The sequence below is a fragment of the Aplidium turbinatum genome, chromosome 17, assembly GCF_918807975.1.
Source record: "Aplidium turbinatum chromosome 17, kaAplTurb1.1, whole genome shotgun sequence".
In the NCBI taxonomy this organism is placed as follows: domain Eukaryota; kingdom Metazoa; phylum Chordata; class Ascidiacea; order Aplousobranchia; family Polyclinidae; genus Aplidium; species Aplidium turbinatum.
The window spans coordinates 15,207,420-15,279,145 of record NC_137488.1 but is presented as its reverse complement, the minus strand read 5'-3'; the positions used below and the strand labels follow the sequence as shown (position 1 = coordinate 15,279,145).

The window sequence follows — 71,726 nt, the reverse complement described above, 5'->3', positions numbered from 1 at the left end:
TGAAAAACAACTCATTAACGGTTCGGATTATAATGACATATCAACTTTTTTAACTCGAAACCTGGGAGACTCCGCCTTGTGTAGAAGCTCCGGTAACACTAACTTTTTGCATGCTGGCCCGCCGTGGCATTATTGGTGAAGGCTCACCAAGATATTTTCTAAGCCCACCCATAAATTACGTTCTGGATCCGCCACTGCTCTAGCGCCATGTGACAAATAAAAGTTCTAAAAAGCAACCGCTATTTAGAGATAGTAAGTTTTGTGGTTCAGGAAATTTTAAGATTGCGCAAGTTTTGTTAAACGACCATGCTTAAACGACATCAATAAAAGTTTGTACACAGCCTTTATGTTCATAACATCGTCGATGAAGGGGGCCCGAAAATAAATTGGTACAGGTCCCGAGAAATTCTGTCAACTACCCTGAACCTAAATCATTTGTGTTAACACCACTGTTTTTAAATTGAAATTGAATGATCAAAGCTTGTTTGAATAAAAAGTACATCGATTACAGATAGGCTACCATTCACTTATCACCTTGTATTTTACTATGGTCAATTATATGTTTGTTTTTAGTTTTTTTTTTTTAAAGTCGTGCAGTCACACTGAGAGTCGGATGCACCAAACGTGGTTAACTGCTGGTTAAGTTAACCAATCGGTTAACTTTCATTTAACCAAAATGTGATATGCACCAACGCTGACAATGAGTTAACCGCAGGTTAACTTGGCTGACTTAACCGAAAAGTTAACCCAACAGACGATGTGGGTTGACAATTGGTTAACTTGATGAAGTTGTTTGTTTTCGCTTCAGTTAGCTTGCTGGTGCTGATTGCTGAGTTTAATATCATTAGCTGTATTTTACCACATGTTTGTATTATATAAACAACAAGTTTGTACATCGCAACATCACCATTAAAAATGAATTTCAATAATTCAGTTATGATCACTGTAAATTTTCTTTTTCAGCTTTTTCTAATTTTAATTTCAGAATTTTCATTTTCACTTCATGTTCTTCCCTCTTCCAATCAAGTTCTTTCTTCCTGCAGTCGATTTCATGCTCTACCATTTCCATTGTTCTTTTCAACAGATCATCCATTGTTATTTTCTTTCGTTTGTGTAATGATTCCACAATCTCTGCACCGGTACTTGCTTCTATGATTTGTGTGGTGTTTATGAGGGTACTGTTTGCCACAGGGCTATCATGTATGAACACCAGTTCCACTGGGTCTGTTGCTTCTTGTGAACATTCTGCAAAAAAAAAATTGACATCACAAAGATCGTGCTTCAAGTGTTAAGTAAAATGACTGTTACAGTCACTTGAATTTGAACTAGCAGAGTTTATTAATGGTTCCTTGAAATCTGTGAAAGCATTGACTTTTTTGCATATGATGGAAGGTTGGCATGGCACAACTTTTCACTACCTACACCTAATATAAAAAAAGTTGGGGGCCCCAAAAACCAGGGGGCTGAGGTTTGTGTCTCATGGTTAATTGGGCCCTGGTTACAGTGAAGTAATTCAGCTATTTACTTCCACAATCCTGTACTTCAAGATTCCCAGCATCAAGCACTGCGTCGTCATCATATTGAGTGGGTAGAGGATTTATTTGTTCGGCTATCATACCTGTTCCACAAATACAATATTGTATTATACATAGCATTAAGGCTGCATGAAAATAAAGTGTTGAAAATGTATGCATAAATCCACTCACCTTCAACTTCATCCAAAATCGGGTCATCAAGTTTCTGGGGAGGACCACCACCAGTTTTGTATAGCTTAGTGAACGCCTTAGGTCTGCTGTGCAAATGAATTAGCCTATTGTTAAAGCTACTACATCATGTTAAATGTGAGAACATAGCCTACGGTATCCAACGTAACGACTCGCTGCCATGCTTTCTTGTATTTGATAAAAGTGACTGTGTAACCTTTAAAATGATATTAACAAAACAAGTAATGCCTCTAAAAACGCCATAACAAACTGTTTTCTGGTTGACTGCTGCTGATGACTCAGCAAATTCGGACTGTTCGCGCGGTTACCTAACCAGCGGTTGGTGCATTCGGTAGTAAGTTTAACCGGCGGTTAAGTTAACCGGTGGTCAGCTAACCACTGGTTAAAGTTAACCGCCGGTTAATTTAACCACGTTTGGTGCATCCGACCCTGAGTGGGTTTCCTGTAATTTTTTATTTTGCGGAGTCTTCTGTGACATCACAATTCATTTTGAAAATACCTTTGAAGACTCTCAAAGTAAAAAATTCAGGAAACTTGTTATTTTTTAATTTGTTTTCGATTTTATTTTTCATTGTTGGCGCGAACACGTAGTGAATGGCAAAGTAATGAAAAGGAAAACTGGAAAAATAAGAAAAAGGAAAAAATAACTTAAACGTAAATTGCCGATGTTTGACATTTGTCACATAAACAAGGAAGCAGCTGACTCGAGGATTGATAGGCCTATAGCCATATAGTCTTTCGCTGCTTCCTGTCTGTTGTTGTATCTAGATTTCTGTGGTGCTATTTCATTCGTATTGTTTAAAATATGCTTGTAACAAGCGAAAAAATTTTTTTTTCATTCACTCTCTCCTTTCCTTTATCTCTTAATCTCTCCGCTATATTATGACAAGTAGGCTTATAATTCGAATTAATCTGATTAGTCAAACTTGAGTTTCAAGAAACTGCCGACATCAATTTTTTTTCGCTGTATCATTGTGCTGGGCTAAGTAAAATTTGTTACGGGTACGGTAGCTTTACTGTAATAAATTGATCATTATTAATCAATTAATTATTTGTGGCTTTAGTCAGGGATGCCTGTAGTTAGCCTAGGCCCTAGACCAGCGGTTTTCAAACTTTTCTTTTTATCTACGGCACACCAAAGAAGTTCGAAATTTACTGTGGCACAATCTCTTCCAACGTCATTTTTTTTCTTAGTGAGATATTGTCTTTCGCCAACGTTTATGTTGAACAAACTATACGTGATAAAAGTTAGCCTACTTTAAGCTGTATTTTAAGCACTATACTTTATGCCATTAAAATGATTTATTTTTACTACAATGCTGAAACTCCTGTCTACGTTGATTCCCGTTGCAAATAATTGTCCACTAACTGGTTTAGACTTTTTGGAGGCATCTCCTTTTTTCAAACATTTCATATACGGTACCGTAATAATGAAGCCATTTACACAGTTAATTGAAGGAAGTTTATGGTAGCCTACTGCAGTACTGCAACAAGCAAATGCTCTCTTCTGATCAAATTTGACACTTTGGAACTTTTCGCTACGACTGCAACATTCAAATCACCATACTTTCGAGGCACAGTCGCGACCTTCTTGTGGCACACTAGTGTGCCTCGGCATAGTTTGGGGAGCTCTGGCATATACTAGCCTACATTCTTTATATTTCTCTGATTTCAATACACAAATTCTGTAAACGCTTTTTACAAGATTACTTTAAAAATAATATTCGGTGACAATGCTGTAGGCTAGTTTACATTGTTTTAAAGTTTAATTGCTTATCTTTTGATTTTATTTTGTAATTGGTTATTCAAATCTTTTTTTTTTTATCTTTTCGCGCAATAGTCCGGGAGCGGGGATGGTTGACCCTGCATTGTTGTATTAAGTTTTTTTTACTGTTGATTTTGGTAGCCAAGGGTCTCTATTTTCAGAAACTGCTTGATGACATGTTGTCACCTTTGGGCAATTTGAGAAATTCAAGATGGCGTCCAAGATGGCCGCCATTACCTATAAATGACCATAGCTCCCTATCCATTCACCTTAGGAAGGTGATTTTTTTCTCTATACCTAGGTTGTAGGGGTCAAGCTATCCATTAGAACGAAGTATTATCTTAATATCGTATTATATAATGGTAATTTCCAAGATGGCGTCCAAGATGGCCGCCATTACCTATAAATGACTGTAACTCCCTATCCATTCACCTTAGGAAGGTGATTTTTGTCTCTATACCTAGGTTGTAGGGGTCAAGCTATCCAATAGAACTAATTATTATCTTAATATCGTATTACATAATGGTAATATCCAAGATGGCGTCCAAGATGGCCGCCATTACCTAAAAATGGCCGTAACTCTCTATCCATTCACCTTAGGAAGGTGATTTTTGTCTCTATACTTAAGTTGTAGGGCTAGGGGTCAAGCTATCCATAGAACGAAGTATTATCTTAATATCGTATTACATAATGGTAATTTCCAAGATGGCGTCCAAGATGGCCGCCATTACCTATAAGTGACCATAATTCCCTATCCATTCACCTTAGGAAGGTGATTTTTGTCTCTATACCTAGGTTGTAGGGGTCAAGCTATCCATTAGAACTAAGAATTATCTTAATATCGTATTACATACATAATGGTAATTTCCAAGATGGCGTCCAAGATGGCCGCCATTACCTATAAATGAGCATAGCATAACTCCCTGTAGCCTAAATCCCATGTAACTATCATGTTGTAGTAGACGGGCACTAATAATTCACTATTGTCTTTTTAGGTGCTGCCCGTCAGGGCCCGATTAACCATGAGGCACAGGCCTCAGGCCCCCTAGTTTTAGGGCCCCCCATTTTTTTTACATTAGTACCGTATGCGTAGGTAGTGAAAGTTGTTGTGCCAGTGTGTCCACAGTTGTTATTTTTGAGTAACAATTTCAAATTGTGTAACGATTTTGCCGTAACAGTTGAGCACTCCTGCTCTGCATTGAAAGCGATTGCCAATAGGGGCCCCTAAACTTAGCTGTGCCTCGGGCCCCCATCAGCCTTAATCAAGCCCTGCTGCCCGTAGCCTATAATATAGTATGACGATCACCAATAGTGAAACATGAATGGAGAACAGTGCTTTTTCGTGTCCAAATTTGGATGTGAGAATAAGGCTGAACCGTTGAAAGACACTGGTCCTGTCAGTATTCAAAACTTTATCAAGCATAGCAAAATCTATGGGGACAGGTATCATGAACTTCTTGAAGAAAAATTTAGTGAAAATCGTGAATGCACAGTTAAATGTCACAGAAACTGTGCTTCAACATACACTTCAAGCCTCCAGGTTCAAAGGCATAAAAGGAAGAATCCAGAAAGTTACTCGTTTTACATTCCGCCTAAGACCAGGAGGCGGTCATCACTGCCAGGGTTTATCTTCAAAGTAACTTACATTGTTTGTTTTGTGGTGAAACTTGTGTGCTTGAAAAATATCCGAAACACCCTAAACGTTGGCGACCAGCATATTCATGTCGGGAAATAGGCAGCGCAGGTGGCAAGAAGTCACTCAAGCAAACTATACGTGAAGCCTGCGAACGGCGTCAAGATGAGCTATCAGAAGTTGTGCGACAACGGGTAGATATCACTGTAAGTGACCTTCACGCAGCTGATGCAAGGTATCATGTGGATTGCCGAAAAAGCTTCTTGTCAGAAAAAATGTGGCTTCAGCTGCAACCAAGTCTGATAGCCAAACTAACATTGATTGTGCCTTTGAATCACTTGTTGTAATGATCAAAGACTCGTCCGGCTTCCTGAATTCAGTTGAGTTGCATGAAGCATAGGCTACAAAGAATTCGGGAGTGATAGTCTCACACGTCGTTTAATTGTCCCAAACCAGATTTACGCAAGGGTGATTTGCCTGCAGGTTATTGGGCGGGACAAGGTTGTGCTTGGTCATGAACTTGCGTCAGTTTCAACATCCATGTTTGATGATACTGGAGATATGAGGGTTGTGAAATCTAAATCTACCTTAAAGAAAATTCTCCAAGTTAAGGTGTCTGATAGAGTTGTTGGCAGCGCAGAAGGTTCTACTAACCTCTTCCAAAAACAAGAAGCAACTGATAGTTGATGATTTTGTCCAGGATGAGAAGTTTCATGAGGACAACACACAACATCATAAGTTAGTGGTAACAGGAGCAGATCCGGTGCCGATCAAAATCAGTGAAGGTGGAATTGTCATCTCACGGGCAGATCTGTTAACTTCACACGAAGAAGCAGATAACGTCATTGTTCAACAGGTCTTGAGTGGTGCCTCGCAAAATGCAGAAAGCAAAATCACTGTCGTTGCCGATGACACTGACATCTTTGTACTGTTGCTGCATTATCATCACATGGCAAATCTCAAGAATGTTGTATTGATGGAGTCCCCAATCAAAGGAAGCGCGGTGCTTGATATAGGAAAAAAACTGTACAGAAGCATTGTCAGGTAGTCAAATGACTACTCACGGCACATGCACTTTCTGGCTGTGACATCGTCGCCTCCTATTTCAAAATTGGGAAGGCTACTGCATTCATAACGTTTCGATAGATCAAACGAAATATGGTTGGGTAAAGGATGACCAAAACAAGTCCCTTCAACCAGTCACCCTACCTGATGAAGTCGAACTAGCCCCAGAGATGGTATACGACGTCTAATAAAATATGGATGCCACGGTACTACTCCATGCAGTTCACGTGCTTGTAGTTGCAACTCTGCTAACATGAAATACACAATATTTTGCGCCTGCTATAATCGGGTTGCTATAACCTGACATCATAGAATAGTATGTAAGATAATTTAGTGTTACTACGGCCATGAATTTCACACAAATTGCGGTGGGATGGCGCAACGTTGTTGGCTTTCCAATTATGCAAACCTGGTTCGACTCCCGGCTTCAGCTGGTTGTTGAAAAACACCGCTCACCTCTACCCAGGGTGTAATAAATTGGGTGGGCGTAGTTGCTGAAGTAAAGGCGGCTGAGAGAAAGGAACTGGCCACCCTACTCTCCTTAGTGCCGAAGGCTTTGTACAATGAGAACCTTATCTTCTCATACCCGACACTTGAATCAAGTATGGGACCCCCCTTTACCTTTTACGGCCATCTTGGAAATTACCATTATGTATGTAATACGATATTAAGATAATACTTAGTTCTAATGGATGGCTTGACCCCTACAACCTAGGTATAGACAAAAATCACCTTCCTAAGGTGAATGGATAGGAAGTTATGGTCATTTATAGGTAATGGCGGCCATCTTGGACGCCATTTTGGAAATTACCATTATGCATGTAATACGATATTAAGATAATACTTCGTTCTATGGATAGCTTGACCCCTACAACTTAAGTTTAGAGACAAAAATCACCTTCCTAAGGTGAATGGATAGGGAGTTATGGTCATTTATAGGTAATGGCGGCCATCTTGGACGCCATCTTGGAAATTACCATTATGTTTGTAATACGATATTAAGATAATACTTAGTTCTATTGGATAGCTTGACCCCTACAACCTAGGTATAGACAAAAATCACCTTCCTAAGGTGAATGGATAGGAAGTTATGGTCATCTATAGGTAATGGCGGCCATCTTGGACGCCATCTTGGAAATTACCATTATGTATGTAATACGATATTAAGATAATACTTCGTTCTATGGATAGCTTGACCCCTACAACCTAAGTTTAGAGACAAAAATCACCTTTCTAAGGTGAATGGATAGGGAGTTATGGTCATTTATAAGTAATGGCGGCCATCTTGGACGCCATCTTGGATATTACCATTATGTAATACGATATTAACGTAATAATTAGTTCTAATGGATAGCTTGACCCCTACAACCTAGGTATAGAGACAAAAATCACCTTCCTAAGGTGAATGGATAGGGAGTTATGGTCGTTTATAGGTAATGGCGGCCATCTTGGACGCCATCTTGAATTTCTCAAATTGCCCAAAGGTGACAACATGTCATCAAGCAGTTTCTGAAAATAGAGACCCTTGGCTACCAAAATCAACAGTAAAAAAAACTTAATACCGCAATGCAAGGTTAAGGGGAAAAATGGCGTTTGGCTCCCAGACTACAACTTTATTTATTCAAATCTATCATTTTCAAATAGCCTTATGAGTTGATTTGGGTAATTTGTCACATTATTTCGTCCGAGAAAGCACGCAATATTTGCTATTTAGTTCAAACACAAATCAGAGCTTAAATTTCAGCACATAGCCTCGGTGTGCCACAGTTTTCTAAACAATGATCTAATTTAGCGATAGACCAGACTTTTTATTATCTCGGCTAAAGTTATTTCTTCTAAAATCTAGATGCTTTTGTGGACAGCAAAAAACCCACTCACGTGACGGATCGTATTGTGAGGAAAGGGGTTGGAGCCAGGAAACTACGATAACAATAAGTGTTTTTGTATAACAGCCCCTATAACGCCGTAACCATTGTAAATATGTATTGTTCTCACCATTCAGCACTTTTCAAACGTACAGTAATGTTAGTGAAGCTTTCTCGACCATCTTGTAACCCTCATCATCAGCAAAATTACAAGCCTACATTTTGTGATCTGCCATAGGCCTACATTCGTTATTGTCGTGAAGTAATCGTTGGTAAAAATGGTCTCATGCAATAATTTTTTAACTCCTCCTTGAAAATTTTCTACGTCCGCCACTGATTGCGTGAGTGGTGAGCGCAAGTCTACTGACAAGGCGGACACAGTTTCAAGTTGTTCAGCCTCTAATACCATGGTCGAGTTATCCAGGAAGAAGGAGAAATAAAAAGGGTATAACATCTGATGACCTAGTTTTTATCAAAACGTTACAATATTTGAGTTGCTTTCAACACAACGTTAAAACTATGATCGGCGCAACAGGTAGTCGATTAAGATGTGTAGGCTATTATCTACGGAATCACTCAGTTAGTTTATAGGTCTACCGCGATATTGCTCTTCAATAAGTCGTCTCTTCCCTCATTGTTGCTGATCCGGTTTCAATTTCAATGGAAGCTTCCTTCAGTAGGGCACAGGTTTTCTAAGCTACCCTAAACAACCAACGTAAGGTCCATTTTAATAACGTCTGTTTTTCAGAAAAACTGAGAAAAAATGCTTTCCAATAGAATAGCCAGGCCTACTTGTGTCTTGTTCAAAACAATGTAAATGCAACCAAATACTTCGCAAGCTACTTGCAAGCTACAAGCAAATACTTTGAAAGCTACGCCAGATTAAAGCATCGTGATATTGAAAACGCTTCACAAAGAAAGGGTTCAGTGAGGGATACAGGGCCACACTTAGGTTACGTGCAGTAGCGTTGACTAGGAGGTCCAGAGGGTACTTTAGGACTCAGGCCGGCATGAATTTAGGGGCCGGTAGCCTTCACAACGGCCTAGAAAATTGACAAAATTTATTTACGTCGTCCTTGAATATAATGCCATTTTTCTTAAGTGTCTTGATTTGGAGGGCGCGGATCTCATTGGTACCGGGCCCAAATTATCCTTTCAACCGCCCTGGTCACGTTCCTCCCCTATAATCGAATGCATATGGGAACTAATGAAAATAAATGGGAATACCTCAGACAAAATTTCACTGAAGGATTACTCGAAGCTATGCAAACCTTTTGTCAATAATTCAATTATTGAAATTCTGTAGTGGTAAAAAAGTATTTTATAACTTCACGTAAATTTTAAATCAAATCTTGGAAGTCAAACTTCTACAAAAATTCAATGATAATTTAATTGTGTACAAAGTGTATGCTACGTCTTGAACAAAACAAAATGATTAACCCATTAGGCCAAAATACACAAAAAGCCGCAACAAATTAAAATTTGTCAGACTACTAAGTAGGCTAGTCTGCCCTATAATTTAAAAGACAAGGACCAAGATAGACAAATCTAACGTTATAGGCCTATTAATAAAATCCAAACTTAAACGTTTGGACGTAAGACTCGATAATTCTCAACAAACAAATAATCAGTAATTTAACATCGGCACAAAAATACAAACCGAATCAAAAACTTGGCTGCCGTTACTATATGTAATTCTATAGATTGCAACAAATACATTTACCCTGTTTTTTTTTACATTTTTCAAGATGCTGTATATTTTGTGAATACAGTGTTTGAAATATACATGGCCAGCCATATATAGAAACCCTTACAGAATATAATATACAATACAGAAAAACAATTCATGAGTCAATAAAAAAAACATTAACACGTCTATGGTATTTTAGAACATGAATCACGAATTACAGGCATAATGGTATAAAACGATTTTTTATACATCTGAGCCCATAAGTTTTTACGATTAAAAATGAGAATAGTGAAACTTTAAGGAAATTATTAAAAATTGTGACTATCCAAGTAGGCTAAAGACGTTTATTTCAGAAGAGAACATTAAAATCGCTTCCAATTGTACAATAGAAATATGAAACAATTGCAACGCTATCCATGCGGTGGAAAATTAAGGTCACTAGAAAACTAAGATAAGTTAGTAATCGTGTTTTGATTTTCCTTATATTCATTGAATAGGCTGATCAGTAATCATTTTTTTAGTATTTCTGAATTAAACATTTTTAATAACTAATTTTTAAGTGACATTTGTTTTAATCGGAATCTGATTGATATTTATTTCGAAAATTTTTGTCTTGATTTGGGAGCATTTTCTAAACCTAAGGACGGCTAAAGCGTTTTTTTTTTAAAAGAATGGTTTTGTTTGTTGGTTTGCAAAAGTGTTACATCATCACTAATATTGCTTTTGTTTGTAAAGCACGTGATTGGACATTGTAGAAAAAATTCTAAATTTCTAACTACGATCACAAAACATTATGGTACATGTCGTAAACCTGAAATAATATTATAGCCTATACCAGTGCTTTTCAACCTTTTTTTGAGTCACGGAACTTTTTATACATCAAAATAATCTTGTAGAACACCAAACAAAATTTTATAATAATACTATAAAATAAACGACATAACAACAATTTTCACTTTCAGTTTTTCTCAGTGCTATATCTGGTTCGATTTGGATGAACACAAACTTGATATTCTAAAGGTGAATTGCAGAAAGACAAACTCGAAGCTCTTGCGATTTTGATTTTCGACTGGTGTTTCATGGAACACTAGTCAAACTAACAAACTTCTTGAGGAGCACCTGACGATCTTTTACGGAACATTAGTATTAACACCGGTTGAAAATCACTGGCGTATACAGTACTGCATATAATGATAGTATTTGAATAAGACCTTCTGATGATCCGTTAGGTGAAACAATTTGTAAAGGCTTCAGATAGTAATAACTACATTTGATTTAATGATAGTATATGTGCAGTATCGTTGCCAGGGAGGTCTAGAAGATAAGCTACATTTAGACCAGGGCCTGTGATGATTTTAGGGGTCTTTTTTAAGGGGCTCAGGAACTTGAAGAACCTCCGCGTATTCTTTCATTACGGTAAGTTTTTTCTTAGAAGTGTCTATTTGGAGCCTAAGGTTTTATAACTAGTTCGGCCCAAATCATACTCTCAACCTACATGTGTAAGTTATATGCAAAGCAATGGGTTAAGTACGTGGTGAAGATGATTTGTGATACTTAGAATTGCAGATTGAGGAAAAAACAGTTTAGATGAAGCGAATGACCTTATTTTTCTGGTACCAGCACTAGCAAAAGTTCACTTTCATAAAAATAACAAAAGCGACAGCTCACAAATGGAATGAAACTGCAAACCAACAAAAAACCATTGATAAATGAAAAGAGAAGTCAAACACTGGGCACACTGGCCGATAGTGACGTATTTACACACATAACAAAATCAAAAAAATGAAAGTCATCAATGTATTAACATATCAAACAAAACTTTATTTATTGTGGCATTTCTCATGACTTTGCACAATTATACATCAACCAAACATCAATTTTTGTAGATTGATATTTTTCTTGTTTTCAAAAGATGTAATACAAAACTAAATTGTGTAAAAATTTCCAGTATATTCTTGTGAATGTAGCATCGAGTTCTTTAGTGACGTAACATCGGAATTAATGTCCCACAATGTTTCAACTCTGACAACATCCTTGTCATATCGTGATGACACATTTACTTCACCAATTCTGCATTTTCATAAATGAGATTTGCCGGAGGAGTGTTTTGGTAATTTGAAGCATTTTCGTATACCGGATTTCCGTTTGCAGTGTCCACGTCATGCGTCCATTCAACAAGCTCTAGCACCATCTTGTGTAGAAGTTTGTATTGTTTCTGCAAATAAAGATTGTTTATTGTAACAAAATTGGGTAAATATTCGTTGTTGGATCTTTAGTTTCGCCGAAACTGAAATTAAACATTAACGAGTTCACATGTGTACATATGGTAAATATATTTTATGAATGGCCATAGATTAGTAAACCTACAGAAACACCGTAAGTAAAATAAAAGCAAATTGATCGTTTTTATTGAGAGGCAACCTGTCTATATTGTTGAAAATCGATTAAAATAATATTTAAAAAAATGTTTCTTAAATTTCAAAATAATCCAAATAGAAGAATTAGTGTTTTTGACACTAACATATTTAATTAACATTGTAGATATCATTGTAAACATGTTAATGTGTTAACATAATTCAATGTATAACATAGTTGTGAAGAAGAAAGCGTTCTTCCTGGCTATCAACACAAGGCTGAGTAGTACTCAGTAAACGCAACATATTTGACATTTATTTATTATATTTAATTAAAATTGTACGCGGAATGGATACAATAATAAAATCCGACATAAATAGACAACATGCAAATAGAATAAATCGAATTGAATAAGTACTGTAGATTCATTGGCTGCAATAATAATAACATATAAACTTTTGGGTTTTAACATCCTCACATGTTGAAAAACAAAGAAAATTTGATTTGGAAGATTTTAGTCAGACTGTTAATTTTCAATAACAGTCTGATTTAGCGTTTTTCAACTTACTTTTTTTCATTTGCTACTGCTTCCCCAAGGCAGCAAAAAAGTTTTATGTCATTAGGAAACCGCAAAAAGTAAAAACATCTCAGAAAAGATCAGTCAAGCACTAGCAGTAGCTGTAATCAAAATCTGCAAAATGTGACAAATCAGGCCGGATATCCAGGTGGCCATGTACAGCTTCTATAAATTTTCAAGAGGTGTTTTTACAATTATAGAGTTTCCATCATGTCTTGTCATATATCATACAGTGTATTTGAACAACAAGGTGAAAAGTGTCCTTGTTAGAATTTGGTTCATATGCACACTTGTACACATGAATCGCAATAGTGTTTCCAGCTAACAAAGTGCTTTTTTTGCATTGATGCAACGTTTGCAAACATTAAATTAATGCAAAAGGTTTGCTCTCTGGGCTGTGGCTTTGATTATGTGTACAAAAGTATCGGTTTGAAGAAGGTTGGGGAGTGTGTTGAGATCATGTCATTTCAAGCATTGCCAAAATTCAATCTTCTAGCATTGTTTTTATCGCGCTTTGAATTAACAACTACTGTAGTATCTTTAGGAGACAAACTAAACGAGCGAGATAAGCATCAGTTTAGTTCAACAGGCCATAGCCGTAAGAAGGGCCGTAGGCATTTCTCTCTTGAGCAGCGTACTGTTCATAATCATAAAAGATATCAAGGGCTATAGTCGAAGGGGCGCCACTCCGCAAACGACTGCATGCCTTTAAGCGTCTTGCCAAAGACACAGCCACATGCTCGAGCGGTGTCGAACCGCGGCCTTGAGCGGTGTCAAACGAGAGTTCTCACCACTGGGCTATGCAGCCTATCAGACCTGCATCAAGTAGCAATATATTTTTGTACTGCAGACCACATCATTTGGGAAACTTAGGCTTCATCAGCGCAAGTGAATTCAAATAGGTAATAATGTTTGGTGTATACGAGGCCGGTTATGTGGAAGATATTTTAAAGTATGGGACGAGAGTATAAGGAAGTAAATTTTGATGTTACATTTTCAACTATGCCAAAGTTTGTTAAGGCATAGAAACTTGCTATCGACAGAATTTGAATAAAGAAACTTTCGATTGTTGGTATGTCACTCTCCCACGAAACCGACATGACCATGCTTAGGGGATAACTGTCAAAATTACCAAAGCAATCAATCTTCCTAGTAAAATAAATCTAATACCTGCATTACTACACCATTATACAATTAGCATGTTATTTACTAATATTTTTAACATTGAAAAGACGGCATGAAACTTGATATAACTATTATGAGATTTATACTGTATACTGTATAACGGCATGTGATCCAACTTTTTGGTAAACCATGGAGAATAGTGTAAGACAGGGGTCGTCAACCTTCTTTCGCACTACGCTCATGTTTAAGGCAAGCCTTATTTTGCTGACCGGTCTTCAATACAACACAAATTTTTGGTGCATATACAATTGCACATATAATTCAATTCAATCAAATGTAGTTATTACTATCTGAAGCCTTTACAAATTGTTTCACCTAACGGATCATCAGAAGGTCTTATTCAAATAGAATCTATTTTATTTATTTAAAATAGATTCTATTTGAATAAGACCTTCTGATGATCCGTTAGGTGAAACAATTTGTAAAGGCTTCAGATAGTAATAACTACATTTGATTTAATTCGCTCTGCTTTGCCTTTTTGCTTGGCATTGAGCACTTTTTGTAGTATTAATAGTTTTCATTGTTTTTTTTATAATTCAATTCATTCAGTCACGTTGATAGACCTAGGCTTCTTTTGCAGTAATAAAGTGCTTTCATCTCGGGATTATGGTAGTCAATGATACCCGTAGTGTGTTTGTTATCCGTAGCCTACGTTGTAATTTTGTCTTAAAAAAATTGTGCATTTTTGTAGCAGCATTGCAGTTGTATTTACAGTATGTTGGCTTTGCACGGCCAGTAACAAATTTCTCACGGACCGACACCGGCCACGGCCCTGGTGGTTGCCGATCCCTGGTGCAAGACGCCTCTCTTTTTCGCAGTTTAGAGTCGTACTTTAACTAAGTATGAGCAACTTTTTGCCTCCAATTAATAACACACAAATCATGGTAAGCAGGTGAAGGACAAGACTGAAAGGCAGTCAATGTGGTGTCAAAACTGTTTTTTGTTTTGTTTTTAATATCAAGGCTCAACAGAAGATATCAAATATTGGACAATGGCTAGGACTATTAATTTATCAACGGATATCAACCAGTATTTGTATCATATGTGACACATTATCATTATGACAAATCATTAAGTCACGAATCGTTATTGAAATTGATCACGCAAAGCTTCACAAACCTCTGTTTGAACCATAAACATTCTTTGAATTCTCATTTGGTAGACAATTCCAAAAATATCAACGTCAGAATTATTTTGCAAATGCTGAAGAATGTGATCTGCTGCTATGAACGTTCCAGTTCGGCCAACGCCAGCGCTGCATGTGCAAGTAAAAATTGTTAACCAGAAATCATGGAAACAGTTTACTTGAAGGCATTGATCATGCACGACAAGAAAGTAGTTCGTGAAAACGTTTCAGTGGTAGTACTATAATTACCGGAAAGACTATTCCGGAGAAGTTGTGCTAACTAACACTACTACTGTGAAATAAAATTACTATAATCTTTTATCAATAAATAAATAGAAAATAATCTTCTGCTGGTAATATCATAAAAAGAGATGAGCTACCCTTAGCAATGGTAAGGTTAAGTACAGTAATGTTGGTAAATATATTTCACAAAAAGCGACCAATCACAAAACGCTAAAAATCAGATTTGAATGGAACATAATGAATATTTACACGGTTCTTTAATTTTAAATAATATTATTGTACTAGTCCAAAAACATTAAACGTTTGTTTTAAAGCGACCAAATAATTCCAAAACAGTATTGCATACAAAATAACGTAGCTTCAACATTATTTTACCTGCAGTGTACGACAATGGGTCTTTGGGTTTCTTCAGCATTGACTGTTTGTCTAACGAATCGTACAAACCTGACCAGACTCTCTGTGGTTTCAGGTACTCCATGATCAGGCCACGATGTGTAGCTAAAGTGGTTGATGCATCTTTCTTCGCTACCCTAGTATGAGATTTGCTTCAATAGAAAGCACGATCATAGTGTTGTTGAAACTACAAAAGCTACCTACAGCTATATATTTATTTTTAGTTCTTATTTTGAATAGCTGTGTCATAATAAATGTAACTAGTTTTAAAAAAGATGGTTTATGTCGTAGCTGCTATTGGAAATTACCGTCAATCAATCATAGGCTACGCCTTTTATGTTAGACACAACAACAGACAATTAGAGACAATTTGCGTTTTTATTTATCATGCTAGATATTGTATAGCCTACCTTCTAACAAATGAGTCAGACAACCAATTTAACTCTATTGGTCTACAGACATCTCGAGCGTAGTTTTTAAATTATAGAGTCAATTGCTTAGCATTTTTCGAAAAAGCAATCTTGCAGTGTGTAGTGTAGGCTATGTGAAAAAAGGTAGCTTATAGTAGTTTAAAAAAGAAAACTGTTGGTCAAGTATTTTCATCATTAAGCAATTAGGGTTTAAAAATAGTTTGGTCTGAATAGGGTTAAATTACATAAATTAAATTTTCAATCAAAAATTTTACATTGGAAACTTTAAACTTCCTCGAACACCAATCGCTGTCCCAGCTCTCCGAAATTGTTGTGATAGTCAAGTCACGTGATTCGACGGAAGACATACTTGGGGGCCAGTAAGTCGCACTCTTCACTTTCCCTGGTAATAAAATATGAAATTTTTTCAAAGTAGTACTTTTAATACAAAGGTAATTAACTAACATCTTAACTGCAAAATAAAGTTAATTAAAATAAAAAAAAAGTAGAAACAGGAATTATTCGACTTTGTGACACTTGTTCTATACAAAAAACATACAAAATCAGTATCATCACAGAGATTACAATTTTTGTAACCCAGATACAAAAAATACAAAGAAATGACTTAAAATGTTATGCATCCACTGAATTTTGCAGTGTCACTTTGTTTAATCTATGTGGTCCAGCAAAGTAGACTAAAACTCAAATGTTTGTTCTGTTAGTGGAGTAAACAACTAAAAGTAAATCTGGCATGGCGACGCTTATCGATTTATCCAGCAGTTTATTTGCGTTAAGCAAATTCATTTATATTTTTGCTCCACAAATGATAGTAAGGATAAATGTGGTACAGCCAGAGTAAATGGCCGGATATGAAAGTGTGCTGAAGTCTCTGTGAGTCGAGCACAACGTTTTTTTTTGGTAAGCTACCGCTACCATCTGTACATACTGTATTCAATGAAAACTTATACACATTCAATAGTTTTAAAATAGGTTATAGACCTCACTATAATTGTGAATGAGGTAAGAAACAATAGGGTATTTATTCTTTATTGGAAAAAACTATTATTATGAATAGACAAACTTTGATAAGTGGGACATTCCAAGCTTATGCAAAGATATTATTTAGTTTAAGTTAGATTATTCAAAGTATTGTTCAATTATATTCAAAGTTTTATGAGTTATTTAGATATTGGAAGTGGCTTATAATCTAATTTTTCCTATTCATTTGAGACTAATACTATTGTGATAAAAGCAGTAGGCTTCTCTACTGTTGATCTTTAAAAACACAAAACATAAACCGAGCTTACTAAGTTCAGTTTGTTTTGATTTGAAACTATAATTATACTGTAACTTATCACCGTATTTTCACTTTAATTACATATTTCTATTGTGATTATAATGCATTGATTTTTCAAAATTTTGAATATCAAGCTCTTTTGTAAATTATTATCATGAAAAAATAAAAAAAAATTGACTTCACTGTATATGTCGTTGGCCTTAATAACAAATTAAATTATAATTTTAATATAATATTAGTCATGCATGAAATCCAGCAATCAAACAAACTCATTGTGCAGCCAACAATAAAATTTTTGTTAAGTGATTTGCCATATTCACAGCTACTATCAATACTTTAACGCTTGTGATACAAAAACATGTATTTTTATGTTTTAGTTATGTTCTCGGTCATGATAGCATAGGTTGCCTGATTTTATAATCTGATGTGGCAACCCTGATATAACTTTGGCAAGTAGAAGATGCCATAGCTAGAGACTTGTATAGAAAAATAGGAGCCAGATGAACTATTATCCTAAATTTTTAAACATTAGCTCTTTGTTTATCGGCAGCCGATTTGTAGCAAGAATTGACAGCGATAGACACGTGTTTCGCCCATGAGGCTGGGCTCATCAGTATCGCACCGTATTCTGTAGCTCTTTGGTTAAACAAATGTTGCAGGAGTTGGAAAAGCTAATCTCGAAAATTTATAACGATATGCAAAGTAGATTGACCATCCTAGAAAGCAATTGAACTCTGTTTGTACAATGAAGTTTAAACATTAACAAGAGATCATAATGACAAGATTTGATAATCAAGATTTATATCATTAGATGATGAAAATGTAGTCTGACGATTTGTTTGCAATTGAAAATGTTTTTGTGAACAGTGAAGCACTTTTTAAATGATAGACTACCAATATCCATTTGTTATTGCAAAAAAAAATGTTACAAAGATTAAATCACTTCGTTGATCTGTTTATCCATAGTAGGTAAGCACAAATCATGTTAAGTATGCTGGCATTCCTACCAGCTTTAAATTACTAACCTGATTCCACAAGCTGAGTAACCATTACTATATTCCGGCAATTCTGTTCCCAAACAAGTTTCCAGAAATCATCCTTTGTGGCAAGAAGAGGTCCTTGTGTGGCGATGTACTCTCGATTTCCGTTGATCCCCTTAAAACAAATATTAAACAGAACATTTTCATCCAGCATTTGTGACAGATAAATACAGTAGCCTACATAGATTTTGGCTGAACTAACTGTGTTTGCGCTTTTGTAGTTAAAAATATATTCAACGTCGTTATGTCAAGCAGCTCTAGATGTTATAGAAATTCATATACGAATCAACACATGAATTTTTTACCGATAAATTTCTCACTTCGCTTTTAAATTAAAAGCATCTAATTTGTCTCAGGTACAAACAGAATATCTCTGTTTGCGGATGGTTGTGTTGAAAACACCAAGTAAAAGGGTGATTTACAAGAACAACAAATCCAACATGGTGTTCTTAAAAGACTTCAATTAGGCTCCACAAACGTTGAACGCTTTGATCAAAACCAACCTCGTAAAAGTGCAGGAATATAAACAACTTGACAGATAATGACTTAGAAAAAGTACAAAATTAAGCAAAATCTTTGTGAGACATTTTAAATGAACAGCAAAACAAAAGGCAACTTTACAGTTAAGCTATTTTTATTTTATAATTTTTAATCCGTTCTTTTTATGAACATAAACAAATACTCAGTTTAAACAAAAATAAACCAAAAGTGTAAAAATACGTTGCCAGCTTTTATTCAGTTTATTTAATTTTTTTATTTGTTTTGTTATATTTCTTGATCTTAATTTTTTTGTTATCAAAATTGCTACACCGAAACGTCAGCGATGATGTCATCACTTACAGCCACGTAAGAAGCGTTAATGTAATCCGAAAGCTGATTTCCATCACTGTTGAGAAGCAGCACTCTGTTGTTGTCATCTAAAAATCAAATTGTATGTTATATACCAATAACATAAATGAAAATGTTTCATGGAAGTTGAAGTTTTCTTATGGAGGTTGATAGCCTTTGGGTTGTAAAGTTTATTGGAATTTACTTTGATAAATTAAGACGTTTGATCATTTGTGTTGGCTACAGTACTTTCCCATTAATTAGCAAACTTTTTCAATTTCATATTCAGTTAGCCGATTAACGATGTTCAGTTCAGTTGTGTTTTTTATTTCTGACCATCATATCAAAAAGCTACACTGCTTATTGTAACATGCCTTTGCCGGAAAAACAAGCTAAAATGAAAGATATGCTTACATGGCAATATGTTCTTGTAGCGATTTTTGGTTTTGTTGTCTGGGTGAGAGCCGACATTAAATGGTTGATTCCGCCCGATCGGTACTAGCGCCTGTGAGACGTTCAATCAAATTTACAGTACCCCACCACATGACGGACTTAAACACTAGCGCAATGTAAGCAACGGCAAAACACAATTATGTTATACTGCACTAGAAAACGCATAAAAAGTCTAAACAGTGTCACAAGAACGTATTGTTTTATGAAAACTGACAATATTGCTACAAACGTTGGACATTCTATAGCTTAAGCTGCGTCAATCGGGTTTTATGTGTTTTCTTTCCCAAGATGAAGTTTAAAGCAATATTCTCATAAAAGAGTGCTAAAGATTTTTGGTTTGTGTGACACCACCATGTACCTCGAATTCTTCATCAAACTTTTCACTATAATTGGCTTCCATTGTCTCCATGTATTTCTTGAATAAAGATAAACTGACGACTTTAGATCTGCGTAAGCATTGAAAATATCAACAAGGTACTGATGTCGTAGCAATACGTCATTGGCAGCATTGTTGGTGCTCAGGCTTAGTCAAACAAGAAGGCAAGAAAATCAAAATCCGTGTACTCCTAACACATCATTTTACTGCCTTGCCAAGACACAGTCTTGTGCTGTCCTTGAACTTTAAACCAATGTCTTAGTTAGCATCTATCAGACAGGCTCCACTGGGCTACGCTATACATAAAGCACCAATAATGGCCAATTTTTCAAAGAAATACTTTTGAAAATGACTTGGAAAGGTCGAAAGCATGTATGCAAAATTATGCGTAAACAATCAAGTCATAAACTGCTTGGCACAAGTATGTATTGTATACTGTTGCTGATCAATCATTTACAAGCCAATAGTTAGCCTGAGTAGCATTTTCAGCATATGAAAGGTTTTGCCAGAAAACACAAAAACATTTAAAAAAACGTTTTTTCAAAACACAGAATCGAATATATAACCTTATTTCTTTTCAAACAAGTGTTTAACAGACTGTGAAAATAAATTATGTTTGCGCTGAAACATTTAAAAAAATATATTGCAAGCATTGATGCTATTGTGTCACTTACGGGAGCCTGCTTATCAAGGTTTAACGGTTTTGACGACATACGGACATGCTCTACAAAAAGGATATAAAAGTAATAAAATTGTAGACAGCAGGGCCTCCGAGAGAAGTCAGCACTGGTCGGAAAACCATACGAAAAATGGGCCCCATAATATTTTTTAGCAAATATACAACTAATTTGTATCTTGCGTTGCATGTTCGTGTTAAGCTGAAATTAACCTACTTTTCTCAGCATGAAAAGAACTTCGTTCAATGTAAAAATCGTCAATAATCACTGGTTTACACTTGCAGCAAAAATGCCATTGAGGCAAACTATTTTGTCTAGAAAGCTTTGTAAACACACAATAGGCCTACAGACAACGAAAATAGTTCAACCAAGCATTTAGTTCAGGAGTGTCCAAACTTTTTCCCACGCAAGCCAGATTTGATAATAAGTGTTCGCGGGCCAACAGCCACAATAATTTTTCTGAAAACTGCAAGTTCAATTTATATGATTTTTGTGTGTCTGCAGGCCAAAAATAACACATTGTACAACAGGCGCGGGCCATACAAAAACGTCTCGTGGGCCGGATTTCGCCCGCGGGCCGGACTTTGGACATCCCTGATTTAATTCAATCCTTTCTGGAACTTTTTGCAATGCAAAGTTACGGATCACAGCATCAAATAATAAAATTTTGCGATGTCTGAATTGATGCACAACATAGTTAGGCTTTTCAATCGGTTTTGAGTCATAGGCCTACTGGAGCGCAAACAATTCTTTACAAATTTCAGTAATTGCTAAAACCACGTTTTCAAAGCGCAACCGTTGGAGGTAGCTACCGGAACACAAAAAAAATCATAACAAAACTATTTGGAAAAACCTTTCGAAATACGGGGTGGTTCGTTTTGGTTTGCAGCTGAAGTTTGCTGTGTGGCTTTCTGTCAAAAGTACCAACTCATCCAAAATGTCTTGAAAAATGTCATTGTTGTAGCCCACTATGGTTTAAATTTGTCCCACATGCCCGCAACTGCACAATAGACATACGATGAAATTTTTCATGGAACTTCAAACTCATCGACGATATGTTTGAGTTTGTTGATATATTTGTCAATTCCAACAACTATCGAATCCCCTTTGCAATGTATGGTAGAATACATTTCTTTCGAATGATTCAGCTAGTTAAGTGGAGTTATAAAAGCGTTCTGTCCTCAAGAAAAGGAAATCGCTTTCTTTTAAATTTATAATTGCCATACTGCAACTTTAGCTTGCGAGTAGTAGCCTACTCTTCTCAGCTTTCTCTTACTTAGATTACATCTTCCTTTAATTTCATTAAATTCATCAGTGAATCTTGTTTAGGACCGTAATCCACATAATGCAAAGCAGTCACAAATTTAAAACTGCTAGTTGTAGGCTACTTTAGCATTGACCCAGCTTCCGATCAAGCTCTTGTTGGTTCCAACTTGATGCATTTAAGAAGCGTCTTTAGAGCTTCAATTGCAAAAGGGTAATGTAAAGCATTGGGTTTGAATGCACCACGCCTTGATTACGCTCTCGAAGTCAATTTTCTTTGCAAGATGATAGGACAGCTTTCTTTAGATTTTTCAGAATTTTTCCTCTGACTTGGCTATAACTTTAAAGATGCCACAAGCTTACAGATAATCAATTGTTCCAAAAATGATAAGACATTTGAACAACGCTGTCTGTAGGCAACATTATGAATTCCAACTAGATTTAGCCTAAGCAACAACATCCATAAATAAAAAGCTCAAATAAAGAAAAAACTCACTACCTTCCAAAATCACATCATGAAAAGCATGACCACCAAAAGGCCACTTGACCACAAGAAAACAGAAGATCTTTTACCTATGACAAAATTGGTAGCACGACAATTTAGAGCAGACAATTCAAAGCCGAAAATTTAAAGCCGTTTATTCAAAGCTGATGATTCAAAGACGAAAATTCAAAGCGGTTGATTCAAAGACGACGATTCAAAGACGAAAATTCAAAGCCGTCAATTAAAAGCCGATAATTCAAAGCTGAGATTAACGACAAAAAACAAAACAGAGAAAAGCCGACAATTCAAACCTAAAATAGTTCATAGCTTTGACTCTGAGAGAGAAGTTCAAGGTTACGCTGGGTACTGAAGATGCATATGCGATCATTTCCAGGCCCAGACTCATAAAGCAGAAACACAGTACCATCATCCAATTTCTTGAATTCTAATGGAATTACCAGTTCTTCAGCATTTGACGGCTCCACAGGAATATTTTGTACTTGCCTTCTGGCTCGCTGAATGCTGCTTTTCAAAACACGTTCCTCAGAAATTTGAGCTGCTACATTTGGATGCAAATCTGCTGTTGCCGCCGTGATGATTTGCTGAGTTGTAGCGTAAGACGTTGCTGCTTGCAACTTAACCTGGGCACAAACGTCCAAAACCTGCTTACGCTGACCATTTGGAGCGTGGTTATGTTCTCCAACAAATTTCACTGCCTTTTCATTGCAGACATGCATTCTTGCTTTGCACTTATTTTCCTTCCAATACTCTTCACACAACCAGAAGCTTAACCCCTCACCAAGCTTACTATCCCTGTCGTGATTATAGCAGTAGCCGCCATGGCATGTTTTATTCCTTCCTCTTTCCGTTTTCGTGAAAGAAACATCCATACTACTCCTTGTTCGACTTCTGACTAACTTCAGCATTGCAAAACGATGGACTTTTGAGTACAGTACGAGCTCGCACTCTTATCACATCACAATAAGATTAATTAATTTCAATTATTGACTTTTCCAATCAAGCGGATTCATTATCGTCAACTTTGAACTGCCGGCTTTCAATTGTCGGCTTTCAATTGACCGCTTGGAATTGTCGTCTTTGAATTATCGGCTTTCAATCGACCGCTTTGAATTGTTATCTTTGAATTATCGGCTTTGAACTTACCACTTTGAATTATCGGCTTTGAATAGACGCATAACCGACAAAATTACATCCAATTGCAGCAATAATAAAATCAAAAGTTTTAAAACTGTTCGGCCACACTAAAAGATCACAATTCGGAATCAGCAAAGTTTGCACAGAAGGAAAAGTAGAAGAAAAAAGAAAACATGGCAGACAACCAAAACGATGGCAAGACAACATTCAATCATGGACCGGACTCAACTTGGCGACACTGGGCGAGCTGGCTCAAAATCGCCACTCTTGGAAGCAAATAACTCATGTTGATGCGCAATCTGCTGCAGGCGGAGATGATGACTGATGATGATCCATAAACAAAAAATATTCAGGATGTACTTTCTTTAATCGTGCTTGGACTTATACCTTTACCTTTCTCAGATAACTTATGTTGAATACCACTTTCTATGCCTGGCCAACGCAGATTTTGAAGTTAAGGTTCAGTTGTCAAGCAAAAATAGTTCCCGCTTAGCTAAAACAGCACCAGTTTTCAAGTTGAAACTATCAATACAGTCAAAACCGTTCAGTGATACAGAAATCAGTTCAGCTTCAGATTTTAGCCTAGGGGAGGTAGGGGACCTATGGAACCATTGCAATATTTTGCCATCTAGTCCCCGTTTTGTTGCGCTATTTATGTTGTGGAACCGAGATGTCTCTCTTTCTTGTCAGCATGTGTTAGTTTGGCTAGCAGCAGCGAAAGTTACCTCTTAATTGTTAAAACGTTTTTTTAGGGCATGAAAGTAAAAAAAGACAGGTCATTATATTTTGAAGTTTAGCAATCACAACAAGAATTTTCAGAAAGCTTTTGCAGTTATATCGAAAGCTTATTTGAGCTGTTTACAGGCACTAACAAGGATATAGCTGCTAGTCTGATCGTTAGTGCTAATCTGATTGTACAATTGAAAATGGCTTCCTGGGGACCTATGGTCCACCATGGGGTGGGGACCTATGGGGCAGTGGTCCATAGGTCCCTCACTAAGGCGATGTTGCTTGTTGTTTATTTGTTGACTTTGTTTGTTCAGATACATCAATAAATTATTGTGTGTGCCCTTATAAATATTTCTCAACAATGCCAACTTCAAACAAAAGTAAGAACATGAGAAGATTGTTTACTGACGAGCAACTAAAATTAGCTGTGAGAGATGTTATCGATAAACGTCAAACTCTTAGAGGTGCTGTAGCTGTTTATGGTGTGCCCAAAACGACTCTCTCAAGATACATTCGACAAGCAAGAGAGCATGGTACAGAAGAAATTTCCAAGCAAAGCATGGTAACTAAACAGGTAACTAACATTATTGCGGATCTATCATAATATTAGCATAAAGTAAAAGCAAAATTATCACACAGTTGTATGCTAAAAGATTTTAATAGCGTGAGCTTTCCCCTATATACCAATTTAACATAAAGAGTTAAAGACCTACTGAATTTTTAAAACCGATATTTATTTTTAGATTTTCACTGAAGAAGAACAGACGTTATTGAAATACATCACGCAATCTTCAAAGATGTTCTACGGCCTTTCTAAAATCAAAACCAAGTAATTAGCTTTCAAATTTGCAGTGAGGAAACAGTTAGCGATTCCTAAAAGTTGGGAGGTTCACCAGGCTGCCGGTGAAAACTGGCTTCGTGGATTCAGAAAAAGAGCTGGAAACATAAGTCTTTAACATCCTGAATCAACAAGCTTAGCTCGTAGCCTACTATGGGGTTCAACAGAATTGCTGTAAATGCGTTCTTTGAAAACTTAAAAGATGTATTGTTCCGTGGTCTTAGCTCTGTTCCTCCTCAAAATATTTTTAATTTAGATGAAACTGGCATGTCCACTGTTGTGAGCTCTGGTAAAGTTCTTGCAGAGAAAGGCATGAAGCAAGTCAGCCGAATTTCTTCTACTGAACGTGGCGTTAATGTGACCATGTGCTGTTGCATTAGCGTTACAGGACATGCTCTTCCTCCTGTCTACATACTTCCCAGGGTTCATTTTCAAGATCGTATGTTAAAAGGTGCTCCTAGCCTTGGATTAGCATGTAACTCGGGATGGATAAATAGCGAATTATTTCCACAAGCTTTAGCTTATTTTATTGAACATATGAACATCTTGAAAAGCAAACCTGGAGTGCTTTTAATGGGTAACCATATTAGCCATATTTCTCTAGAAGCTATTGACATTGCCAAAGAAAACGGGTTGTCGTTGCTTACTTTCCCACCGCATTGTAGCCACAAGCTGCAGCCTCTGGATGTTTGTGTGTACAGCCCTTTTAAAAAATATTATGGCTCTTTTATCGACTCGTGGTTGAGCCAGCACAGTGGACGCCCAGTTACTATTTACGAGACAGCCAAACTGCCTGGGCAAGCTTTTGCCAGAGCTTTCTCAATTCAAAACATTGTTTCTTCTTTTAGAGCTACGGGAATATATCCCTTCAATCCAGACATTTTCCCAGATGATGTTTTTTTGCCTTCAGTTGTCACTGACATTCCACTTGAAGAAGGAAGTCCTGCTAATAATTTATCCGATGGCATTTGGGCAACCGATGTTGAAATTGATGATGAAACTCTCTTAACGTCTATTCCAACGGTGGGCAAACTGCGGCTCGCGAGCCGCATGCGGCTCTTCAACATAAATTTTGTGGCTCTTGTATTGAATCGTAACATTACAAAAAAATTAAGATGATATTTTATAAATATGTTATCTCGCGAATTCAACCAAGCAAGTACCTAAGGTATGGCAGGCATGGTTCGAGTCATGGGCGCCACATTGATAGAGGCGCGAAAATCGGTTGGTAAAAATTAAAATTTGTTGCTTACACTTTCTTCAAAATCTAATTTGCGTCCAATACAATAAAAAGATCAAAACGGAGTCTCTCTTTTACTGTAGCCATTGTAAAACAATGGAATTGTAACGTTGCCAAAGCAACATTGTGCCACTCCTGGCTCATGTTGCGTTCAGTCAGCAACAATTGGAAGTTTAGTAAAGTCGCTAAGCAGCGATTAATTGAAGCTTAGAAGCAGCACCAGAATTTACTTATTCATTTTTATAAGAATTTATAACTTTGTAAAATCAAAACATCTTGCAACATTGACAAATGAACACTTGGAAAAATTAATTCGCACAGCATTAACAACTTATCGTCCAAATTTTCAGAGATTAGCGAGTCAAGTACAAAACTGATATGGAAAAGCAATCACTGTGTTTTTATTGCTGTTATGTCATTTTGTGTCACTGATTTTGCGGCTCGCCGGTGTTTATGGTTTATCCACAAGCGGCTCTTTCTTTGAACAACTTTGCCCACCCCTGGTCTATTCTGCCTTATCCGAGAGTGTCATCCACAGCAAAGCGAAGTACCAGAACGAAATCAAAAACAGCCATCATTACTGACACTCCAGAAAAAGAAAGGATGTCATCACTGCGAAAGAAAAAAGTACCAGTGTCTTCCAATCGAGCCAAAGTGTCAGTGCTTACTAAACGAGCACAACAGCTCTCTTCCAGTAGCGACAGTGATCTGGCCATGTCTCTCCATTCCGACACTGAATATGATGAGGAATCATCAAGCGCTGAAGACAGCGATTACCAGGAAAGGCAAACTGCAGAAGATTGTGGCCAAGAGTCGCTTGCAGATCTTGTAAAAGTTGGCAATCACATCATCGTGAAGGTATTCACAAACGGAAAACGACACCAACATTTTATAGCGGTTATTACAGATGGACCAGATGATGATGGTGATTTTGATGTCAAATATATGAAGCGCTCTCAGAAGATTACGGGTGGTTTTTTGTTTCCAGAGGAAGATGACCTGGCATCAGTAAAAGGTGGTGACATCGTCCTTATTCTGTCTGCGCCAATACCTTGTGCTGCTACAAAACGTCTGTCTGGAATTTTTAAGTTTGAAGGAAATCTTGCACATTATGGATTGTAAATCTGTAACTGACAAATACTCTTCACTTTTGATTTTATTTTGTGCATTTATTGTCGAGTAATTACAACCTATTGTCGCAAAATCTCTGTACGCTCTAATAAACAGAAGAAACAGTGATATTAAAAGTAAAAATCAAGTTAATTGTACAGCACCTTTAACAATATTTTTCCAAAAATGCGTGTTCCATAGGTCCTCGACCATGTCCCATAGGTCCCCATCCGTGGGGACCTATGGAACACTTGAGTCACGTTTTAAATACATAAAAAAAATATAACAAATAGTTATTGAAATCTTCTTATCTTTCGCAGTTAGGTGGAGCGTGGAATGCAGTATTAGAAAAACACTGCTTTGGCCAACGTGTGCTGACATGTACCGCTAAATTTCAAAAAATCTGAGTTTGGTTCCATAGGTCCCCTACCTCCCCCGCCTTGAAGCTGTTCAACAATCAACATCGCCTACCTTAACACGAAAATGATTTGTTCTTGATGAGAAGCATCGTATTTACAATGATTGAGAAATACTTGGAACTACGCACTTCATTTAAGAATTTGTTGATTATTTAGTTGGTACATTTTTACTTTAGTACTAAAAATGGGCCCCCCTCAAAAGTGCAAAAACAAAAAACTACTTGTTTTTCCTTTACAATGTTTTGCTAGGGGGGAAACTGGCCCGACTTCCCCCCCCCCCTCTCGGAGCCACTGGTAGACAGTGGCACAACGCTTCGGCCTTACAGCCGGTAATAAACTGTTTTATTTTGATCAATAAAGCACGAGTACAAAATTATTGACAAGGCGAGAAGAACATAAAAACATAGCCGGGTCAAAGACTTCAAACAACTAGTCGGTATGTCCTCGGAGCTATAAAGCCTGCGTAGCTATTTTCCAATTTGTGTCTCTAAAAATGCCACAAAATTCGTACTTTATTGAAATGCTAATAATATTGTTTTATAAAATTATGGTCAACAATTTTTAAAAACATTATATTTGCTCACTTTGAAGTTGATGGGGTAATTTGCATAGCTTGCTCATTGCGAATAACAACAGTTGTGTTTGGAAAAGAAGGCCTGGGGAAGCAAAAGTAAATTTTAACAAAAGAATTTTTAAAGATAAAAGTTTAAATGAGAGTAGCTGAGCTATAATTATAGCAGCAAATTATTCCAAAATTTTTTATATTACAAGAGTGCAAAACAAGTTAAAGCGCAGTTTTCCAGTTTTAGATCTGCTGTACATAACGTTTATTGTAGGAAGTTAAAACCAGCTGCTCCCGGTCGTTGGTCTCCAAATGTCTTTCAATTTTGGAGTTGACGGGATCCAAATTACACAAACATTGATATCTCACTAATGCATTTCTTAACCAAGGCAATGTAGTGTCGTTTTTAATAAAGTGTAAGTTTTTAGCCGCAAACTTGCTAACAAAACCACAAGCTGTTTTGTGATTATGCGAATGTGACCTTTTCAAGTCACGCTTCTGCAGAGCGTTTCGAAAGTACATTCAGAAGAAAACTGAACATGAAGTAAACTAAATTTACTTGAGACTCTGAGAGGCAGCACATTGCAGTTTTTCTCTGAATCAACTCAGTTGCAAGATGGTATCAAGTTTTCCAGCTACTGCGTTTGATAAACATGGGTCTAATTGCAGGTTCCAGGTGGTACAAAACGCCTTTCATATTTGTGCCGAATGAGTTCTTTTTTAAAAAATTGTTCTCTTGTGTAAAGCGGGGAAAGTCCGAGCAAAATTGTACTCAGATTACAACAATGATAGGTCCATTTCACAGTTTGATTGCTGGCCTGATTGCTAAACTGTCATGGCATTGACAAGTTGTCTTATGTTACGCTTACCACCATGTGGTATTTACTTTGTAATACAATACCATAGAGTATCGATCGCTATAAAATCGTTGAAAAAATGAAGCAGACACTTTGCATTTACTTTTTACACATAATGAAAAGGTACAACGTACGGGATATTTTTTAGGTTTCTTTTTCTGTAGTAATAAAATACTCCACCACTAATGCAGATTACTGCTACCACAGCAACAACCACGCCAACAATTGTCCCCGTCTGATCTGCAAACACAACATAGAACCAAGTTGGCTACGGTGCTGTACTTTAAAATCTTATTAAACAGAGCAATGGTTGACGAAACCAGAAAATAAGTCTGTTCAAACATTATTATGATGCTTTTGTGAGAGTAAAAATCAATGAACACAAACCCAAGTTAGAACAACCGCGCGTAAATTGACGCAAGTTACAATGTTCACTGTCTCGTGTGTCCCTTTCATATTAAACTTTTCCCCTGAAACTTCATGATAATTATGTTTTTAGGTAACGATCTGTTTGTGTTGATTTTGAGGATGTTTACACTAACACAACGAATTTATTGTCATTTCTACCTAGAACGACCGAAAGCGTCAATTGACCCGTCCATTTAAACATTTGGCAAACTTTTATACACGTTTCATTTGTTTGTAAAGCTCTTTTGTGAGAAAGCGATGCAAAATAACATGATAGCTTAATTCAGTTTGATTTCACTTCTGACTATTTCCATGCTCACAATCAATAGTCGGTAATGTTTGACCATTGAGCTATCAAAAGATTTCGGTTCACAAGCAATAAAAAGTGAAACCTGACTTACTGCTGTTGTCATACAGCGACATTGATATTAGTAATAAAACTACATTTGGGAAGCTCTAAGTCACCTCATATAAAACTGAGCAATCGATAGTAGGCTAAAGAAAGCAATGGTAAAATATGTTCTCCATGCATATGATCAATGCATATTTTTATGAGTGTTTAAGTGTTTACTTGGAAAGGATCGTACACTATTTAGTTTTGATGGGTGTTATAGATTAATTGTGCAAATGCTCCTACACCATAACAAGCTTTCTTGTTGCTGCAAATCACACAAAAGGCTCAGTAAATAATGAGATTGCTAACATCCCGATTGCATTAAACAATAAAAAACCTCAGTAGTCGTAGAGTCTTAGACAATGAAAGCGATCTGTAGAACCATGTAGATACAGATAGGGCTTGATTGGAATACAGTTTGCCACCATTGACCACCACCAAATATAACATGCTAAATGTCAGAATATACTATCCTTTTAGGCTAACCTCACGTAGACCCGTAGATGCGGCGCCAAAATGTCTCTACAACTACTTCTCGTATCTAGGAGGATGAAAACAAAGCAACTTCCGTAGATCTATCAGAGTGCGTTGTGGTAAAAATTATACTGTCACTTTTCAACTATGACAGTGTTACTTTGACAATTTCTGTTCACGTTTTGGTGTTATTTTGTGTTTTTTAGAGTAAAAACTCATTATTGTTGCCAAGTCTGATAGAAGTGCAGAAAGCCACAAGCCGCAAAGAAGAAGGCTTCCTTCTTACGTGTAGGCTAGCCTACTCGAAAGGAAGAAGGATACATTTTTACTTTGTAACATTTTAAAAATCACCAATCCCTAAGAATACTGATTACATCACTTTTCAATGTAGAAAAAATTCAGGTGATTCCCCCATGTTGTGTATGGCGGCCAATAATCTTATTGATCTATCGATGAAGAACATAAATTTAATTCTTTTTTGAGTCAAGCTTCAATCGCAGGAAAGTGATCCAGTTTGGTTAAAAACCAATTCGATTAATTGAATGTAAAGTTGACAGTAAAAATGCACTAAACAAAGAAAACTCATTGAGTCAGATGAGACGCCGACAAAAAAGCGAGCAGCCAACAAAAAGTTCCAGAACAGAACAATGATTCTGCTCATCGGAGCAAGGTAAATATGCAGAGAATAAGCTGCCCTGCTTTGTGTTAAGCGTGTAAGTTCTATGGAAAGAAAGGCTAACAATATAATGAGTATGCGAGATACGACAAACAGCCCTTTTTGTAGGCCATTTGCACGTTGCTGCCACACTAAAGTATAAAAATATGTTTCATGCAGAATTCGCTCGCATCGTCTTTTCATCTTCGTGGTTTGAATAACTCATCACATTATTCAAGGTGAACTTATGATCTATAAACCAGTGTGATCAAAGTGATTCAAGTGCTTGGCGGCCGAGTAATATAATTCATCAAGGCGATAATAAGAGCGGTAGGTAGCTGGACTTATGAAGCTTGTAACCATCTTTCACCTACAAATCTGTGGTCGTTGTTCCATATTCGATACTGTTGCAACAAACCCACGCCACAAAAGACATTTGATACCATTCAGAATTTTTAAGAAAACATTTCTGGCAATTTACATCCTGATGACAAAGTTTCTTACTCTGATGCGTCAATTGACGTGTTGGTCGTTAGGCCTACTATATACTAGTTTGAAATCGCGGTCGTTCTAGTGTTGCAACACAAAATACGCTCCCGAAGTTTATTTGTTATGCATTTATCACACAGGTGAAAATTAACTTGTGGTTTGCAGCCGATATTTGATGACAACGTGTAGATAAAGTTTGTATAAAAACCTTTTTTTATGATGCCAGTATGAGTAACCAAGATATAACTTGGGTATTTACAAATTTGGTGGGTGTTTACATGGGTTAAAACTGACTTAAGGTAGTAATAACAAGCCATTTAACTCAATGCAGATGGACATAAGTTTCAATCTATTAGATTATTTTCAATCAAACCGAAGGCAAATTATCAAATATCAGCATGATAAGAGAAAATGGCAGTCAAACGTTGAGGTGTTGAAGTACTGTAGTAGGATGATGTTGGTGAAAGGTTGGTTAACGGATAAGCATTAAGCAATAAGCATGTCCGGCAATGAAAAGAAAACTAAATAATTCCAGGAAAATTTATATTATAATTCTATAGTCTCAAACTAATCATAATTCTTACAATTAGCAACAAATGCGAATATTGATTAAATTTTTTATCACAAATAAATTGAATAAATACAAATAAACTTCGGGAGCGTATTTTGTGTTGCAACACTAGAACGACCGCGATTTCAAACTAGTATATAGTAGGCCTAACGACCAACACGTCAATTGACGCATCAGAGTAAGAAACTTTGTCATCAGGATATAAATTGCCAGAAATGTTTTCTTAAAAATTCTGAATGGTATCAAATGTCTTTTGTGGCGTGGGTTCGTTGCAACAGTATCGAATATGAAACAACGACCACAGATTTGTAGGTGAAAGATGGTTACAAGCTTCATAAGTCCAGCTACCTACCGCTCTTATTATCGCCTTGATGAATTATATTACTCGGCCGCCAAGCACTTGAATCACTTTGATCACACTGGTTTATAGATCATAAGTTCACCTTGAATAATGTGATGAGTTATTCAAACCACGAAGATGAAAAGACGATGCGAGCGAATTCTGCACGAAACATATTTTTATACTTTAGTGTGGCAGCAACGTGCAAATGACCTACAAAAAGGGCTGTTTGTCGTATCTCGCATACTCATTATATTGTTAGCCTTTCTTTCCATAGAACTTACACGCTTAACACAAAGCAGGGCAGCTTATTCTCTGCATATTTACCTTGCTCCGATGAGCAGAATCATTGTTCTGTTCTGGAACTTTTGTTGGCTGTTTGCTTTTTTGTCGGCGTCTCATCTGACTCAATGAGTTTTCTTTGTTTAGTGCATTTTTACTGTCAACTTTACATTCAATTAATCGAATTGGTTTTTAACCAAACTGGATCACTTTCCTGCGATTGAAGCTTGACTCAGAAAAGAATTAAATTTATGTTCTTCATCGATAGATCAATAAGATTATTGGCCGGCCATACACAACATGGGGGAATCACCTGAATTTTTTCTACATTGAAAAGTGATGTAATCAGTATTCTTAGGGATTGGTGATTTTTAAAATGTTACAAAGTAAAAATGTATCCTTCTTTCTTTCGAGTAGGCTAGCCTACACGTAAAAAGGAAGCCTTCTTCTTTGCGGCTTGTGGCTTTCTGCACTTCTACCAGACTTGGCAACAATAATGAGTTTTTACTCTAAAAAACACAAAATAACACCAAAACGTGAACAGAAATTGTCAAAGTAACACTGTCATAGTTGAAAAGTGACAGTATGATTTTTACCACAACGCACTCTGATAGATCTACGGAAGTTGCTTTGTTTTCATCCTCCTAGATACGAGAAGTAGTTGCAGAGACATTTTGGCGCCGCATCTACGGGTCTACGTGAGGTTAGCCTAAAAGGATAGTATATTCTGACATTTAGCATGTTATATTTGGTGGTGGTCAATGGTTGCAAACTGTATTCCAATCAAGCGCTATCTACATGGTTCTACAGATCGCTTTCATTGTCTAAGACTCTACGACTACTGAGGTTTTTTATTGTTTAATGCAATCGGGATGTTAGCAATCTCATTATTTACTGAGCCTTTTGTGTGATTTGCAGCAACAAGAAAGCTTGTTATGGTGTAGGAGCATTTGCACAATTAATCTATAACACCCATCAAAACTAAATAGTGTACGATCCTTTCCAAGTAAACACTTAAACACTCATAAAAATATGCATTGATCATATGCATGGAGAACATATTTTACCATTGCTTTCTTTAGCCTACTATCGATTGCTCAGTTTTATATGAGGTGACTTAGAGCTTCCCAAATGTAGTTTTATTACTAATATCAATGTCGCTGTATGACAACAGCAGTAAGTCAGGTTTCACTTTTTATTGCTTGTGAACCGAAACCTTTTGATAGCTCAATGGTCAAACATTACAATTTAATATTAATTAAATTAAATTTAATTTAATGCCTTCAGCTCCTCCTCCAAGATCTGGTGCCATCCAATTGATGCTTGCAGTTGAACTTGTTGTTGCCCCAGTCAGGCTCACACTTATTGGTTGAGAAATCACTGAATAGAAAAACACGTAAGAAAAAATAACGTCTAAGGATTTTCGTGATTTCAACCAGGTTACAACATTAATTTGAAAGTGATCTCGAAATAACTTTCAACCTTTACAAAAACAAAAAACATTACAAACTGTGTTACTACACTTCCGAGAGCAATCAATAAGCTTTTTCAGAGATTCTGAAAACTTCACATTTTATTATATAACACAAAGTTAAAATTTAAGGTAAACACGTTAAACGCGAATGACATGCATGTGTGTATTGTGTAAATGTCTTTTACAATGCGAATAGCACAGATATGTGTCACGCTAAGTGCATAAAGCAAGATTAAAATTTAGGTTTATCTGTTGTGAAAATTCTTGATGCGAATGTTGTAGCTATCACTGGGTGCATCATTCTACATTACTGCATTTTGAATATTTCAATAGTCGCTTTATTGTTTAAATTAATTAGTAATCAAATGTCGCAACTTTTTTTAAAGATCAGTTCTGACGTTATTGCTGACATTATATGCATGATAACTTCATCTCTGATCATGAGATAGTGCAAAGTCATAAACTACGTTTAATACTGAACAAACTTGCGACGCATTGTTTTTTGCTATCTCCAACAGGACAAGCGCTGGAGCTGATTAAAGTTATTCACCCAAAATACTGAAAGAAGACACAGCACTGAGAAACACGCTTTCGATAATTAATTGACGCCGCACGCAACGGGCGCCGAACAGAAACAATTCGAGTGAAAATCGATCAAGTTTTCAGCTGTGATATCAAATCAGCGAATTTCAACTAATTTCTCTGTGAATTTTATCAATAAAGATTAACTCAGTAGACACCAACTTCACTTAGCTTGAAGAGAATCTCTTGAGGAATAAATGTATCGGAATATGTATCGGAAAAGATCTCGGTGACTATAAAAAGGTAAAAAACCAAGTTTCGAAAAACAAAGTATATCTTACGTGTTGTTACAGAAAGTGGAGCAGACGATTCACCCAACTCTCCATTGGTCATGGGGGTTACAGTTATAACATGATTGGTATTGGTTGCTAGATCATAAACAATGGCAGTCGTTCCGCTTATGGTTGAGTTGCAACCACTTGGAGCGCAAGTAACTTTATAGTTTTTGATGTTTTCAGCTTTTCCTCCAAGATCTGGTGCCATCCAACTTATGCTTGCAGTTGAACTTGTTGTGCCTCCAGTTAACTTAACACTTGTTGGTTGAGAAATTACTGCATAGAAAAAGTATGATAGGAAAAATTCCAATAAATCCACTAACAGCTACAATGTACATGCTTTAAGTGCAATGTACCTTAATAGTTGCCAACGGCAACCTTCAGTTCAATATAAATACCACAAGTGGACAGTATGTTCGATTCAGAAGATATTGATACATTATAAATACAAAGAATTGATTGAAGAACAATGCATTAGGAAATAACAAGAGTCTTAAAAAGACAAAAGCGTCAAAACGCAAACGTTAAAAAAGCTTCAGACGGAAATAAGAAACTAAATAAAAAAGATGCGTGCTCACGTCTTCCCCTGATTCTGAGGTCATACTAATTGCAGAACGAATATTTTTGACATGTACCAGTGCTGTAAATTTTATCTTGAACTTAACGTTGAAATCAAAATATAAAACTCATGACGCAAATATACTGAAACTTGCAGATTGTCATAAACCTTTCAGAATGACTCAGAAACGATTTCATTTGCACAAACCATCACTTTCGTCGCTCTTTGGTTGTAGAGAAACCACCGATACAGAGGGAGTTTAAAACGTTAATATGGCAAAAAACAAAGCAGTTATATTTCTCATATAAAGCTACCTTAAACTCTAACTTTCTCACTTTTACCTCATATTTATACACATCTCTGGTTACATAGTGTTGTATTTACTTGGCAAATGCTAAAATGTAGCCAGAAACTTTTAGCGACAATGTAAAAGCAGTTTATCTTACGTGTAGTTACAGTAAGGGGACTGGAAGGCATGCCCAATGCTCCTGATCTGGCTTTAGCGCTTACTGTCATGGAGTATCCTGTATTTGAAACTAAATCAGAAATAGTGGCAGTAGTTCCGGTTATGATTGAGTTGCAATCATTTGGATTGCAAGTAACTTCATAGCTTTGGATGCCTTGAGCTTTTCCTCCAAGGTCTGGAGGCACCCAACTGATGGTTGCAGTTGAACTTGAACTTGCTCCAGATTGTTGAATGTTTGTTGGTTGAGAAATCACTGCATAGAAAAACGTGCGATCGTAAACATTTCCTGAAATACAACAAAGTGCAAAACGAACATGTTTTGAATACAACCCACAAGTTGTCAACCGTGACTTACTGTAATTAGACACACTTACTTTGATTCAGAAAATAGTGTTACTTGGTTTACAAAGAACTGGTTAAAGGGCAGTGCATTACAGCAGTACACAACACATACACAGCAGACAAGAAATGATCAAAATATTCAAAATAACCAAGCAGAAAGATAACGTTTTTTAAATGTTTCTTTTTTGTTGTTTTTCATCAAAGGTCATTGCAGTAAAAGTAAAAAAGTGAAAACTAAGCAATTAAAATTGTAACTTTGGAGCCTGTGGGAGTGTGAGTACCTATTTAAACACTTTTTTTACTTATTTGTTGGTTTGCTGCTTTTAGTAGATCTTTAGGGTCGAATAAATTCTTTTTTTCTAAAGATGTAAAGTTTTAAAATTTGTAAACGATTATTAAACCAAGATCTTAGCCACCGAATTAGGCTTCTTAAACTTCATTTTTTTTTAAAGTTAAATGCAAGAAAACCTTGCCTATCTTGCCACAGCAATAAAGAATAATTTCTGGAGAGACCTGAAAAGTAGAGAAAACTCTCTAAAGGCAAGATGAGAAGGATATATGGGCTTGCACACTATACCTTCAATTTTTCGTAGTTTGGTTTTTTCGGCTCATTTTTTAAATTCTCTGTAAGTTTGAAAATTAAGCAAGGTTGGCAGTAAACACGGTCCATGCTTGGTGAATATAACATAACAAATATCGTCTTTGTTTTAGACTTGATTGTGTTAAATCGCACAAGGTGTTACACAATACTTTAATTTGTTGAAAACGAACGACCTTTTGGGAAGGATCTTCAAGAAAATGTCCTTTAGGTTGTTTGGGACCTTATGCAATAATAACCTTCTTGATATTTGAGTTTGCGATAATTGAGGGAAGGTTATAACGTTTGCTTGCATTTCATCTATCACTTCTAGGCTATTAGTACCGGAATTTTCTTTACTGGTATTACTGTTGAAACTGTTATCGTCAACAAGTAGGGGTGTAGATTCCATCTTCTAATGCTAACGTCTGGCTTATCCTTTTCATTATCAAGACCCACTAAACTTTTACGGGAATCATTACAAATTTTTGAACAAAAAGTATGGAAATAATTTCTGTCCTGTAATGGAGATTTTGCCTGGTGGGCTATAATTCAGAGGTGTTTAAACTTTTTCCCAAGCAGGCCAAATTTGATACTGCGAAAGTGCCCGCGAGGCGAGGGCCAACAACCTCTGACAATCTTGTCTGGAGTAAAGATGCATACATAGCAATATTGTACTATTTAGTGTCATTTTCATACAACAAAGTAATTATGCATGTTTTATTGTATGCAGTGCTGTGTTAAACCCTTTGTGGGCCCCGGGGCCAGAATAATTTTGGGCCCTCTATCGTCAAGCAGACCTATAGTATTGTGTATACTTTCACTGCACTGATATGGAAATGTGGTTCACTTCAATAGACTTTCTCACCAGTTTAGAAAACAACACAAGTGTAAGTAACCGCAAACACAGGTCTATCATTTCTTAGCTACACCTTTGCTCGGAATGAAAGCCAAAAGTGTTGACAATTTCTAATAAAAAAAATACTGGCAATGAAGTATAGTCACGACGCGGTAATACCACCGTACCGCGCAGAATTTTGATTGTTCGAACTTTGCGTCGCGGCACCGGGATAAAATCTGAGGATAAAACCAAAATTGAAGAAATTATTAATTTTCATTCAGATTTGGTCATCTGGTCTGGTAACATTATTGTTTTTCACCATTTTAATGGTTTATCTGGCAACACTACTTGTTCAGTCAACCAAAGTAAAAACATTACGATTGTGATTGTAAATTTTAATTTGTAAACAAAAATAGTGTCAAGAGTTTTGAGAATCAGGTGTTTAATTATTTTTATTTAACATTATTTCATTCCAAGACAAAGCTTTCATTATTTTATGCAGTCATTTAAGTTAATTAAAGTTTTTAGGGAATGGTATAGCCTTGGTTAGTGTAAAAAATAAACACTTAAACAGGTCACTTGTGAAAGAATGATTTTTATTTTGGATCAAAGCAATTTCAGTGGGCTACCATAGACCCTACAACATGTGATATGCCAGGCCTATAAGGTATTTGAAGATAAGAGAAATTTCATGTGCATATATTCAGAAAAAAGTAATTACAGAAGAAAGTTTCTGCTAAAAGTATCCAGCATTCAATAAAAAGCAACTCAGATGAGCTACAAAAGGTGGATAACAAATAGTGCAAGTTACTCAATTGCCTAAATAGGCCCTAAATTTTTTCAAAAATTTGCCTTTGTTTAATAGATTTCCTTGCATTTGATGTGCACTTGCACAAGTGCACTCTTATTCTTCATGGTGCAGATCATAGCCGTACGAGCCAGGAGGGCAGGGGGGGCAGCTGCCCCCCCTGTTGTTTCAAAACGTCGCGTATTTGGGCAAAATTTTGCAATTATTAGGGCAAAAATTGCTATATGAAAAGCTTCAAAATTGCATGACTTAAAAAAAACTATAAATTAATATCTTTTTATACATATCAAACTAAGTACAGCCTCTTATTTGCACAGGAAATGTGCCGAAAAAAATTTTCATTTAACACACCCATATTTATGTATTGTATTGCATGGTGATCAAACGCTAGTACGAAATGCATTTAACCAACTGCATCATGCCAATTTGGGAAGCCACCAAAATATGTCTCTAATACTTTTGTGAAACTGCCCAAATCAAAACGCAAAATTTTCTATACCGGTATAGCTAATTTTATTAATTTTTACAAATGCATCGTGTTGATTTGGGCAGCTGAAAACATGAAATTATCTAATGAAACTGATTAGTCTGTTTATGCAACTGCCCAAATTAGTGTGAGAAAGTTTCCCCAAAATGCACAAATTCATTAATTTTTCCCATTTACTTAAGTGTATCGTTTAGATTTGGGCAACAAAAAAAGATGAAATTATTTGATCATAGTCTATTTATAAAACTGTTAGTTTTTCACCGTTATAATCCACCGCATATATTATATTTGGGCAATTTCTATAAAAGCGTGCAGATTTGGGCAAATTTACTTTCTGCCTCCCCAAAATGGTTTGGTCTCGTACGGCTATGGTGCAGACTGCAGAGGAAGTATGACATTTCGAGATGTTTTGCGATGTAGTGTACAGGAAGACATGTGCAGTGCGGCAGCGGAAAGGTTTTTTCTGCTCGTGATATCACTAGTCAAGGATATTTATAATTACGGTATTGTAAATGTTAAAAATGAAATGATAAATCATAAAATAAATTGAATATATAGGTAGCTTATGTAAATTCACAAAAGGCCCAACTCCATTTTTTTTTCATTTTACTTTTTGTGCTTTCCGATTTCTTTCAGTCAAAAAAAATTGAATACCGGTATGTGAATTCAAAAAGGGCCCTCTAGTATTTTTTTCATTTCACTATTAGTGTTTCCAATTTCTTTCAGTGTCTTGTAAATTATACTAAAAAAACAGTCAAACTTTTCAACGATATCGGTAAACACATAAAAAATACCCTATCTATATTTCCATTGATTTTGAAATCGGCCCAACTACATCAATTACACTTCAACTTCTAAATAGTTTCTCCTCAGAATCTTCACAGAGTGAACTTATTAGGTACTGATGCTTCTTACCAGTAAGCATAAAATCATTATCGAAGTTTCACAACAAAAGTAAATGACCAAAATAATTAAAACGGTTGTGCAAAAACACTTTGTGGCAACTGGGCCCTTCTTGAATTCAATATTCAATTGCATCCCACCTGTTATATGTTAAATATATTTCTGCAGATCATGTTACCGGAACTAGCGTTATCTCATTTTAACTTTCTTTTAAGATAGTAATGGTGTTTTTAGAGATGTTTCAGTGTAGTAAGGGCCCAAATTTGAGATCATCATCATAATCCATCGTCGGTTTGTTCCCCACTAGTGGGGGTGGCCGATTGTTTCCGCGCAGCAATTGTTTTAATCCCTTTTCTCCATTTCACCCTGTCCCTTGCATCTTCCTCCTTCAGTTCGACTTTTTTAAATTCATCCTTCACTTGTTGTTTCCACGTTCTTCTTGGACGACTGCGTTTCCTCTTCCCATCCACCTTTAGATCTAATGCCTTTCTAAGAAAATTTCCTTCCTCCCTCCTTATCACATGTCCATACCATCTTACTCCATTTGCCCTTGCCAGTTGGTCTATGGTCTCTCTCATCTCTAGCATATCCAACTTTGAACAATTCTTCAGTCCTTTTTTCAATTCTCGTTTTCACCCCACAGATTGCTCTCACCATTGACCTTTCCGTTCTTCTCAGGATTGCCAGTTCACTCTCTCTCAATACCCATGTCTCGCTACCATATAGCATTGCAGGCCGCACACAGCTCCGATATACTTTTCCTTTCATCCTTAGTGAAAATTTTCTGCCATACAACATTTCCCCACATTCCCTGAACTTTGCCCAGCCCAATCTTGCCCTTGTTGCCACCGCTGCTTCACATCCACCACTTCCATTTATCCGATCACCCAGATAACAGATGTTTTAGTATAATAAGACCTCAATCATCTTTATAATGGACAAGTACACGCGGTAAACTTTAGAAAATTAAAAAAAAACTTCACTGAAACGCAAATGTCTGTTATTTGTGGGCCCCCTGAGATGGTGGGCCCGGGGGCCGGGCTCCCATTGGCCCTCCCCTTAACACAGCACTGGTTGTATGCATATCATGAGATGTGATAAGTAAGGCTGTATAAGTTATCTACTTTTCCATCAGAAATTAACACATTCAGAAACTTTGTAAAACACAGTCGTGTTAATAGTCAGGTTCGTTATGTAATTTCGTTCAAATTTTTTGGAGATTAGCAAACCTATACATTTTCGGAAAGCTTAGACCATGAGGAATCCGAAAAACGTTGATTACATTTGCAGAAATGTCCCCATGGCCGCCATTTTGAATTTTCAAAATGGCCGCCGCAGAATATATATTTTGATATATCTCGGCTCCTAATAAACTTAGAAACTTTATCAAACATGCTAATTCTATATTTTAAGGGTCAAGAAATCCATTAGAAGCATACCTAGATACCAAGCTTTAAGTGCTTTGCAATTATCCGCCATATTGGTTTTCAAAATGGCCGCAGAAATTATATTTCGTTACATTACTACTTATATACAGTGTTACGTCGTGTCTGTCCGTAATTAAGTATAAAAAATGAAAATAATGAAATGAAAAAGTATTTATTCGTATTTGTTGTCCGCGTACTGGAAAGGCACCACACAATGGAACAATCACTGTAGTGTATCAGAAAGCAAATGTTCCAGGATAACTAGTCGCACCAAAGCTCGAACTTACTGCAGGTAAGAACTTATCAATCCTTCCATATCATGTGCACATTAAGCCATGTGCCAAGCCAAAACCAGAACTTGACAACAGAGCACGGAGGTTTGAGGCCAACACAACAGGCGTTGCTCAGTCAAATGAACTGACCCAGTTAGGGTGGGTCACAGCATGTACTTTGTCCAGAGCAAGAGAAAATGATAAACAGAGCAAGATTCCCGGATGGGCAGAATACAAGTCACTCATCTCATCTTGCCAACCACTCACTCACGTTGGTGCACTGCCCCTGCTACCTGAAGTTGCCACGAGTGGCCTACTATGCTGACTGTGATTCTACAAGTAGACTATCCCAGCAGAAGACGTTAGTCGTTGGTCAGGGGTACTCAACTGTGATAACCTTCGACATGGCCCTCTACGAAAAGGCAGTATAGTTGCTAGACGCAAGGGTCGACCTGAAAAGAGAAATTGTTTCCAGATTGGGTGAGCTGCATGCTGTGATGGCTGCACTAAGAGCTCTCGGAACTTCCATAGAGAACTCTGGGGTTGATGATGCCTGGATCGAAGCCGATGTGTATAGATCTGCGATCACAAGACAAATTCTCAAGTGTGCGCACTACAAGAGAACTCTTCGTGCACACATCCACACTTAAATAGCTTTGTAAAACTGGCCTTGAATCAGTTTTTCACAGAGAAGCCACATCTGAAGATTATCTGCTCAAAATCAGCAGATAACGTCCAGAAGGCATGTACATCGTTATCTGATAACAGAAACATTACTCTTGAATCCATCTCGACTGCTCATGACCATCTGGAACGAATCCTCATAGATGAAGATGTGATGCAGCAATCGAAAGCATGGAAAACAGAAAAGTCCTCTAATGCGATGTTCAAGTCAATGATGAACTATGTTCACTGTGAGGAAACAATCTTATTATTTGTCGAGGCGTCCCGGAATGCAGATCTCAATCTCCATTTGCAAGTTGGTGAAGAACTGAATAAGCCCTAAATCGGATAAAGTACAAGCGCCTTTGGCCACGGTATATTACAAAATAATGTACATTTTATAGGTTATATAAGAAAAATGAAGTTGGTTTTAAAGTAATTTAAGGTTTTTAGTTAAAAACAAGCGAGCAACAAAGCGTGAAAAAAATGTCAAATTGGCAATTGACCCTTCTAATGTTGGCGGAACAACGGAGTTGCGCGTCCCGTAATCTACCGTCCCTAAACACGAATGCCCGGCAACGTTTTCCTGGCTGCACCAAAGATGTCGCGCCTCTGAGAAAAGTTCAAAGAGCAGTTTGGAGACACTTCTTCCAAAAAAAAGTCACCCTGAAGTACAACCAGCCATTGTCAGGAAGGAGCATGAAGCTGTTGACAAGATAAAAGCTACCATACTGAGTCACGGAAATCCATTCGCAGTTGAAGGTGATGAGTTGTATAACTTCATCACACACGCATGTGTTCCACAAGAAAATGTCAAACAGATCCTGACCGTCGATGAGCAGGGACAACAGCTCTACAAAGAGTATGCTGCAGAACGCATTAATGGCGATGTCAGCTTATGGGCACCAGTTAAGAAGCAGAACAACCCCATGTACATGTCAAAAAACAAGTAGGAAACAGTCAAGGTTCGTGACCAGTCGGTCGATCTGAAAGAAACAAAAGATCCCTACGGGCGCTTCATGGTCCTATCCAGATCAAGCCGGGACATTGACCAGAAGAATGCTATCAGTAACTATGAGTTCACCCTCACACCGAGAGCACTATTCGCTCCAGATGGATCAGTTCTACCATGCACTGATAAATCAAAGCTCATCCATTGCCTGCAGCATCTGGTTGAAACTGATGGAACAGAGCATGATGCGCATGAACCAGCATCGGGTGGACAGAGAGTTCACACTGCTAATGCAGAACTGTTACCATCGGCATCGCACATGAGTCAAAAAATTGCCATTGTCAATAGCATGGTGGTCGTCCAGAAGATAACTAGAGCAAGACGACGAAAAGACAAAGATCCCGTCTAATACCAAATCATGGATGACACCAGAACCAAGCACATATACCACTGAGTAGGTTCCTGTCCCATGACCAAACGAAAGCAGATTTGACATAGTATCTTGCTGAAGAAGTAATCGGATACAACAAGCATTCTCCAAAGCTGGTGATACTTCAGCGTCAGGCCACACCAGAAGCAATCTTCAAACATCACGTTTGAAGTGAACAATCACGAAGCTGACACCTTGATGATCTGCCCCCCAGCATCACAGCGGAGTCTTGGTGCGCAGTTAATCTTCTTCAGTCTGGACACAGACGTTCTTGTCCTTGCTGTTGCAAACTACGACCAACTCTGCAAACACTCGTCCATTTCCATGCTATCAGGTACACTGGTGATCGCACCAATATGGAGAGCTGTAGAACAAGAGAAGGCAAAAGCATTACCCGTATTCCATACTTTCAGTGGAGCTGATAATGTTGGCAGATTCTCAGGATTGGATAAAACCAAGTGGTTCCAACAGTAGGCTACTTGAAGGCAGGAATGGAAACAATCAGTGCACTAATACACTTACCTGAGGACAGCACACTATCTCCGAATGTTAAAGAAATGCTGGCAGCTTTGTCTGCACGATATGCTGCCTGAAGGGTGTCCACATAAACAACAATCCATAACTGAGGTGGCACCTGTTTTGCAAGAACTTGGAGGCAAATCAAAACTTTCCTCCAACAATTGGTGCATTAGAGGAGCACATTGAACGCGTGCGAGTTCAGAGTCGTGTCTGGTGCCACACTAACTGTCATGTGGCAACAGCTCCTTCATCCACTTCGGCATGGCTACCATCAGCATGGAAGTGGGATTTCACCTATCACCACAAAGATTCTACCTGCACCACAAGCCATTATTCAGCTAGACCGATGCCAATGCAAAACCAACTGCTCAACCCAGAGATGTTCGTGTCGAAGGAACAACTTGACCTCCACCGACTTGTGCCTGTGCGGGATAGACTGCGAAAATGACGTTGACTGTAATGCTGGAAATAAGACTCAGGACAGCAGCTGTTGGAAAATGTTTGTCCAAAATATGACAGTGGCGTGCAGGCTTGCTTCTAATGATTTTCTTAGTCAACATAACTTAGTACTAGCATGTTATTGTTGAATGTAGTTTATATCTCAACTAGTAATTAGTAATGTAACGAAATATAATTTCTGCGGCCATTTTGAAAACCAATATGGCGGATAATGGCAAAGTGGTTAACGCTTGGTATCTAGGTATGCTTCTAATGGATTTCTTGACCCTTAAAACATAGAATTAGCATGTTTGATAAAGTTTCTAAGTTTATTAGGAGCCGAGATATATCAAAATATATATTTTGCGGCGGCCATTTTGAAAGTTCAAAATGGCGGCCAAGCAGACATCTCTGCAAATGTAATCAACGTTTTTCGGATTCCTCATGATCTAAGCTTTCCGAAAATGTATAGGTTTGCTAATCTCCAAAAAATTTAAACGAAACTCTTTTTTTTGACATAGTGAACCTGACTATAATGTGAAGAATAAAACTGACGTCTTGATTTCTATACCTAGGTTAAGTCTGGGTGGAAGTTAATAGCAGACCAGGGTAAAATATCATGTAGTTGTTCAGTTTTGATCTCAAGCTGTTATAACCCAAAACGTCTGCTCACACAAATATGTCGAGTCAAACAAGCTTAACAATTTTCTTGCAATCTTTTGCATTTCTGGAAATTTGTTTTATCGAGCTGCTGGTAAAAAGGCACTAGTGAAATGTTGCTGTCGACTTCGGCGTCGCAGAGAAGGTCAATTAGGTGCAAGTGAGCTGAAGTCTTTTTCACTCATCAGAGTTCAAGCAGAAAGAAACTGAATAGCAATACGTCCTTTACAATTTACATTTGCGGCAAAATCTCGAAAGCGGTTGGTGAAATTGTTAGCAAGAAAATTTGTTTTGTTTGTTTTATTATCTTTATCCTGCATTGCGGGAAAGTGTACTTGAGCGCTATGCATCGGTGTACGCCTTCCGACATACACCTGACCCACGCTGCAGCCGACTGCAATGTCTGTTTCCGGTTGTCTACTCTACTTATGATTTATATTTGGTACTACCCATTACTCGAAATGGATCACTGGTTAGAGGCAATTATCGTAAAGTTTCTTGCCCAGAGAAACAACAGCAAGTGCGGGTGGCTGGAGTCGAACATGCAGGCTCTCGACTGCGAGCCCAACGCGCTAACCACTTGGCCACTGCTGCAAAATAAATGAATGCTCGACTGTATCACTCATTATTGTTCTCTCCAAGCAATAATAGTTCATTTTGCAATTATGACGTCAATTTAACTTCTATCGCCTGGCTTTGTGAGAAAATACTATTTTCATTTCAGTGTGTCTGCAAGCTAAAAATAACACATTGTGCAACAACATGCGCCGGCCGACCGCGATTTTTTTTCCCACGAATTTTCTGATACTTCTCATAGTAAAGGTCCCATACTCAGATACTGAGCTTTGGAGAATGAGAAAATAAGGTTCTCATTATACTAAGCCCAGGGCCCAATTAACCATGAGGCAAATGAGGCACAGGCCTCAGGCCCCCTGGTTTTGGGGGCCCCCAATTTTTTTTACATTAGTAAATGGGGCAATTTTTACAAACAATCTAACTCATGGCGTGGCAGCCAAAACAAAATTACTCAGTGCAAATTTTGCAAAATGGCTGTTGACAATATAAAACACCTGTTAACTGAATGTACCTTCACGAAATCAATTTGGACAAAAATAGAAAAGTTATATCATTCAATAACAAAACAAAAGATTAAACTTACAACTGATATAATCCTATACAACCATTTTCCAAGCAGACAGGCAGACAACCTACTGATTCTGCTGATCCTAAATACAGTTAAGAGTACCATAATTAAAAAGAAAATTTCATTAGACATTGGAGATAAATATATGTGGGACAACAAAAAATTTACCAAAACAACCCTCTGGGTTATTAAAACAAAGATTAAAGAATATCTTCAAAGTGACACCTCTGTAATACCGACGCCCCTTACAAACTCCCCACACTGTAGCATAAGTCGAACATGACAACCAAGAACCCCCTGTCCTCGAAAGAATTCTGCTATTAATTGTTATCATTTGTAGTGTATGCACCTGACTTGTGAACTTTATGAAATGCGCCATAGTAAATGATACTTATTCACACATGCCATCTGCATGTAGCATCATTGCACTACAAGAGAGCAATGAGGCAACATGCAGATTCTTCTTCGTTTATGCAATTGCATGCATTACATTATATTCCTACTTAGTTATTGATTTGTTTATTTTTTGGCCACAAATGTGCGTTGTGGGACGCACAGTAACATAGACACTTTTATTGTGACTTGTAATGTGTTATCTACCTGCCTGCGCAATGCATCTGATTTAATGTCGAACACAACAACGCCTTCTGGCATATGCATGATAAGAATATCTTTTGGGCTGCTATTGTATGAACGTACTTGTTAGATGACCGTTATTGTGGAGATAAAACACTAGCCCCAAACATAAAACTGATATCATAGCTACAATGAATTTCCAAATCTATCGCATGCATTTGATCTCTTAATTCAGGTATAACTTATACTGTGCAACAGATTGTTATTAATAATATGATGTCATTCACCAATTGTTTCGTTTGTATTGTTTACTTTCATAATTGACCTTTCAAGATTAGAAATCACATGCTCAATGTATTTACATTTGGTAATACAGTACAACTGTTTTTACTTTTCAATAAAAAAAAACAAAAAAAAACAGCCTCATGGGCGACACACGTGTCTATCGCTGTCAATTCTTGCTGCAAATCGGCTGCCGAGAAACATGAATAATAGACTTTGTGCGAACTTTCAGATAACACAATGTGCATTATTTTGTCATAATTAATTTTATTTTTAAAGAGGATTTTGAGTATTTATGATGCAACACCTATAGATCAGAAGTTTTCAAACTTTTTTTGTTGCAACACCTTAGGAAAGGTTTGCTAAACTTGCGACGTACCAAGCGATAGTAATTCTAGTAATTTTTATTTATGTGGTCTTCTACATATACAACAGCTAAACAGCTTAATTATACTCAGTCTAATACTAACAATCTTTTTGTCGAAGCCCTGTGCTGATCTTCGTTAAACTTTCTTGCATTTTATTGTACTTTTTGAGATTTTCTGGACATAAGTGGTACGCGAACACTGTATGAAACTGCTAAATGGTACGCAAATAGAAAAACTATTGAAATCACTGCAATACATGATATACAAACTGAAATTCTATTCGAACTATAAGCATACAACTCACGAGTTGTTCCGGTTTTTGGCAAACTTTCGTCGCTGATCACGGTTTCACTACTTGTTATCGACGTAACAGTGATGACGTAATTCGTGTTAGAAGTGAGGTCGTTGATGACAAATGTTGGTGGGGAGTTTCGTTTCGGAGTTGACTTGGTTGACTCTGGTCCGTTCTCAGTTTGTTTGTAAGTAACATCATATCGCATAACAGGAAAGTCTGTTCCAATTTGCACGTCATTATCTGTCCACGATATGTTAAGTGTAGTGGCAGTCGATCTTAATACTTGTATGTCTTCTGGAGCTTTCGGACCTGATAAAAGTTGAGCAGAAGATTAAAAAAACTGTTTATCCTATATTGCTTACTACTGACGTTGAAAACGGAAAAAAACAAAATAAAAACTTAATAATAATAGTTTTCTATAACTTGAAGCTTTTGCTGGGCCGGGCCATACGAGATGGAGATGTACCAATTAACAATGATAAGATTGTGATTAAACTTACACAAAATTTTGAGTCTGGAATGAGAAGCTTATTTCTGGATATGTTTGGAATAATGATTTTAAAAAAAGTGCAATTATAGATTTTATCATTTTTAGTGATAAGGTTTAGGCTACTTTTTCTGACAAAATTGTTGGTCAAAAAACCACAGCCGACTTCAGTAAACAAAAAAAAAGCAAAAAAAAGATTACTTGGATAACAAACCAGCGGCGGCAAAACAAGTTTAATGTTGAATTGCCCCCATTTTCTCTTAAAACAAGTCTACGACCAATATCTTTCCTACTGTTACATTATTACTTACATATGGCCCAAAAACCGGGCTACTCTTAAACGAATGCCACCGATGTCGTCCCCTGGACATGTCGTCCCCCCGATGTCGTCCCCTGCTGATGTCGTCCCACGTCGATGTCGTCCCTGTTGCCAGATGTTCAACTTTTTTTGTCCATTTAAAAGTAGGTAAAAATTATGATTTTTCGAAACGAACTTATTCAAATCGAAACGAAATTTTTGCTACCTTTTTCTTTTGTTGGTTTTGTTCCTGTACTCTATTGTTAAATTTATCATTACTGTTTTACTCGTTACAATATTGTTCAACTTATCATCACTTATACAAAGAAAAATAAAACTGAATTGAAAACAAAACAATCTTTCTTGCCCTGTTCTGATTCCTCATGAATTTCGCATTGCTTTTTTGTCCGAAGAACATGGATTTCATGTTCTTGCAATCAACACTGTGGCGTAGCTAAAGGGGGGGGGGGACAGACCGACCCGGGCGGCACGTCTGGGGGTGGCACTTTAAGACTACGATTTTTGATTTTGATTATAATCTGATAAAAAAACGCATTTCATTTTCACATACTTTTTCTTGAAGGGGTGGCAAAATCTGAATCCGCCCCGGGCGGCACATTTCCAAGCTACGCCACTGAATCAACACTCAATTTCTTTTCATGAACATTTATTTTCACATCGCTAACGTAGCCCACTGCAAATTGGTTCGTTGGTTTTGAATCTTTATCCTCGGACTGACAAAGCCTTGATTGGTTATTCCTGGTACCGTAGTTACGCGTACTTGCAGTGGCTCTTGACGCAGGGCCGGTCACCGAGATTGGCAGAGTGAAGTTTTCCGATTGTTGATGTGTTGTTGCCGAGAAATTATTCCATTCACTAGGGCCCGCTGAATGGAGAGCAGTCCTGAAATGCGTTGCTCAAGCGCACATCCCGAGCGTCGAGCTTGCGCCGCGTGATCTTGAGCAGGGCGCATAACTGAGCTAACGGGGCGGACATTAAATAAACGCAATAAATGACGAAAGTAAACATATCTAACTTACGACAAAAAACACAGAAACAGCTAGCAAAAACATTAACTATGACATGGCAACAAGTGTGGTCCTACGTTATCTGGTAATGTAGATTAGAGATGTGCTCAACTGTTACTTTTTAATAAGTAGCCTACTTTGAAAATCTGAACTGCTACTTTGAAAGCTAAAACCATAAAAACAGAAAAAAGCTAGGCTAGAGTAAACCTCAGTTAACGTGTGACTAAAAAAAACAATTGTGTAAACCAGGGTGGTCCAAGACTGCAAACATGAAGGGCCACATTAGGGTCTGAGAAAAACTCCACGGGCCGCATAGTGAGAAATGATAACGCGTTGTTGAAAGTAGAAACGTTGTTAAATAAAAGCTTAACTAGGTTGCGATTTTGAAATTATTTTCTATAGATTTCGATCTGTTTTAGCTATATTCTTACTGTTAGGCTTGACTGGGCTATTTTATGTCTTGATTATCATTCAAAGCATTACTTTTTTGCATTTGGCCTATTGCATGATAGCGAATCCAAGCAAAGAACATAGCGCTTCTGCTTAACAATAATGTTAAAAAAAGGTGCCACGTTACTGCACTGCATCGATGGTTCGCATTTGTTTTCTATATAGTCTATACTGCTTTCTATATAGTCCGCCTTGTTCGCAAGTCAACATAGGCCTAGGACTAGCCTATTTAGAAAACAAAGCTAACTGTTGTAAGCGGACAGGTATTAGCTTGAAATTTATGCTATAGGCTAGGTCAAGATATAAACACATAATGACTGCAAACTAATTTTAGAATTTGCTTTTCTTCATTTCTGTGATGGTAATTTTCCATTGATAACGTATTTTCAGACACACAATTAAACGGAAGTGAACAGAATTACAAGCCACATTTTTACGACTTCGTTCCCCTAGAGGCCGTAGCACTGCAGTGGTGTAGCTTACCTAGGGTATGGCAGGCATGGCTCGAGCCTTGGGCGCAAAAATCGGTTGGTAAAAAATAAAATTTGTGAGTTATAGGCTACTTTCTTCAAAATCTAATTTGCGCCCAACAAACATCAAAAAGGGTCACTCTTTACTGTAGCCATCGTCAAACAATGGACGTTGAAAAAGCAACATTGTGCTTATCCTGGCTCACTTTACGTTCAGTCAGCAACAATTGGAATCAATCAATCAATGGTTTATTTGTCAGTAACAGGAACATAGTACAGTAGGCCTACATGTTGGAAATATGCAAGTAGGCTAATATACACAATGCAAAAGTTACACAAGTACACAAGTTACACCCTACGGAAATGACGATTTTGCCATTTAAAAATTGGAAGTTTAGTAAAGTCGCTAAGCAGCGATTAGTTGAAGCTTAGAAGTAGCTCCAGTATTTACTTATTCATTTTTATAAGAATTTATAAATCCAATCTGTTGTATGACTTCAATTTGTCCTGACCAGAGCACTCAGTCTGTTCTAGGAAGAAATTAGCATTGAAGTATTATTGAGCCTATAAGCATCATTATGTGAAATTTTGAGACCAAGAATTATGCTAGGTATGATTTCTTTTACGTGCTGTGCTGGCATTGCCTAGCACTAAGCAGTCTGAAGTTTTGAGGTTCATTGACAACTTCACAAGCTGTGCTTTATAAATATACGGTACCGTACTTTTACCTAACTTCCTCAAGTTGTCAAACGGATAAAATGAACGCAATTCTTAGTAGGCCTAGCTAGTAGCCTACACACCAATGTTGGGATTGATTCGCTATCAGTTTCTTCAATCTCTAGTTAGCATAGGCTATAACCCAACGGTTACAAAACCCGCCGACATGCCAACAAATGTCAGCGACAAATTAAATTAATTAATATTAGTTTTTGAAAAAATCTGCCGGACTTGGGTCGTTTTATTTTTATCCACAGTTATCAGACAAAAATACCCCTATCTACAGGTCGGTCACCGCCGGTTGCATCAACACAGTGCTCTATTGAGATGAATTTTTAATTAAGTTGGCTAGGCCTACGTAAAGAACTACGAAAACATTTTGCGTATGCCTAGGCTATATATTGTAATTATCGACCAAGGATTTTTTTAATTTAACTTTTACTTGCCCTTTTAGACTCTGAAACAAACCAATACAAAGAAAAAGGAAAGTGGGGCTGAAGGGCGAAAGAGACGAGACTTGCAAGCAGCAGAAGCTGAAAAGTCAAGCAGACAAGCTTATGTCCGATTGATTTTGTCCAATAATTCACTTGGTAGTAGGCTACAGTAGACTATACACACACAGCGTCAGATGAAAAAGTAATAAGCCGCGTTGGCTAGTTTTTATGTTAAAAATAACTTGGAAAGGCGCAATAGCGCAGCATTCTATCAAATTGATTAGCTCTGCAGAGAGAACAAAATTTGCATGACAAAACAATCTCTCGTGACTGCCTTTGAACATTATAAAACGGCAATAATACATTGATTTATTTTCTTCACGATTTGTTCATAAAAGACTTGTATGCAATATTTAACTTAAATTGTTAAAAAAGGCGCACATTTAAACTTTGCCATGGGCGCCATTTTGCATAGATCCGCCACTCGTAGCAGTGGGCTACCGTGTCCGTAGGTTATGTTATTTTAAAGAAATAATAATAAATAAACAAACTGTTTACTCGTCAGCAACAAAATAATTAACCCTGGCTAGCGGACATTTGAAAAAAAATTAGCCTAGAAATTAATTTTTATTTTTGAAATTAAAATAATTTGTTTGTTCATCTGAACAAAAAAAAATTGTTTGGTCATCAACTAATCCCACAAGTTGTACCAAACAGAAAGAATAACGTGAGCATTGACGCTCGAGGTGAAATGCAACAGCCCGCCGCATTTTGAAGTCTGTTCGGCAGCGTGATTCATGATCACTCACTGGAGACGACATGGGCATTGACGCTCGAGCTGAAATCCAACTGCGCGCCGCAACTGAAGCTTTTTTTTGCCGGCGTAAATTATTGCGCGTCCCGATGTATGAGGGTACGACATCGGGGGTACGACATCGGCAGGGGACGACATCGTCGCCACCCCTCTTAAACTACTGTAAGATAAATGTAAAGAACAAATGTTTGAAATGAACATATGGAATTGAAAGATTTGGAATGCAGCCTGCAGCCTGCAAAATGAATGATTATAAACTGAGCATTGTCCATCACCATTTGATAGGGTTAAAGCATACTCATTCAGAAAGTAATAAACAAGCTGCCAGCAACCCGAAGATACACGTAAAGAAGCATACTCAGTGCAAATAGAAGAAACAACATAGTTATCTGACAAAGAATGCAGATCAAAGGTGTTCTGAAAATGGCAAAAATTCTGAAAAAGTAATAACTGGCCATGTAGCAGAAATGATCAGAAACAAATAGTCTACAAGAACTAATTTGTCAACTATATGGGGGTTCAAAAAGACTAACAATTTTATGTATGCAATATTATGAAGATGTAGCCTACAACAGGCTCATCATTTCATATTTTGTCATAATCAATAATTGCAGATCTACAGTATAATATTATACATTGCGTCAGCTGTATTTATTCAATTTACATATAAACAACATACGTTAGGTATGTTTTTAGGTACTACGACAGTTTATCGAACGACAGTTCATCGAACGACAGTTTATCGAACGACAGTTTATCGAAACGACAGTTTATCGAACGACAATTCCTCGAACGACAGTTTATCGAAAAGACAGTTTATCGAAACGACAGTTTATCGAACGACAGTTTATCGAACGACAGTTTATCGAACGACAATTTATCGAACGACACAAGGCTGTAGCCAGACCGCAGAGCAGAGGGGGCCAACTTTTTTTAAGGGGGGCCGAAAAAATTTAAATGGGCAAAATCATTATAAATGTAGCTGTTGCTCTTGAATGTTTGGATTTTGCCAGGGAGGGCGAATTTGATTTTAGGGGGGGCGAGGCCTCCCTGGCTCTCTGCTGGCTAGGGGCCTGGAACAACAGTTAATCGAAAACCTAACCCCTAACCTAAAACCTAACCCTAACCCCTAACCCCCAACCCCCAACCCCTAACCACTAACCTCTAACCCCTAACCGTAACCCTACCCCTACCCCTTAACCCCCAACCCCTAACTCCTAACCACTAACTCCTAACTCCTAACCATTAACCCCTAACCCTAACCCCTAACCTTAACCCTACCCCTTAACCCCCAACCCCTAACCCTACCCTTAACCCCTACCCTTAACTCCTACCCCCAACCCTTAAATTCCAACTCCCAACCACTAACCCCTAATTCTAACCTTAACTCTTAACCTCTAGCCCCTAACTCCTAGCCTTTAGCCCCTAGCCCCTTCGATGAATTGTCGTTCGATGAACTGTCGAACCCCCAACCCCTAACCCTACCCTTAACCCCTACCCCTAACCCTTAAACTCCAACTCCCAGCCACTAACCCCTTATTCTAACCTTAACTCTTAACCTCTAGCCCCTAGTCCCTAACTCCTAGCCTCTAGCCCCTAGCCCCTTCGATGAATTGTCGTTCGATGAACTGTCGTTTCGATAAACTGTCGTTCGATGAACTGTCGTTTCGATGAACTGTCGTTTCGATAAACTGTCGTTTCGATGAATTGTCGTTCGATAAACTGTCTTTCGATAAACTGTCGTTCGATGAACTGTCGTTCGATAAATTGTCTTTCGATAAACTGTCGGGTCACGATGTTTTTAATAGACTTACATTTTAACCTTAAAAATACGTCCCTTGAAAATGTTCGTTTGGTCTCCCAAATTTTCATTCCTGGCTACGTCACTGGTCAATTCTATTGTACAATACTACAGCTTGGACAACATTACAATTAATGAAAAAACGGATTGATATCTTCGAGCACAGAGCTAACAGACAAATGCCGTAAACTTTGCGAAAGAGGCCATTATTAATAAAGTAGGCAAATTAGTGAACAATGATGTAGAAATTCAAACATTACAAATGGTCAAAACTAACTTATATACACATCCTGTAGTACCGGTAACTGCAAATAAGTCATGGCCATGAACATGAATGATGACGTATTGTAACCAATCCAACCCTCGCCACCTGGAAGGGACGTAATGAATGAGAAAAACTATTTGTTCGGACAAATCCCCATATATTTGAAGGTGTATACATTTTTGCATAGACGTGGATATTGTAAATTTAGCAACTATTATTATTCAAGAAAGAAGTTTTTATTGCGGCTTTTAAAAAAATTCGTCACAAAAAAAAGTATTTTTTTTAATAAGATTAGGTTTAATCGACAAATCTTCAACAAAATAGTCAACGATGGCACATTGTATCAAATACTTGGTGGCTGGCTTAAATTGGCAAATTGCTGGACCTTTGAAGTTTACATAGTTCACTTGGATATTATCACACCATAATAGGCTACTATGGATAAGCAGATATTCAAATGAAACAGTATTGCATATTGTAAAACATATTTCGAAAAAATCACGACAAATTGTATCTGCTAGATCTTCCAAAAAACATAGGCTATACTAAGCGCTTTAAAATTTTTGCTAAAAATTATTATTTTTGTTTAGTAGCCTACTTTGGTTCACTGAGTAGATCTTCTCTTTTTATTTTTATTTTGCATAGCTTTTCTTCAAAATGTAAAACGTAGCAAAATCTCTAATGTTTGATAATGGTTGCATTTGCAATAGTAGGTGCTTGCGTGAATTGTTGAAGATGTGCGTTTGATTCATTTGCCATACTATAGGCTATCAAGGTGTTTTAAATCAGACCTGTCTTATGCTATAGCACATATACATTAGACTTAGCAAACTAATTACAAAGACCAGAGTTTTCTCATTAAATATTAAGATATAATTTTTCTTCTATTATTTTGTTTTTGTTATCAAGTGTTAGACAACATCAATTGTTATTGTTTTTAGCTCCATGTTATATTAGTGCAGAAATGGGTGGCTACTGTCTATGTAGCTGCTTGTACTTGTCTAAGCATTACACCCGCTGCGAGTGCCAATTAATTGCAGTGATTTGATATTACCATACAAAACTACAGTATAGTTAAGCCTTTAGTGTAATAATTGGTTTTTAAATCTCGAACTTTGTTCTTAACATTAACCTCATTTTTTTTTTATTTGAGTACAAAGTTTTGCATGGCTTGGCGTCTAAGTTGTCTGTACGCTTTACTCACGTATTCATATCCTGCCAAACCTTGAGTTTGCAACATCAATAATTGCAAAGAAGGGAGCGTTCTTCCTGGCTGTCAGCACAAGGCTGAGCAGTGAGCACTCACCAGTACAGCGAGCAATTGTGATTCGCTAACCATAACCGTGTAGCTTCCACGCTAGCCATTTAGACCATCCAACCAACTATTTGTTTCTTGGCAGCCGATTGCAGCAAGAATTCACGGCGATAGAATCACTCGGCAGCCTCATGAGCGAAACACGGTATTTATCGATTCTTGCTACAATCGGCTGCTGAGAAATTGATTTTTCTATGTTTTTATAGAAAAAACAAAAATTTAATTAATTTAAAGCTCGCTTGAAAACATACTATTTTACTAAACGTCATAATCAAATGAATTACTTTATCGCAATCGCAAGTGTTCTTATTCTTATAATGTAAAACGGCAAAACTTACATACCTAAACAACCCTTGGCATGCAATATTGCGTTTTTGTTTTTCTTTAACAGTACAATTAACTAATAAGGATGTGAAATCATATTCAAAAGTTTGAGCTTGCAATCTAGGTTTGCACAAATGTTACAGTTCGTGCAGAGCACGGCAGTTTTGCTGACGTTTTTAGTTTAATTAATTGACTCCAGCTGCAAATGCATGAGATCACCTAACTTGTTACATGTTTGCAAGAAACATCAAATTTTACCTGTCACTAAATTTGGTTTCTTTGTTGGTGGCGTACTTGTACTGCCTTCTCCGTTTGAACAAACCCCGACGTCGTACTTAGTTCGTGGGTCAAGAGAAGTGATTGTATACTGAAAAAATAAGTCGGACTAAAATTTTTTAAGTTATATGAATACATGAATAGTTACCTTCGAAACAAATAAAATATTCATACTTGATGTAAATTATTTCATTGACATTAAATATCCGCAGATACAGAATGACGTTCCGGGCTTGTGTGCAGGCAGAGATGGGCAAGATCACCTGCTTGGGTGATCTTGAAGATCAAGATCAAGATTGCCAAGAATACGTGATCTTGAAGATCAAGATCAAGATCACCCAACAGTGTGATCTTAAAAATCAAGTTCAAGATCGTGATCTTGAAGATCAAGATCACTTTCAAGATCACTTTTTGGGGTAGCCTACATGAAAAACTGCAGTTCTTGATCGATGAGGGTGCAAGAAAAACAAATTTTACTCGTAAGCAACCTAATTAAAAGGTAATTTGTATTGCAAACTTTTGTTTTTAACTACTTGAACACTGGCCTAAAAATTGTACAAAGTTAATGACTGTTACTATCATCAATCGTTGCTGTAATTTGAGTAGGATCGTAAGTTTGCAACCTTAAGGCCGAGGGTTATTTTTGGACTACTTTGGTCGTGTAGCCTATAGTCGACCTGTATTGGATGCCTGCGCAGAACTTGAGCTGCTATACAGTTATATCTTCATCAAGGGCTTTCAGACCATCTAGCTCTGATAGAGGTAGGCGCAAATGGTTGTCTGCACATCGGTATGTCCACCAGACATTTGACATCTGAACTTTAAGGAGTTAAAGAAAAGTGCCATCAAAGACCATATCATAGAGTGTTCTTTTTGCACCGATCGAAAATTCTCTGCTGACTCATTTAAAATTTTACGCAAAGGCAAATCGCAACTTGACACCAAAATTCAGGAAGTAGGTCTACTGTTAATCAAACGCTGCAACCCAAATTCAAGCAAACAATTATTTGCTGGAGGCGCGTCTATTCTCCTCAACATTTACTTGATGTATCACGTTCCCTATGGTGCAAATTTTTTGTAGTTATTTATGTAGTTGCCTTTTCCTAATGTAATTTTACCTTCAATAAGTTGAAATTTACTGCAGTTTTATAAATATTTTCAGATACCGTACCTGATGAGGGCTTAAGTAAAACCGAAAACGTTCGACTTTTAAAAGTATTTTTAAATATGTAAAGTATATTGTTATAATGCTCAGCCCTGTTGTATTGTTGTGTCTTATTCATATCTAACCTGTAAGCAAACGGTATAAATGCAGAACATCAAAAATTTCATTTTTGGTGGCAGGTTTAAGGGGGGGCTTGATCCCCCTTAGCCCCATGCTGGGTGCGCTACAGAGTAGTTGCCACAGATTAAGCTAATTTGTTCAGTTCAAAAAAAGAAGTCTGTATGATATATTATAATAGGTCAACTTAAATTCAACAGTGATCTTGATCTTATTGACTTCAAGATCAAGGTCACACAAAAAAAGTGATCTTAGATCAAGATCAAGATCACCAGAAAAAAAGTGATCTTCAAGATCAAGATCACGCCCATCTCTGTGTGCAGCAACGTCACGTCTACCACAGTATAAAAGTTGCGATTGATAAAAAGCTATCTATTCTCAGGGGCTTTGACACGGAGGTCTAGGTGGTACCTTTGGACCCGGGCTCGGAATATTTAAGGGGCCTAAATTAAAAAATTTCCCGCGACTTCAAACATTATCGAAATCTTAATATAATCAGATCTAAATAAATTGCCATCAGAGGTTAAAACAGCCATTTCAGCCGTCAGATGGTAAAGTACCGGGCCCCCTTCAGCTTTCTGGTGGTAAATAGCCACTTCAGCCACCAAACAGTAAAATAAGAATTTATTCTAGTATAGTGATTTCCCTAACCACGAATATTACCCGAAACACAAATTTCAAAATAAACAGGCTAATATTTGTTTAAACTCAAAAACCGAGATGGTACAGGTAAAAAGATTGCTATTTCTATTTCTGCCCCGATTTCTGCACTAAAAATTAGACCACAACCGCTTTTCAGATTACAACAATCAGCATATGTTTGACCGAGGCCCAAACACCTTTCCCAAATCAAATTGAAAACTTTCTGACTGTCTGCACTGCCTTTGCTGTAAATTCTCTTTTGGTGAGCTTAGAATGACCAGCGAAACATCAATGGAATCGGGAAGTAATACTCTAGGGCTATGTAACAAATAAAAGTTCAAAAAAGCAACCGCTAGATAGAGAAAGTAAGTTTTGCGGTTCAAGAAATTGTAAGATTGCTCAAGATTTGTTAAATGACCATGCTTAAACGACATCAATAAAAGTTTGTACACGACCTTTATATTTATAACATTGTCGATGAAGGGGCCCGAAAATAAATTGGTACCGGGCCCGAGAAATACTGTCAACGGCCTTTTATGCTAGGAACTGCGAACGATACTTCCTAAGCTGACCAGCACAACCGTCATTAGACAACACAAATTACAAACGATAGGCCTTCCTTTACTCCTTTTTAAATAGCTGCGTCAACCATGCCGAGAAGTTTCTGAATTCTGACCCTACCGGAAAGAATTCAAATCAAACATCGTTTTATTTGCAGCGTCACTGTCTACAACAATAACTGAATTGGTTTATTTGAAATTATTACAATCTCTTCTTTAAGAAGTAGTTGCAGAAGAATTTTATTAAACATTCTGCACATAGTTTAGAGTTTAGACAGTGGCGTAGCTATCCAGCTGATGTTGTGGACAAATTCAAGGATTGCAGGCTTGTGGGGACGGCAATAAAGGAAGGAAACATAGTTAATAAATAAGTTTTTTGAATAAAACTCTTATTTTTTAAAATAAACTCCTGTTTATTGTTCAAAGTGGAGGAATGAGACAGTCATGAGCATATTTTAGAGCAAAACTAAGGATTTGATGGATTTTGGAGCCACTACATCGTACTGATTTGGTCAGTTTCATAAAAACGATTAAACAGATTCCAGATAATTTAGTATTTTTTCGCTGTTCAAATCAACACCATACAGTTGTAGCCTAAATAAACGGAATTAATAAGAGTTTTTTATTTTTGTTATTACAACATCTACGAATCTGCCCACTAAAATTCTACACTGATTTTCTACAGTGAACAGTCATTTTTATGACAACTGGGAGTAACACGCCCTCTCCCCCTTGCTTGTAATGCTGTGGTTGAGACTGGACTGACCTATTTTATCTACGATGGTTTTTCGACTTTGTCTTTCATAAATTGATAAATTCATGAACTTGACTGCAGATGAAGCTGTCAGTCTGCCCTTGGTTAGTTCTATTAATTAATATTTCCACTTGGGAGTTGAATGGCCTGCATGGGAATATAACAAACAAGCAACAAAATATACTTACAGGTGAGCTCGCTTCGTTAGCTTGTGCATTGTTACAATTACTAAATGTTGTACCAGCCGGAACGACTTTGACTCTATATGAATCTGCATCAGTAACTTTGGGCCATGATATTCTAATGCTTGTTGATTGACTTAATTCCCGATCCACAGACGTAGGAGAATTGATCCCGTACTAGAGAACACAGTAATCTGTTTAAAATGTCTGTGAAACAAGTCACAAAAAAATAAAAGATTTGATAAGTAAATTACAGCATGAATTTTTTTTCACATACACTGTTCAACAATTTTTCAAAAGTTGTTTGCTTCCGATAAGAAAACAGTTGGTTCTTATGCATTTTTGGACTCTGAATCCAAAAATATCGGTTAAAATTGCTGATTAGCTCTAGTTTAAAAGATAAAAACTTTTTTCATTTTGTAGGCTATGTGGATCTACATATGACAAGCCTTGGTGCACTTTATTGAACACAAGAGTAACAATCTACAAACAGTGTTATAATTGCATGCGTTTATATTTCAGCATAGCATATGCAACAAATAATTGTCACTTTGCATATAAAAATTTCTAATCTATTTTAACTGTTCTTCTCCTTTTGGCCTTGTTGTATTTCCAGACGTTTAATATAAAATAAACACTAATAATTGTAGCGATAGCCAACCAAGTGAGAAAACCATTTACCTCTTGTTACTTACTGATTCAGTGTATAAAAGCAACGCAATATATAGTAAGAAAGAAACGCAAAACAATCAACTAAGGAACGTGGTACAGAACGCTCAATTGATTACACGCGCAGTGCGGTAGTAATCAATTCCAACGTCTGTACCAGAAAACGCTGAACTGTGATTATGTAGTGACGCTGGTCACGAGTTACATATATTCAACGTAGATGACGACTATAACACCTCCCCGATAATTTTTATACACAAACATAAAAAATGAACAAGACACCGAATTAACAATAAAACTCAAAGTCCGAAACGAGCCGGAGGTCTGCGGCGACGGCTCGACCTTCGTGGGTTGTGTGGCCCGAATTCCGGTACAGTCGGTGTGTCGTCCGAATTCGTTCGGGCTGAGGTGGAGACAGCGGAAGAGTCGATTGTTGGTGCAGGAGTATCTCCCGGCTCCTGGTCCTCCGATGATGCATAGCGAGGTTGCAGTTGGTCCATATGGCGCCTCCACGTCGGACCATGTGGCAGCAGACGTACCAGGAAGATTCGGCTACCCTGTCGCTTGATCACCTCGGCTGGAACCCAACGAGGATCCTGGCTCCGTCGTGGAGTGAATGATAGCGCGTAACAGGGATCTCCCGGTTTGAAATGTCGTTTGGTACCTTCGGAGGCGTCGGTGTTGTGAGGGTTTTGTCGGGGTACCACTTGAGACGGTGTGGGGAGAAGCGTGTCGATCTTGGTTCGAATCTGACGATTGTTGAGTAATTGGCTTGGAGAGTAGCCACTCGGAGTGGGCGTGCGTCGATATTGCTGTAGGAATTCCAAGACGGCCTGCTTCGGGGGTAGGGAAGATTTGCGAAGTGCTTGCTTGAACGTACGTACGAGGCGCTCCGCCGCTCCATTGGTTTCCGGATGGTAAGGTGCACCCGTGATGTGTACCATACCCCTCTCCTTACAGAAAGTTTGAAATTCTGTGGATTTAAAAGTAGTAGCATTATCGGTAACTATAGTATGGGGATAGCCGAAATGAGCAAAATCTTCTTCTAGCAGGTTGATAGTAGCTGTTGAAGATAAAGAAGTAGTAGCATGAATACATGGGTATTTAGAAAAAGCATCAATGCTGAGTGACCAATGGTAACCCATGAATTCTACCGCATGATCTATGTGCAAGCGACTCCACGGTGCTTCTGGAACCGTCCATGATTGGACCTGGGTTTTAGATTGCGGTTGATATTCGCCACAGGTACTGCACTTGTGACAAAGTTCCGCTATGTCTCGGTCAATGTTTGGCCAGTAGACGGACGTTCTTGCCAACTGCTTCATTCTCTCAATGCCGAAATGTCCTTCATGAAGCAACTGAAGGACGGAAGGACGAAGTTTGGAAGGGATGACCACTCTGGAACCGTAAAGTAGACATCCGTAACAAGTAGAAAGAGAGTCTGCGTACTTACGGAACGGTTCGACCGGGTCTTGTGGAGAAGACTTGGCCGGCCATCCTTCATGAATGAAACGCATTACCGTGGAAATGATAGGATCTTTAGAAGATTCTTTACGCAGTGAGGCGGCATTTGAGGTCTGGACCTGCAAATCCAAAGCATCGATAGCACAGACGATATCAATGTCATCCGCACTTTCCTCTTCATCGAAGACTTTATCCCCTCCTGCTGGTAAGCGACTCAAAGCATCAGCGTTTTGATGATCCTTCGTCTTCCTGTACTCAATAGTGTATGTAAATTGCGACAAAAAGAGTGCCCAACGAGCCAAACGATTTGCTGCCAAAGAAGGTGTCGATTTAGTCGGGCCAAAAAGACTAAGCAATGGTTTATGATCTGTGACCAAAATGAATGATCTACCAAAAAGATATTGATAGAATTTCTTTAGCGCAAAAATTATCGACAAAGCCTCTTTCTGAATTTGACTATAGTTTCTCTGCGAAGCTGTTAATATCTTTGAAACGTTTGCTATAGGCCGTTCTGTGCCATCTGGGTAACGGTGAAACAAAGTAGCACCGATGCCCACACTAGAAGCATCACATGCGATACCTACCGGAAGTGACGCATTGAAATGTGTAAGAACCTCATCAGTAGATAGATGATGCTTCAGCTGAGCAAAAGAGTTTTCCTCTTGTTTTCCCCATCTCCAAGGAATGTCCTTTTTCGTGAGATGGTATAGTGGTTCTGCTACAGTAGAAGCGTTCAACGGTAGAAACTTCGAATAAAATTGTAAGGAACCTAAAAACGAACGAAGAGAAGATACGTCAGTGGGGGCAGACATCTCCAGTACGGCGTTTACCTTGGGACCTTTGGAGATGCCCTGCCTGGACAAAATGTGTCCGAGATACTCTACCTGAGGTTGTGCAAGCTTACACTTGTCTTTCCTACACCTCAGGCCTTTTGAGTGAAGTCGATCGAGGAGCCGTCTAAGATTCTGGAGATGCTCCTCAGCAGTAGTGCCACTGACAAGAATGTCGTCTAGGTAGACTGCGACCCCTGGAAGGTCGGCTGTAAGGTCGTCCATGATCTTCTGAAAATAACCTGGAGCAGAAGATATGCCAAAAGGTAAAACATTTTGTAAAAGTACGCCACGGTGAGTGCTTAATGCGAGTCGTTTTCGACTGTCAGGACCAAGTCGAATCTGATTGTAGGCATCAGCCAAGTCTATCTTGCTGAAACCGTACCCACCACCCAACTTTTGCATTAAGTCTTCTGGTAAGGGTAACGGGTGACGATGGGTCTCCAGGGAAGGGTTCACCGTGACTGAATAATCGCCACAAATGCGTAACTTGGCCTTCGCTTCTGAAGAATTTGAACGCTTACGAACTGGAACAACCGGTGTGCCCCAATCGCAAAACTGAACTGGTGTCCATACACCACGTGCAATGCCCGAATCATAGGCTTGTGCTAAGTCCTCCTTTAGCGCGAAAGGTACAGGCCTAGGTTTGAGAAAAACAGGTTTAGCATCAGACTTAAAATCTATGTCTAGTTCATAATCTCGTAAGCACCCGAGTTCAGGCTTAAAAACATCTTTGAACTCGTCACATAAGAGGGAGCATGCTTTCTCCAGACTCTTGTCAGGCTTGTCGTATGACTGGATACTCTGTAAAGTAGAATAGTTAGACAGAAGGAATTTATCGATAGAAATTCCTAAAGACGAGATTGCATCACGACCTAGCAAGTTCAGTCCTTTGACTGTCGTGACTACAAAAGGAATATTATCTGACCTTCCCGTGGAAGGACAAGTTACCTGGGCCGTGAAAGAACCCGTGATTGGTACTAGATTGGAACTGCGACACTGGTGCTTGCAATTGAGGTGCGCCTACCCGAGTCCAGACGTCGTTGGAAAGGAAATTTCCATTTGTAGCAGTGTCCAGTTCTAAGTGTGTGGTTACCGAATTAATGGAGATCGGTACTTCCAACTTTGAATTTCGAGGTTTTCTGCAAGAACTAGAAAGCATGTTAATTTCCTCGATACAATTTACCTTAGAAGGTTTGAACTGTCTAGCTTTCTTTCGACAAACACTCTGTAAGTGTCCCGTAATATTGCAGAAATGGCAAGTGGCTTTCTTAAACCTACAGTCATTGGCGTTGTGGTTGGAATTACCACAGCGATAGCATTCTTTATTTTTAGAAGAAAAGAAAGTACCTGTAAGTTGCCTAGTTTTTGGAGGTTTGCTGATGGTCCTTACTTTCGCAACTGGTGCTGGTGGAGTGCCGTAAACAGTTTCTTTGGCCACCTTGGCTGCCTCTTCGGTTTCTGATGCAACCTCCACCGCACGTTTGAAAGTAAGTTCATCAGCTCTGATTTTGAATAACGCCTTAAGCACCGCCTCGTTACCTATTGAACAAATAAAACGAGTACGTAAAGCTTCGTCCAATGGATTTGAAATGGACGAGAAGTCACAGGTGGCAGCTGCCTGGCGTATGCGGATGGCTAGTTCTTGAGCTGTTTCACCGGGCTTGCGCTTCATTTCGCTCCAGAAACGGAATCGCTCCCTCACGATGAAGCGTTTTGGGTCGAATTGTTGAGCCATGTAGTTTGTAATTTCCGTCATGGTGAGATCGTTGACTTCTTTTGGGTTTGTTTCCTGCGCAGCCAAATTTGTTAACATTTTGTAGATTGTAGGTGATTGATTGGTGAGAAAAACCTGTGGCATTTTGTCTTGTGCGACTGAATGTGCTGCTACAAAGGTGTTAAACCTCTTCCAATAGTCTGCCCACAGTTCAGTGGTGGCATCAAACGTTACGAACTTAGGTAAAGATACCTGTTGTAGTATTGTTGTTGGTTGTGGTCTTGAAGTTTGGGCTCGTATTTCTCGTAGTTGTTCAAGGTGGCGCTTTTCTTGGTTGGCAATTTGATCTTGATGACGTTGTTCTTGTTCTTGATGACGTTGTACTTGTTCTTGGTGACGTTGTACTTGTTCTTGGTGACGTTCTTCTTGTCTGGCAATTTGCTCCTTCGTCTGGCGTTCTTGGTTGGCAATTTGTTGTTGCAGGACTTCGATCAGTTTCTCCATGTTTCTAAAATCCTGTAGAAATTCTGTAAAGATCCTGCCGGCGACGCCAGTTAAATGTCTGTTGTATTTCCAGACGTTTAATATAAAATAAACAATAATAATTGTAGCGATAGCCAACCAAGTGAGAAAACCATTTACCTCTTGTTACTTACTGATTCAGTGTATAAAAGCAACGCAATATATAGTAAGAAAGAAACGCAAAACAATCAACTAAGGAACGTGGTACAGAACGCTCAATTGATTACACGCGCAGTGCGGTAGTAATCAATTCCAACGTCTGTACCAGAAAACGCTGAACTGTGATTATGTAGTGACGCTGGTCACGAGTTACATATATTCAACGTAGATGACGACTATAACAGGCCTGTTGCTTGTATAGCCTACGGTAAATGGAGCATCCCTAGATATCACCCAGAAAAAGTCAGCAAGCACTGATTGATTCTGTTTTCCCTGGTAGCCTACCTCTTTTCCATTGTAGATATGCATTGGTGAAATCGCTCACCATGCTCATCACTAACTTCCTCACAGTTTGGCGGAAAAAAATCCAGGTGCGAGTCCAACAGATGTAGGCTACTGTATTTTTAGTGACATACTGCACCCCAAGCACCTGCATGCTTTAATGAGGTTGGACACCACTTCCGTGTGGTTGTCAGCTCTTTTGTTCCCTAATAATATTGTGGCCAGCAACTTAAACACTTTTCATGCAATTTTCTCTTTGCCAAATAACACTGGATCAAATTCACCGTCTTTGAGAAGGTGCCTTATCTGGTGACCTATAAACACACCTTCCTTTATTTTCGCTTTGCTCATTCTGGGAAATGTTTTGCCGAGGTATATGAAACCAGCTCCTGCTTTGTCCATTGCCTTGACAAAGTTCTTCACTAAACCCAGTTTTATGTGCAACGGTGGTAACAAAATCTCATTTGATTCAAGAAGTGGTGGATGTAGAATGTTTTTCTCCCCTGGAGTCAATGATTGATGGAGAAGCCAGTCTTTCTTGATGTAGTGGAAATCTTTCGCTCGACTATCCCATTCACAAAGAAAACAGCAGGGCTTAATAGTCACCACACAGCTGCCATTGATGTTGGTCATACTTTATGCATATTAGAAGTTGCTTTATGTTGTCATATGTCTCCTTCATATGAACTGCGTAACCCACTGGGATTGATGGCATGGTGTTTCCATTATGCAGTAAAACGACCTTAAGATTTGTCTTAGATGAATCGATGAACAACCTCCATTCAGGTGGATCATAACTAATATTAAGGGCTATTATTAATTCACTTACTTTGCTACATGCTACAAGATCACCTTCTGCAAAAGATGATTCTAGCTAGAATGATTCTAGCTCTTGTTGACAGCTACGGTATTTGGATATCCTTAGCCTACGTCTTTTGCCAAAAGATTCCATTGCTGAAGTCTAGAGCCCAAAAGTTATGATTTAACTTTGGGTAGTTCCAAATCCCGGATAAGATCGTGCAATTCATTTTGAGTAGTAAGGTGTGGTTCTTTGGAAGATAATGTTTCAACGTATGATTCCTATGACATTCGAAATCCACCACTACTCTCAGAACTTACACTTTCTTCATAATCTGAATCCAGTGTGAATTCTTGAGATGCCTCAGGAACTGGAAGTAATTCTCCATTCGGTACTGGACGAATTGCTGATGAAATATTTGGGTATTAAATACTCTGCTTACTCTTTTTCGACAAACCTTTACAAACCGGGGGAGTCATGCAAAAGTAGCAATCGCTAATGTCGTCAATAGGTTCTCTCCAAACCACCGGAACAGCAAAGGGCATACATTTTCTTTTCCGTTTAGCCATTGCTGAAAATTTGCACCACAGGAGTTACAGCATATGTGAGGGGTCCAACTCTTGCCCTGATCACCAACTTTGCATCCAAAATACAAGTGGTATGCTTTCCTGACCACAGCTGTTATACTTCGCTTTTGTGAAGAAAAAGTTATTTCACCACAAATGTAGTTGTCTGCTTTATCATTTATACGAGGCATCTGCAGAAAGAGCAGTTAAAGCTAAACACATGAAGTTTTTACAAAAGAAGCAAGCAAACAACCCAACTCAAACATATGTCAAAATAAAAATAATATGAATAGACACGTCATCTACCTAAGTTCCAACAAATATATTAAGTGCCTAAATCTATCTGACCTATGCAAGCTATAAAAAAACAGAAAAACGCACACTTCTTTCCGAGTCAGCAAGTAAAGCACATTTTGGCATAGTGCCATGTTTCAAAAACTAGAGCTAATCAGCAAATTTCAAGTTGATAATTATGATCAGCGACCCCCAAATTAGCCAGGATTGACCTCATTCGTTTCAGAAGCAAATTGGCTGTTGACCAGTGAATCTTAAACTTTAGAAAACCTGTTCTTTCATGGAAAAAAAAGCATTTAAGCCTACCCCACCTTTTAAATATTTTTTTATAATATCATTAATTAATAACGCAGTAACATAAACTATCAACAAAATAATACTAGACCCCTCACCTTAGTAGCGTCACTCATCAAAAATGGGAAAAGCGATTTTATACAAACGGAAAAATTAGCAGAAATGACATTCTATGCTGTGTTTCACATTTCAGAACAAAGCGAAAGAAAGCAAAATAAAAAACTTCGGACTTCGAAAATACATAAAATATATAATGTTGTGGAGTAGCCTAATTAGCTATTTCAATCCTAAAGTGCACGGCCACGTGTAAATTATTATCATCAAAAACTGTGGAGGGATCACTAGTTCATTACAACAAACGTCACACAATTTTATGGGACAATACAAAGCTGCGAGGCTCATCTTCACTTTATTAAAAGTATGTAGACTACAGTAGTTTTTGTTGCACGTTTTCAAATAAATAATTTGTACTTACACATATCCTGCATGCATGCATGTAAATCATTCCCGTCAGCAGCAGCTTTTTCTTCCAACATGAAATCATTATTCGATGAAGTTAAGATACTTTGTAGCCAATCTGTGGTAGTCACATAAAACACTTTTCACGAAGCTTGAACCGCTTTCAGAGCAAATATTTCTTTTGCGCCATTAAATTGACTGTATTATTGCCCAGTTTAGTTTAATATTAATAATGATATGCATTTTTTTTCTAAAAAAGCAATTTCATTAGTTGTGTAATACAATATCTAACAACGCAGTCTTCATCAGGGGCGCTGGAAGCGGGGGGGCAGGGGGGGCGGATGCCCCCCCTGCCCCCAATTTTTCTGCAGATGGAGGGGCAGGGGGGGCAATGGTGCCCTTTTAAGGTCATGTAAGCTACTGCACATTTTGCAATATAAAAATTTCTGCTATTCGCTTTTAGCCTAATTATAATCTTTCATTTTTGCCTCAAAATCATATTACGGCACAAAATTTTGCAACACAGTACAAGCCTTAAAACTCGTTTTTTTTTGGCAGCCATAGTGGCCTACCGGGAGCTCCTTCTCGGCGGCCAAATCTGCGTGCTTGGAGACCAAAATATAAAATAACGATAGCACAAGTAAATAGAATTAAACTTGCAACAATGCTAAAATGATCACTTAGCGTTGTTGAAGTCTGGGCCTGGGCGACGTCCTACAGTAGATTCGTTGCACCACGCAATAACTGCTTCATCGGGATTGTAATCCAGAACTGCGGGACCATTCTAACGACACTCGCACGATTGTCTCCAATGTGGCTGATTTTAAAGAAGTTTGCCACTCCCCTAGAATTCTTTTCAGCAACAAAAAACAACGTTCGACATGTGTTGAGGATGACGGCAAGGTAATAAAATAAGTATTTCAATGATGTGAAGGACATGACTAAAAGAAGAATAATTTTTGCAAAATATGATCAAAAAATGTTTTCCCCTCGGATGTCAACTAATCTAGTTCTCCTTTTCAACAACGATTCAATGTCCGACAACATCGAATCGACATAAAAACGACAATATTGTCAGCCGACGTAAATTAGCACTTCGGATTACGACTTTGTTAAAACAAACGTCGAGAATTAGGCCTACAAACAAGACTTACAACGCTGGTGATCGCAGATGGATATATTCCATCAATAACAAATATTCCCGCACAATGCAACAGTGGCGATTATGACGCGCTGACCTAACTTTGCGTCACTCTTTGATACTACATATTTTCGACAGCTAATTCACGATCATTCTATTGCGAAATAAATAATTGGCTAAAAGAGACCGGCTGCCAAACTTGGCCGATTGAGGAGGTAGCACCGGTGGTCATTCAAACACTACTTAGCGGCCATGGCCGCAGGCTGCTTTAAGGCTTGACAGTAGGTTACATCATTATAACATGGCATGATGCCCTTCTTTGTATACCGGACACTTGTATGCTATCATTACTCAATACATAGTGAGCTGATAGATTAGCATTATTGCTATATCTTATCTTAAAACTTAAAAAAAAATTGGCCTTTTAGTAAAAAAAGTGCCCTTTTTTCGTAATCTTGCCCCCCCCAGTCAAAAATCGTTCCGGCGCCCCTGGTCTTCATTATCAGTACACTTTGCATCATTACTGCTGCTAAAATACAATATTCTGTAAAATAACTGTTAGCCCACATTCCAACAGTCTACAAAGCTGCCTGAGTTTAAAATCTTACATTCACCTTCAACAATTTCAGTTATTCTGGTCAGTTACTTTACATAAGCCTCAGTATTTGAATTGCAGTGATTATAATAAGCGGAACTCGTTGTATGGATTCTTAATGACTGAACAGTTTGTGGCTCACGACGATGTAAAGATAATTTAGTAAGTTGGTGCCTTTTTTGCTTGAATGTTCTAAGTAAGTAGGTAGCTTGTGATTGTGAATAGCTTGTAAATAGGCTGATCTAGCCTTCTCAAGAACAACAGTTCTTTACCTTTGTCATCACGACAACAATGTTTCCTGTTGCGTATGGAATTGCTACAGCAACCTAATTCAACAGTTTGGTTTTGCAAGTTTACAATTTTAATATTTCTAAAAAAATCTTCCCAAATTAACACACAAATGCCTTCCCTGTATAGTATTTTAGATTTCGATACACGGTGTACTTGGCAGACTTTGAACACTTTCGTATAGTCTCATAGTCAACCAATGTAACTCGCCCTTTCACTTTTGAATAATCTTTCTGGAGTAACTTTTAAACAAGAAAAAACGAGAAAGCAAAATAGCAGCTAAACAAATCGTCTCACACGCATTGGTAGCAAACGCTCTCTCGCAGTCAACGCTATTCTGTGGGCAATTCGTGATCTACATGCAAAATTATTTCAACATTACGATGACTGGTGAGCAAATATTTGACTTGACGTATTGTTTGGACGCATAACACAGCGTGAGCTTGCTGTGTAATTTGTTAAAACTTTTCGTTTACATTTCCATTCTACAGCAAAAGACTTTCACTTTAAGAACAAGTTCTATTCCACAAATATCAAATCAAAACTTTACTGCAGTAAATAGGCCACTACTAGCTGGAGGTTATGCTTATGCTGCATCAATCTCTTACAACACATTTTCTGACCAAGCGTTTCAAACCAAATTAATCTGAATAGGCTATTACTGTACGCTTGTAAAAAATATCCTGAAAACTCTAGATCAGGGGTGGGGAACTTGCGGCCCGCAGGCCGAATGTGGCCCGCGTGACTGTTCCATGTGGCCCGCGTCAAAATTTTTTTACACAAAATATATTGAATATCTCCTCTCCTTTCAATGTGGTTGCAACTGATGTTTCTAGTAACTTCCAACATGAAATAGTAGAGCTCCAGAGTGACGGTACGTTGAAAGCGATGTACCAAAACATTCCAACTGCTCAACTTTTATCAACGCTACAGAAATGCTGATGATTTTCCAGTCATGCGGAAACATGCTTTGAAATATGTGTCTCTGTTTGGAAGCACCTACCGTAGCAAACAGTTTTTTTTTCAAATTGAATCTAACAAAAAGTCGACTTCGCTCCAGACTGACTGATAAAAACGTGAAGATGCAGTTAAGAGTTGCAACATCTTCCGTGTCAGCAGACATCACACGACTCACCAAAAAATAAAAACTTTCAGCCATCCCACTAGCTGTGAAAGTGAAATAAATCATTGTCTACTTCGCTGCATTTTTCATCTGTAAATACAATTTCGAAATTT

General features: G+C 37.8%; 2 protein-coding genes across 2 annotated transcripts; both read right to left on the bottom strand.

Moving 5' to 3' along the window:
• Positions 1-11,798: 11,798 nt before the first annotated feature.
• LOC145786240 (receptor-type tyrosine-protein phosphatase beta-like) lies at positions 11,799-28,560 on the bottom strand. The gene is made up of 9 exons (XM_082597881.1): positions 28,525-28,560; positions 20,008-20,095; positions 19,611-19,701; positions 19,209-19,285; positions 18,354-18,483; positions 16,307-16,434; positions 15,604-15,758; positions 14,979-15,114; positions 11,799-11,957 (listed from the first exon to the last, which is right to left on the bottom strand). The coding sequence occupies exons 1-9, from the start codon at positions 28,548-28,550 to the stop codon at positions 11,799-11,801; spliced, it is 990 nt and encodes a 329-aa protein (XP_082454007.1). The 5' UTR covers positions 28,551-28,560.
• A 5,670-nt stretch (positions 28,561-34,230) lies between these two features.
• LOC145786239 (fibronectin-like) lies at positions 34,231-68,551 on the bottom strand. The gene is made up of 7 exons (XM_082597880.1): positions 68,483-68,551; positions 60,418-60,588; positions 56,974-57,082; positions 48,322-48,621; positions 36,309-36,581; positions 35,310-35,579; positions 34,231-34,352 (listed from the first exon to the last, which is right to left on the bottom strand). Exons 1-7 carry the CDS (start codon positions 68,549-68,551, stop codon positions 34,231-34,233), a joined length of 1,314 nt encoding a protein of 437 aa, XP_082454006.1.
• Between the last annotated feature and the right edge of the window lie 3,175 nt (positions 68,552-71,726).

What these genes read in the sequence shown, in the direction of transcription:
- LOC145786240 (XM_082597881.1), bottom strand. Translation starts at nt 28,550, where the DNA reads ATGCAAATTACCCCATCAACTTCAAA. An exon ending in ATTACCCCATCAACTTCAAA is followed by an intron (nt 20,096 to 28,524) that starts GTGAGCAAATAT and finishes ATGCTTACGCAG; the next exon opens with ATCTAAAGTCGTCAGTTTAT. An exon ending in TACTCAGCTTGTGGAATCAG is followed by an intron (nt 16,435 to 18,353) that starts GTTAGTAATTTA and finishes TTTTATTACCAG; the next exon opens with GGAAAGTGAAGAGTGCGACT.
- LOC145786239 (XM_082597880.1), bottom strand. Translation starts at nt 68,551, where the DNA reads ATGATTTCATGTTGGAAGAAAAAGCTGCTGCTGACGGGAATGATTTAC. An exon ending in GAAACCAAATTTAGTGACAG is followed by an intron (nt 48,622 to 56,973) that starts GTAAAATTTGAT and finishes AACTTTTATCAG; the next exon opens with GTCCGAAAGCTCCAGAAGAC. An exon ending in TCCACTTTCTGTAACAACAC is followed by an intron (nt 34,353 to 35,309) that starts GTAAGATATACT and finishes TTTTCTATTCAG; the next exon opens with TGATTTCTCAACCAATAAGT.